The sequence below is a fragment of the Pseudorasbora parva genome, chromosome 14, assembly GCF_024679245.1.
Source record: "Pseudorasbora parva isolate DD20220531a chromosome 14, ASM2467924v1, whole genome shotgun sequence".
Taxonomy (NCBI): Eukaryota; Metazoa; Chordata; class Actinopteri; order Cypriniformes; family Gobionidae; genus Pseudorasbora; species Pseudorasbora parva.
This window is the reverse complement of record NC_090185.1, coordinates 18,323,461-18,395,549: the sequence shown is the minus strand read 5'-3', so window position 1 is coordinate 18,395,549 and position 72,089 is coordinate 18,323,461. Positions and strand designations below refer to the sequence as shown.

At 37.9% G+C, this 72,089-nt stretch overlaps 1 long non-coding RNA gene across 1 annotated transcript; it reads left to right on the top strand.

Annotated features, from left to right (window-relative positions):
* Positions 1–42,544: 42,544 nt before the first annotated feature.
* LOC137039472 (uncharacterized) lies at positions 42,545–46,042 on the top strand. The gene is made up of 3 exons (XR_010897662.1): positions 42,545–42,915; positions 43,186–43,274; positions 45,026–46,042. It is a non-coding gene; the product is annotated as an uncharacterized lncRNA (long non-coding RNA).
* The last annotated feature ends 26,047 nt before the right edge of the window (positions 46,043–72,089 follow it).

Genomic DNA, 72,089 nt, shown 5'->3' with positions numbered 1-72,089 from the left:
GTTGTCTTATAGCCTACCTTACACCTACGCAAATGAATATAAATCCGATCTTCAATTCCCGGGGTATATGCTCATTTAACGGAGTTTACAGCAACGGAAGCAAAAGATTAAGATGCATTTTATTCAGCAGCTTATTTCAGATTCAAATACCACATAAGAGAGCGCGACGCACTGGTAAGATAATGATCTCATTCATCTCATTCATTTTTATTGAAGATGATGGTGTTTTTGACTATCTTAGACTTATTTTAAGTTTCATTTACGGCCATTTGCGTTGGCTTGCATTAGTCATTTGCGGCGATGCGTGTTGCAGCACCATCATATCTATCTGACTACAACATATAGCCCATAAAACATTGTGACACATAATTACATAATGTTTGAAAGTTTGTAGGTTAACATAAATGCAGATAGGCCTAATTGTAATAATAAAAGACAACATAGCCTAATTATCGATTTTGAAATATTAAACCAGTCAATACAGAACGAATTATTCTGTAGCCTTTTGCCGTCAATACCATGGATATGGCATGGGCCGGCTACTGCCGAAGTTGTCTTTGCTGTATCAATAGGCAATATATTTATATTTAACATGAAGTATAGGGCTTCCCTGTACATTAATAGCAGCAGACGCCCCGCGGATGACACGCAACAGAAACGCCATGCTCACACCACGCTTGCAGTGTGTCTCCGCGCTGAAGAAACGCGCGCTGCTGCTGGCGCGGACTCTGAACCTATGCTCTGAACACTGTGCGAGCCATCTTGACAGTTGCGTTAGCTATTATGGTCTCGTGTTGTTTCCACCAGCGCAGAACTCATTGTTCCTTTTAATTGATAAAATAAATATAAAACGAAGGAGAAGCCTATAAAAAGGCCCGAAGCCCGGCCCGCGTTTTAGGTATGACATGAAAATTGGCCCGAAGCCCGGCCCGAGGGGCGTAAAAAAGTCGGGGCCCGTCGGGCTCGGGCATAAATGCAGGGCTTTAATTTGAACTGCAAGTTGTTAACTTAGCAGCTAACGACTGTTCTGTTCCATCAATTTTAAAGGAACGGTATGTAAGAAATGTATTTCAAATAATCATAATATGGCCCCGATATGTCACTAGACATTAAGAAATCATGTTAATTTCAAATACAACAGTAGTCCGGCCAGGATATCGTCATTTAAAAGTTGTTGTTGCAGCCCTCAACTGATGTTGACATGTTGTGTTTTGACCTGAAGCTCCGTCCTCCACCGAACAATCATGAAGTCAGTAGTGTCTCTAGTTACCACAGCTGCAGCAACAAACGTTCCTGCTGGATCCTGCAGACTATCTGACAACCTCGAGTCAGGGGGGAGGGGGAGAGGGAAAAGTGATTGCAGTACCAGTTTTGGCCACAATTCCTTTAAGTTTACTCTGTTTTTCAAATCATGCATACTTTATAGGCTCAACTGACAAGTTAATTTTATTGTACTAATTTGTTTGTCCACAAGGTGGCAACCTATGTCAAAATCGAATACAAAACAGAAGAAATGGAACAAAAACAAACTACTAGAGACGGCAACAACAATAGATGCCCATGCTGATGTGAAATTATGTGAGGCATTTCAGAGAAACGCACCTCTAAGTATGTTAGAGGTATACTATTATGTAATCACTCATAACTTCTCGAGAGAAATAGCACAAAAACTGGACAAGGATGAAGGTTAGTGCGCATATGGCTCAAATGCCTGTGTTTGCGAACTCTACCAAATGCGGTATAGTACTTAAAAAGGCCACGCATTTCAGTCAAAACTAAAGTATACTTTGGGCTTAACACATTAAAATGCTAACATATACTAACACAGTGCCTTTATGTTCTTAGATTGCAGTAATGTAAACAAACCTCCATAGGAGCACACAAGGCAGAGATTTTGGTCAGCAAATTAGCTAAAGTTAGCCCCTTAGCATGTTAAATGCCTTTAAACTATGCTCAGGTAGTTAGCTATAAACATGCTAAGGGGTTAACTTTAGCTAATTAGCTGAGCAAAATTCTCTTCAGATTGTTTCTTCCCAATGTCAGTGGTTGATCTAAAAGAGAAAACTGGTATTTTAAAGTTTAAACGAACCTACTAGTACCCCTTGTGGTAACAATACTTGAAGTATGTGAAATCAAGCTAACTTAAGAAGCATTTGTGTTGACACACTTGAGTAGAGTAGCATACTCACAGCATACTGCTGCTATGAGCACTTTTCTCTGTAGTTGATTTGACAGGCCATATTACACCTTCATTTGTCTGATCTTTTCTCCACATCATATGTATCTCTGCAAACACTTGATAAATGTTGTTCATGGTCATGGTTTACCTTAGCATGGTGCTACTGTTCCTATTTTGGTGTGCTTAACAGTGATCTGGCAATCATTTTTGCTCCATTATAGTATGTAACAGCCAAGTTTCACCATCCACTTTCCTGTGATTAAACTCCTGTCCTGTCCTGTCCTACATTTTTTTTTTTATCTTGTTGAATATCCAGTATAAGATGGTAGAAGGCTACATCACATCTGTCCATTGAAAATGACTTTAAATGGGCATATTGCTACATTTAACAACATGCTTTTATTATTAACAATTATCAAACAACCTGAGCAAATGGATTTCATTATGCGAAATGTGTTTATGCACACATTTGCGCTCGCTTTGAACGTGCACAAACACCACACAGGTTTCTCGCCCGGTTCTAGCAGGTCACTGCATTGAGTTAATTAATCTTTTTATCTGTGCCCATTAATGTTTTTTTTTTTTTTGAATACTACGTTCAGAACATCATAATTTCTAGGTCCAAGGACAACACCCGCACACATTCACACACGTGGAACCTTAAAGCCAGAGAGTTTTCTTTCTTATACTCCTCCATTATGGCTCGTCATTATCACCTTGAATCAGCAGTAAATACTTTTCTACTGAGATATGCACTTTAATTATGTTTTGAAAGGCCTTTTTAGTCTTATTGTGAGCCGCCTACACTACATTTTACTGAACTGCTCATAAAGCACAGGAATATTCGAAATCCTCAGCCTGTTAGAATGACAGTGATTTGGTAGGTGGGGAAATTATCTTGCTTCCAAATCAGCAGGCCTGGATGAGCCGTGCTTGTTATGTAAAGGAAAGATTTGAATAGAAAGACCAAATAACGTCTTTTTTTTTCTAGATTGGATGACAATCAGAAGTTTCGGTCTCCTCCTCAAGCGGGACAGAGTGTAAAATGACATATGAGAGAGAAATGGAGAAAAAGGGTGTGAATCATTCCATTTAATATGTGACCCCTGCTTCAATAATTTCCAAGCGTGTTGAAATCATTCATCATTTTGTCCCCTTTAGAACACGGTATCAAATTCCACCCTTGAGTAAACTCTACAGAGCCTGGGCTGCTTTGCATTTTATGATCCTCTGTCTCATGCAAGCACAGGTGAAAAGCGCATATTTCAACCCGAGAGCCCGTGACATGAGAAGAGACACAGTGGTGAATGAGCTCTGAATTAAATGGATTTTTAAAGGGGTCATGACATGAGAAATCAAATTTGCCTTGATCTTTCGACATATAAGAGGTCTTTGTACCATTACAACGTCCTGTGAGTTTCATAGCTTATAACGCAGTCCTCATTATAAACAGAGCAAAGCTGGGAAAACAGCTCGTATTGATATTGTGGTTCTGTGACGTGATATGGGCCAACAAATCACAACAACGATTGGTTATATATCGCACCATAGGCCCCGCCAACTGGCATTCAGTCACACAAAAGTCTGACATCGGCGTTAAGAATGGTTAGGGATAAGGGCGCCATTTCTGCTTTTCTGGTCATGAGTATAAAGGTAACGAAGCTCTGTTTATCATAAAAGATACATTTAAGTGTGTTTAAAATGATGTTATAATGTTATGACGTTAATATAATGGCCAAGTGGTTTTTGGATATTTTACTGTATAAAAATACTACATGGTGCACCCAAAAATTAAAATTAGCCCATGATTTACTCATCCTAGGTGTGTATGACATTCTTCTTTCAGATGAATAAAATCAGATTTATATTTAAAAAGTCCTGCTAATCCAAGTTTTTTAATGGCAGCAGTTGTAGCTCTGTTTTTGAAGTCCATAAAAAATGCATCGGTCCATCAAATAACATGCTCCACGCGGCTCCGGGGGGTTAATAAAGGCCTTCAGAAGTGAATAAATGAGTTTGTGTAAGAAAAATATCCATATTTAAAACTTTATAAAGTAAAGTTTCGACCGTTGCGTACATATCTTGAATTGCGAGAAGGCACTTTCAGCACTTTTTCCACAGAAGGCGATAGGCCGGAACTTTACTTTATAAAGTTTTAAATATGGATATTTTTCTTACACAAACTCATCTATTCGCTTCTGAAGGCCTTTATTAACCCCGGAGCCGTGTGGAGCACTTTATTTGACGGACAGATGCATTTTTTTATGGACTTCAAAAACAGAACTACAACTACTGTGATTTCTGAGAACTTACTCTGATTTTTCATCTGAAAGAAGGATGTCATATACACATAGGATGACTTGAGGGTGAGTAATTCATGGGCAAATTTTTTTTTTTGGGTGAACACCTTTAAGTCTTTTTCCATTCATTGTCACCCGTGGTGGTTAAGTGCTTCAGTCACACGATGGCACCAGGCAGTCGACGACAGCGCCAGCGGAATGACACGGTAAGCATAAAAGTAGTACCGGTCAAGATAACACGTAGTACCCGGATGAGCGGTGCGTTATTCACTTTGGCGGTTTTTATCTGGGCATAACTTACCGCTGGAATGCGCAAATGACCAGAATCAAGTATTTCACAGAGCCATGTAATAAAACCAAATATAATCCTTACTATTTCCTATGCACTTACGTTAGCTATTCATAACACATTTTTCTATTTAATCGAGCATCTGTGGGATGATAATTTTATGCCTGACCAGTATATGTGTGTGTGTGTGTGTGTGTGTGTGTGTGATCTTCTTTCTGCAATAACAAACATGGCCAGAACTGGCTACTCCTGCTGTGCTTTTCATTGGCAGAACTAATTGCATTAAATCAAGGCCACAAGCAAAAACCTTTTAGCACTCTGCATTGAGCCTCCATACAGCATCCATCCATTACACTCATGTCCAGCCGAACCAAAACGAAACAGCAGGCGTATTTAATATTTACAGGCCACGATGAACCTTTAATGGGCTTGAACAACTCTAAATGCACAGACGAGGCCTGCTGCAATATTAATGCTGTTCAGAATGAAAACACACAGCGTGATACCACTCTCATTTGTTGAGCGGTATAGGAAAAGCATGACCGTTTAGAGCAGACATAGGCTCTGCGAATACCACAGATGAAAGCATAGCCCATAAGTAATAAGACACACGAGACTTGTTTTTCCATCATGTAGACAGACAACATGGAAATGGATCTGTAAGGGTCCGCAATAAATCAAATATATTGAGCTAAATGAATAAAGTGTCGTTTTACCGGTTTACATTTGACGGAATCAATAAATTGCTTGATGTTAGTTATTGGTGATAAACTCTCCAATTTGATAGGAAAATGGAAAATGAATTTGCTTTAATATCTCAAGTGTTTCTCCAAGACCACAATAATGATTTTCCTTCTGTGATAAAGGACCCTTATAATCTTGAATGCGTCAGTTTCACAAGCGATCTCAATGTCTCAAACTGTGCTCAAACCAAGACATAACAATCCCAAATAAGATCTCTTAATATCTCAATTGTGTCTTCTAGAGAGCAATGAAACATTCATTAACTTATACTTATGCCGCCTGCTTCTCATATTTTTTTTTTCTCCGGAGAGAAAAGAGCCTACATCTCACATTTGAGTTTTCAGAAGAGATCCCATCAATGTCTCAAACTGTGCTCAGATTTGTAAACTAATAGGGAATGAAAGTAATCCAAGTAATCTCTGTATTGTCTCAGTTGTTTCTATAGGCTGCAATGAGATCAAATAGAGAACAAACTAAAATGTGACCTGTCTCCCGCTTCTCAGATTTTCCTCCAAAAACCCCCCTAGTAGTCTCACATTTTTCCTCACAAGTTTTAGAAGAGATATTAACAAATCTAGAAAATAAATAAAACTGAAAGAGATGAGAACTTGTTTCTCCAAGACACAAATGAGATTAAAGAGAGAGCAGACTGAAACTCTGCTTAAATCTCCTGCGTCACTTTTATTCCCCTGAGAAATTCCCCTAGAAATGTTGTTTCTCTTTTAAAGTCTCAGTAGAGAGCTCAACATAATCATCAAACCCTGCTCAGATCTGCAAAGAAACGCGAATTTAATAATCAATAGTCAGATCTCAATATGAGCTCAACCATTTCTCTTGGCCTTGTAATTCACAAGCACTTCTTTATAACTCTATACTCTACTATATTCTACACGTATTCATGGTCATCCTAAGGACTTTTATAATAAACTTCCGAGACAAAATTTAAAAAAGAGCAATACGAAGGAGCCAACTAAAAAAACTAAATAAAATTTTCCTTTGCGTAATTTTGTAATTGCAGTCAAACAATCTTTGTATTCTTGTAGGAACTCTCAATCACATTCATCGTTCTTAATCTATAAGATAATCCAAATCATAAAATACCTTTAAAATACATTAGTACAGAACGGTTGCATTGTTTTCTCACTTGGATTAAATGCTTCTACTTTTATCATTCTAATTCTTAAAATAATTTAGATAAAAGGGTCTTCTTAAATTAAGGCATATAACATTTGGACACAATATTTGAGAACTTTTCCAGACATTTCCTCCTTACAGTGACAGCTACCCAGCCTACAAAAGTGTATTTTAAAGCTGCTACCAATCCCCCTTGACGGAAATGGTCTGTGAAGTCCATTTCGCCAAATAAGTTCTCAGTGTGGTGACTAATCTGTGGATTCGGACACTTTCCAAACCCTTCTGAGACTCTGTGGAATGAAGTTGTTTTTTGCAATTGCTCACAATCATAAATCGACCCTCAGTCAGGGGTCTTGCGCCACGGCCGTTAAAATCCAACTGTTAAAATGCTCTTTCTTCTTGAAATCAATGTGCTAAATGATTATCATCCGCGAGCAAACCATCTCTGCATTCTCTCGATGCTGCGCTTTCCGAATCAGTGAACGTTTCTGGCCACAGGTGGCCATTTCCATGCCAATCTTATTGCACAAAAACATGGGCCTTCATTACTCTCTGTTTAATATCCTGAGCGATCTGAAGCCTGATATCGGAAACGATAGGAAAGGAATAAGAATCCGGGTGAGATGCCGCGGAGTGAGCATCACTTAAAATCCCATCAAGCTCTCACACACATAACTCCAATATCTAAAAGTCCCACTCTTTATGTTTTGTGCGTTGGCCTTGATGTTTCTTTTTTTGTTTGTTTGTTTTTTGGTGAATAACATTTATGGTTTACTTTTAATTGACAGCATTTGGAAAAACTATGCCGAGGCCATGGGTTCAATTGAAACATTTATAGAGATAAAATTGACTTTGCATGCACCTATAAAATAGACATGTCGGCCAAATTAATTAATGTGAATGAATGTAAATTAGAAAAAGTGCCAATGTCAAGGATTTGATTCCTGTAAAGGCAGGATGTCAACCTTGAATGCATTGTCAGTCGATATGGACTGACAAGTTATCCAAACGAATACATGTAAATCCTCACATGAAAATATATATAAATCTCTCCCATACTATAGCATTAAAGGGTTACTTCACCTAAAACAGTTGAATTATCCCATCATTTACTCTCATTTACCCTCAAGCCATCCTAGGTGTATACGAGTTTCTTCTTTCAGCCAAACACAATCAGATATATATATATATATATATATATATTAAAAAAAAATATCCTGGCTCTTCCAAGCTTTATAATGGGAGTGAATAGTAACTGAGTTTTTGAAGCACAAAAAAAGGGCATCTGTCGACCTAGAAAAGTAACCCATACGGCTCCAGGGGGTTGATAAAAGCCTTCTGAAGCGAAGCAATGTGTTTTTGTAAGAAAACTATCCTGATGCATAACTTTATAAACTAGAATGACTTCCCGTAAACACCACTATACGCGAGTCGAGTTCCAGGCCGAAGAATGAACTCTGACATATTAACAAAAGTGGAAGCACCGGAGATGGAGCAAAACAAAACACCGGTTTTGTTTAAGCTAAGGTTACGCTACTCCTACATCCTACGCCAAAACTGAACTCTCTTGTGAACGTGCAGACAGACGTTAGCGGAAGCTAGTCATTAGAATTTTTAAAGTTAGAAATATTTATCTTTTTCTTAAACAAATGCATCGCTTCAACATCAAAATCTAAGTTACTATTCAATCCCATTATAAAGCTCGGAAGAACCGGGATATAAATTAAACACATTCTCACTATATAACATAAAATACAGGTTAAAACAGGCAGATACAACTGCTTGCACAATTTATTCAAAAAGTACAAATATTCCAAGGCCAAACGATTGATTTGGGTGATGAAAATCGGCAAACGTGACCAGCTTATCCATCCGCCAAAGATAACGCATACAATCAATTCAATTCAAAATTTGCCTCCTGAAGAAACGTTATGTTAGCCTAGAAATCTAGACGCACCCTAGCGGCAGCAAATCTAATCTGCCCGCAAGTGTCGTCTAGCAGCTCTCAATACTCTTCTGAGCTGTAAAAGACAAAGTCTGGTCGGGCCAATCACATCGTGTATAGAGTCAGTGGGCGGGGCCATAATGACGATGGCCAAGTTGCGTTTGTGTGCTTCTAGTAAACACAGAAACTGGCGAACGGCGGTGGTCTTTTGAATCAGCTTTGACCACGACTCTGGAAGACTTGGAGTTAAGCTTTTCTCTGAGAAAAGAACAAAGAACGGCACTGAAGTCATTCTTAAAAAGGGAAGATGTGTTCGGAGTTTAGCCGACCGGATACGGCGAATGTTTAATCTATCAACAAGCTCTGTTTCACCTTCGTTGCTCTGGTTGGTTGTAGCGCTATCCTATCACGTGCAGACGGAGTTTGAAAGACAACCGTTTATCCCACCCCTCGGATTGAGCCCTGTCAATGGTGAGTTTCCAGACCAAACATCTTGATGTGGGTCTGGCTTGTCAGGCTAACGTTACGTCAGATTTTATAGTGAAATTGCATTGGCTCTTGTATGTCTCGTGACCAATTGTTTCATTACATCAGGATCATATTTTCAGCGTTTTAAACATTAAGATCAACTCTGTTCTTCACATGAAGATATCGTATGACTCCAGAAGACTTGGAATGCAACATGAGTTAATACTTTTATACAGTTTTTTGGTCAGTTTTTGTATATATATATATATATATATATATATATATATATATATATATATATATATATATATATATATATATATATATATATATATATATATATATATATATATATTCATATATATATATATATATATATATATATATATATATATTCATATATATATATATATTCATAATAATCTCTGCTTTTTCAAATGATCAGCAGTATCGATATAGTGTACCTTTACCATATTCATTGCGACGCGAAAGGCATGAAGGACGATGCTTCAGATTTTGATGCCTTGGGAGTGAGAATGGGTTGATATATTTTAATATAACTCCAATTGCGTTTGGCTGAAAGAAGAAAGTTATATACACCTAGGATGGGTTGAGGGTTAATAAATCATGGAGTAATTTTTAGTTCACATCTTTTCCCAATCACAATCGATTCTTATCTCTATATCTCTGTCCTGTCAAAAATAAAGGTGAAAAATCGAAATAAAGGATAGGCCTATAGGTCATAGATTTGATTCCATCTAAAACACATACCGATTAAATGTATATCTTGAATGCCGAATTGTAGTCTAGAAACATCTCCTGCTGATGTTTTGTTTTTATTTTCAGAGACTGTCAACAAAAAAAAACTAAGCTTAAAACGTTTTGGTCTCAGTTGGATATTTTAGCAGATCACACTAATAAGGAACAAATTGTCAAAGTTTGCAAGTAATTCAAGAGCATTCTTGGAAAATAAAGGACATTTATCAACAGCATGCCTTGCTGATGCCATTTATTATTATTGGACCTGCACAGTTTGAATAAAATACGAGAAGGCTTCCCACCGGGTGACATATTGCCACTGTAAGACTCTGTTTGCGGGGTCGTATGTTATGTTTGTTTTCCTGCTTCGCTGGTGTTGGCTCTAGCTGCGCTGTCATTCTCATCACTAAATTACTGCGTGCTTGCAGCCTGGAGTTCATTAAAGCCATCGGGGTTGACCGGTGAATATGACGTGCCGGAAGAAAAGGTTATAGGAAACATATTTCCCCCTCTCTCCAGAGTAAAAGTTAATTGACAACTGTATGATATTACATTTCCTCACAACGCCGCATCAGCAAATTCCGCCTGTGTGTTCGAGTTGCGCTGTGTTTGTTTGTGTCACCGCAGCGTTGGCGCGTCCCATTTTTCATTGAGTTCTAACCATCGAAAACTTCACGTCTCCTCTGGATACTCATTTCTCTCTCTCTCTCTCTCTCTCTCTCTCTCTCTCTCTCTCTCTCTCTCTCTCTCTCTCTCTCTCTCTCTCTCTCTCTCTCTCTCTCTCTCTCTCTCATGCACTGCTCTACCCAGTAATCACCCACAAGCCATCTGTTCGTCTCCGCCCCTGTAGCCGCTGTGGGAATGCTGACACTGTGTGTCCCCTCACGTCCTGACTGATGTGGGACAGTACTGACTTCTAGTGACTTTCACTCATACAATCCAACAGCCAAGATTGGCTATCCAGTTTTGGCATAGATGAACAGCCACCGAACGTCCTGTTATGGAGGCAGGAGGAAAGAGAATGATAGGGAGAAAAATCGACGGATATAGAAAGCAAGAAAGAGAATTTTTTTTAGGGACCACAGATGCATTTGTGTTTCAACTGGCGACAACTTAACATGAACTGATGAAAGCATACTGCTTAATATGTGGTACATGTATATGGCTTATTAATAGTATTCAGTATTTGGCAAGTTGGGGCGCATCAGAGAGTAACATGGTGGAATCAATGGTGTGTCTCTATAGTTGACAATTTGTGAGTGGTATCCGAAAAATTCCTTATTTTTCATCCTAAAATACGTTGTACTTTTTTAAGCATGAAGAAATTTGCAACGTTAAACGTCAAAAAGTAGCGTGCTACACATTGTCACGTTATCTTTCTAGTTAGCAAAATTCGTAAACTACTATGTAAGTTATGGAAATCTTGTAAGCTACTATATTTTTCAGCATTTTTATTTGTCCCATGCTCTTTTTAGCTGGCAAAAAAAATCGTAAACTCCTACGTTAGCTACGGAAATCTTGTTATTTTGCATTTTTAATCGTCACATTTTACATTTACATTTAATCATTTAGCAGACGCTTTTATCCAAAGCGACTTACAAAAAAGGGGAGAGCAATAGAAGCAACGAAACAAACAAGGCCAACAACCTGTAAGAGCTGTAAGAATCGTCACATGATCTAGCTTTTGTTGAGCTAGTGACAAAATTCATACTACTATGTTAGTCAAACTCTTGTAAGCTGCTATGTTAATTTGTATTTTTAATTGTCACATGATCTAGTTGTATTTTATTTAGCGGGACAATTTGTAAACTACTATGTTAGTTACGGAAATTTCAAAAGCTACTATGCTATTTTTGCATTTTAAATGTGACATGATACATTTTTTTGAGTTAGAAAACTCATAAACTACCATGTTAGTTACCAAATCTTGTAAGATAATATGGCATTTTGCACTTTTAATTGTAGCTTTTTTTGAGTTAGCAAGACAATTTGTAAACTACTATGTTAGTTACGGAAATTTTGAAAGCTACTGCTATCTTTCATTTTTAATTGTCACATGATTTAGTTTTTTTTTTTTTTTGTTAGCAGGAAAATACGTAAACTACTATGTTAGCTACGGAAATTTCGTTACCATATAATTTTGTATTTTTAAATTGTCACATGATCTTTTTATATAGTAAGCTGGTGAATTCTTAGACTATTATGGTAATTTGGGAAATTTCGTAAGCTACTGTGTTATTTTGCCTTTTTAAATTGTTGCATAATCACTTTTTTTATTAGCGGGAGAATACGTAAACTATGTCAGTCACAGAAATTTTGAGAGCTGCTAGGTTTTTTTTCATTTTTAATTGTCACATTATCTAGTTTTTTTAGTTTGTGGGAAAATTCGTAAACTACTTATAGCCCCGTTTCCACCACAGGAACTTTACCCAGGAACCAGGAACTTTGGGTGGTACTCGGTGTGTTTAGACTGCAGGAACCAGGGTCTAAATGAAGTTCCGGGTAAATATTTCCCCCTCCAAACAGTCCTGCTCGCGAGGTAGTACTTTTTCAAAGTTCAGGAACTTTCGAGGGCGGGACTTGGGCGCTGAACATGCTGATTGGTGTAGCTCACGCAGCATTTTATTTCAACAGGCATTTTTAAAAGTCTTTTGCGAGGTTCTGTCTAAGTTCAGTAAATATCAGTCTTGCTCTCTGTCTGATGGCGCGCGTTCGTCTCAGCCATCTCACGTGCAATGTCCGTAATAGCTGATAATAATATACATTGTCATTTTAAATCTAGCTTTACAAGCTTTCTGAATATGCTGCATGCTGCTGAATCTGCATATCAGTGCTCTTTTCTGTCGTTGTTAATTACCTCTTTAGTAAACCTATACACAACCAGCAAAAGCAGCACAGCTTGAATCTCTTCCATACTCGTTATAATTTTTTTTTCACCATGTAAACGACCTGACCGATTACTTTTAAGTATGTGTCCTTACATGACGTGACAGCGCGCGCCGCGCTCATGTTGACGAGAGGAAAGCTCATTTTTCTGAGGGGTAAACTTTTTATTTCGTAAGTTATGAAGATAATGTTGGAATAATGACACAGCGTATATTGCCCCAGGCAGTTTTTACTTTAACTCTGCGCCTAATAGAATAAACTTTTTTTTGTGAGATGATTATTACACTTTAGAACAAATAAATAGCTTATAATACTGTATTAGTCCTGGTGGCCGTTAAGAGTTGCTATGGCTACAGTTAACACACTCCAGCTGCTGGAGAAAACAGCGTTGACATTTTTGATGTGGAAGACAAACTGCTTGACAAAATGATTGCGATTGAAAGTCATCACATGTAAACACCAGATCGGTTTAGATAACGTCTCATGTAAACAGTCCACTAAATCTTTCAATTGGTACACACAAAAATGATTACTGTCCGTCACTGACTTGGAGGAGCAGTCGCGCGCAGTCCTACATCACCGGACTAATTTGCCTAATCTTCTCGGAACTTTAGATCGCGGTCGAAACGCAGACAGTTGCAGGTCTGGGGGGAGAAAAGTTCCTGTAAAAAAGTTCCTGGTACAAATTGTTCCGGGTAATTTTGGTGGAAACGGGGCTTATGTTAGTTATGTAAATCACATTTTAATTTTTAATTTACTTTTTTATTTCTCTTTTTTGGAAGTCTGCTTATTTGAAAGACAAATTGTATGTAAAACTTAAAAACGTACATAAATCAATATGTTATTTCACATTTTTAATTTAGGTGTAACAACAACGACTCATGAGTTTAATGTCTCGGGGAATAATTAACTCAAAAGGGATTTAATATTCAATATTCATGAATTTATGAATATAATTTGCCAGTTGTTCATTACGTATTAAAATTTTCCGATAGGGAAAATTGTTTAATTAAATACAAGTAACCCTTTATGAAATTGCCTGAAATTATCCTACTAAGTTTGTCCTGCAAATTAGTTATAGACTTTTTCAAATCAATTCTCAATAAAGGGATTACTGCTTTACGAGCGCATAAGAAACATTAACTTTACTGATCAGGATAAGTTCAATATTTCAAATGGTCATACAGTTTACTTTACTAACATAGTAGCATAAGCAGTTAGGTAACGTTTAGATCGCAAGTTTCATTGACTTTGTGTATGTGGCAGAATAACAGATTCAACTCATTAAATGTCTTTTGAAGGTTTAATAAACACAGACTAAAAATAACACTACAATTCACGCAGAAAGTACATACTAAATATGCATCAAGAGAGTAGAAGTATAGATATTAACGAAAGAATACATAAAAGAGAATAATGAATAGACTGAAGTTAGAGAGAGATAAAAGAGAGAGAGAGAGACAAAGAGAGAGGGAGAGAGAGAGACAAAGAGAGTGGGGGAGGGTAGGAAACAGCTTTCCTTCTGTTCAACCAAATACGACCTTCACGGAGTTAATTTATCCCAACGGGAGAATAACACACCCTCTTTACAGCAGTAAGAAATAGAATACTTGCATTCTTTTTGGTTTCGTTTTGGCTTCTCGCTTGTGTGCGTATGTGTCTCTGCGTGTTCAAATGTCCTGCATGTCCGGCGGTCCTTTCCGAGGTTGGGAGGGAAGCGGCTGTTTGCTTTAGCGATGCTTCGTGTTCTTGAAGATCGGATTGTAGAAGAGAAGATTTTTGGAAGAGATGAGGCCTGCTTGGAGGGCCTGCATTGGTGGCCTGGCTCAAGGGCCAGCCACAAAGACGTGTTGGTTCAGCCAGAGAGAGAAGAGAGAGAGGGGAGTGTAAGAGAGAAGGAGGGCATCCGAGGTCCTCCTTTTATGGTCTGGCCGTAGTCCCACCCTCCAGGGTTAGACTTAACCAATGAGAATGTTGGGATTTCCCGGCGGGAAATTCCTCAGCAGACTTTATTGCTCTTTGTTTGAAGGTTCGACTCAGTGGGTCTCTGAGTCTTCATACTATAATTAATGCAACAAACACACACTGCATTTTCTGAATAAGTGATATACCTGGAAGTGTAAGTCGTGAAGTGAGCATTAATTTGATAGGAGACATGACATATATGAGGTTATCTGAACTAGTACTTTGTTAAGACACAGACAAAAAGATGCAAAATACCATACAGAAGAAACATTTTACAAAACAATTATGTGTTTACATATAATGTCCTGGGGTGCATGTTCATTTATAGATGGTTTGTCTATAATTTGAGGCAAAAGCTCTGTGTCTCTGTGCCAAAAGCTCTGTGGCCACATTCTTTCCGGCCATAAAAAGATCTTATCAGATGGTTTCCAGGGTGACTGAAGAATCTCCCTCTGTTGTGTTGGGGGGAAGGTATGCTAGTGAGCACAACTTTCAAAACATATTTGTTAAATGTAACTGGCGATTGTGTGTTTGATTCGCCTGAGTCGCTACATAGGTTTGTGTTAGAATGTTTTTCACAGTCATATAATATATTGATATCTGCTTATATCCATTCATCAAACTGAAAACAGAAGGTCAAGGTGAGTGCACTGCATTGTGGGATACATTATTCCGCCCCTGTGTGCATCATGTAGTAGGTCATGTAGTTTAACTATACCATATGCATACATAAAATATACATATTATGTACACACAGGATACTGCAAAAAATAGTATGGGGATACATTATTATTCTAAACAAATCCATAATATAACCCTTTCACAGCTCTCCATATTACAGCATGTATGGCACACTTCTAAATCCATCAATGAAATTGTTTTGATCAAATGCCTACAATCTCCACAAGTGCCTGGCTGAGAATTATAATGAACTGGATTTTGTTCATAATCAATTGCATAGTCAATCTGCACTTTAAAAATGTCTCGGCCATTGAAAGAAGGGATTAACCTCATTATTCAGGAAATGAAATTAATGAAGTAGATAAGCATAGCCTTGCACGCTGAATAATTCATTCACGGGGTATTAAAGTCCCTCTGCCCTGGCCCTCATCAGAATAAACACACTGACCCCTGCAAGTCGTCCACTGCATTGTTGCCAAGCACTCTTTGATGGTGGCATATTAGTATTATATATCGACGGCAAAGGTTAAAGGCTGTTGAACTGTGATGGAGGTCTCTAGTCCAAGATTGAAAACATTTAGAAAGGTTACAAACTCTAAATAAATATTTCTGGTTTGTTTTTGACCAATTCCACTTGGCAAAAATAAATGATGTATGAACATTGTTCTTATTCACAACAAGACGAACCTTAAAGAAAAGGAGGAGAAGCGCCTCATTTGTTACAGGCAGGATTGTTGTTAACAATGATCAGAGTTTAATTATGCATACAATATTGCATTAATCAGCACAGGTGAAGCTACGGCGATATCTGAAGATGGACACGGACAAATATCTGGGAAAGGACTGCAAAAGGACTATTATTTCCTGAAGAAGGAAATCATTTCCCCTTGGAGACCTTTATCTAATGAAGATTCATCTTTCGCGCTAAACAAGAACAAATAATTGTCCATCTAAGCTTGAAAATTAAACAGTCGACTCGCATCGAAAAGCTTCATTCTTTTCATTTCTTCATAAGCAGATTTCCCAAATGGCCACATCTGAAGGTCAACCCGGCGGCGGTACCTCATCCTATTTGAAAATTGTGGCACAAGAAAATCCAGTAATTTAATTTAAAACAGAAGAGAATCTTTTTTTCTCCATTTGCTTGAGGTCACCGGCTCCACCATCATTGTAGGTCACTTTCAGTAAGAAACGTAATATGCGCAATCTATGAAAGATCTCTATTAATATTTGACCCTTCCGATGGCCCGACGTTTGATTCGGGGGGTAAAAAAGCGCACCCGCTGAGGGAATATCTTATTGTCATTCTGCATTATGAATTTAATTCTAGATAACTTCAGCCTACTTTATCGCCGACTAAATTGAGTGTGTGGCTGCAGGCGAGTACCTTCAGATTGAAGGTACACTCAGGGGAACTTGGTTACATTAGCAAATGTCATGGAGCAACCAAGTCATTCAAAACTTTCCCTCTTTTCTGGCCCATGCGGTGCAAACTACTTTTTGAGTACAGTTAATGTTGAAGCGTTCGCTCTGGCCTCTGACGAGTTGATAACGACACTCCAAGGACACTTGTTTGCCACTTTCTTGAGTAAACAAACACTGAATCTAGTCATAGTTGATGCTTAAAATTGACTAGTATAAAGTATTAATGCTATGGTTTTTCTCGCAATTCTATTTTTTTCAGATGTAAAGGCCCTGGGAAAGTGAAGCCAAAACATTTGGATCGCCCCAGATGGCTGGATGCAGTATAGGTAATAAACCCTGGTAAATTATATAAAGGTAAATTATGTTTAGTTATTTTTATTTTTTTACAAAAAAGCACTTTTGTTGCTTCGTAAAATTGAGGTTAAACCACTGGAGTCACATGGGTTACAAAAGATGAACAAATGTCTTACGAGTGTAAAACAACATGAGTAATTAATGACAGAATTGTCTTTTTTGGTTAACTTACCCTTTAACATTCTGTTTATTATTGCCGCACTTAAGTTAAATTGCATGTAAAAGTATTTTAAGTCAGGTGAATTCTGATTGGTTGTCAATGTTATTATCAGCTGAAGAAAAATCATAAAAGTGATTTGTATGAAAACATACAATTTGTAATGAAAAATATGGAGTTGGCCAAACCTTTTCAGCTATAACAGCTTCAACTCTTCTGGGAAGGCTTTCCAAAAGGTTTAGGAGTGTGTTTATGGGAATTTTTGGCCATTCTTAGCAGTTTCTGCTCTGATTTATCCCAAAGGTGTTCTGTCGGGTTGAGGTCAGGACTCTGTGCAGGCCAGTCAGGTTCCTCCACACCAAACTTGTTCAAATGTTTTTATGGGCCTTGCTTTGTGCACTGGTTCACAGTCATGTTGAAAAGGGAAGGGGTCATCCCCAAATGGTTCCCACAAAGTTGGGAGCATGAAATTGTCCAAAATGTTTTGGTGTGCTGAAGCATTAAAAGTTCTTTTCACTGGAACTAAGAGGCCAAGCCTAACCCCTGAAGAACGACCCATACTATAATCCCCCCTCAACCAAACTTTACACTTGGATGCACCTATTCCATTAAGTTCTCTACGCACTGTTCTTGAGCTGATCTGAAGGCCACACAAAGTTTGGAGGTCTGTAGCTACTGACTCTGCCGAAAGTTGGCAACTTCTGCACACTGTGTTCCTGGAATATTTAGTAGTGAGGAAATTTGACTTGTGGCAACCTATCATGGCACCACGCTTGAATAAACTGAGCTCCTGAGATCGACCCATTCTTTCACAAATGTTTGTTGAAGCGTCAGCATGCCAAGGTGCTTGATTTTATACATCTGTGGCCAAGGAAGTGATTGGAACATGAATTTTAGGATTTGTAGGGTTTCCCATTACTTTGGCAATATAGTGTATATTGTTTCCATTATCCGTCTATATTTTGGTTTGCGATCTTGTCGAGATGACCAAGTGTATTCTGTTGCCCAAAAGTTCTCAATAACTTTCTTGACCTTAGCTTGAGCCGACCAGACGCTGAATCATTACTAATGTAAATGAATACCCGACATAACGACCCAGGTACACAGCACCAGCAATAATCAAAATATCATTAACGCTCGGACCCATTCGCCTAATGACCCATCCCTGATTACGCCGTTAAAAAGTCACAGAGTGTAAATTTATGCAAAACACGCCCATAAACAAACGCAAGCAGGAAACATACACATGTGCCTCCATGACAAACCTATTCAAGTGCTTGGTTATTATGTGTGTAATTCAGACAGATTGACTTGGGCTCTCTACTTTAGTGCCTGCGCTTGAGGACGTTGGTAAACACTTAAACTGTTGAACTTTCTAGTCTATAAGCCATTTTATTTTACATTTACCGGCTCACATTAAATAAATATTACCAGGTAAATCCAACCCAGCGGCTGGCAGGCTCTAAAAATAAGATGACCCATCCTTGACCGGGAGAGGAAAAGGCTCCATGGATTGCCGTCGAGTGAGCGTGACTGGGGGTCTGCCGAGCCGCGGGTGGGAGCGGGCATTATAATCCACATGTCATGTTCGGGACGCGAGAGGCCTTTATCTCCTCGCTGCAGATACACGCTGGAGCCACGCAGGCCGCCGCCGCCATCTCTGAAAAATGCACAGCACAAGTACGAAGGTATGAGCAAAGCCACAGGATAAGAATTTGGCAATAGGTCTGCTTGCAACCACAATAAATATTCAATTAGAGAGTTAACACTGCTAACACGCAGCTTAGCAGGCAGCGCTAATTGCGAGTTCATGCTATATAACAGGGTGCTAATCATCTTGCAAGGTGATGTTTGGTGTGACGAGTCAAGTATGTGTGAGTTTAAATATAGATATTTTCAGCTCAAATTATTTAGGCTCGGCTAGATTGTTTGCATATTCTAAACTATTTAAAAGGGCTGCACAGCTACCTTTAGCTTTATATTTTCCAGAAGATATGTGGCACCTGACTAAGTCGCATTGTTGAGAGAAATCTGTGTATCCGTCACATTGTATTGCTACATTCAGAAATAGTGTAAAATAATGGTAAATAAATGGAAACTCTTATAACACATTATAACACTATGTATGTCATTTCCCCTCACTCCACAACAAATCTTTTAAACACATTTATTAAAAGCGAACATAAACTAGGGCTACAGACTACAAACCCGATTCCAAAAAAATAAAAACAGAATGCAATGATGTGGAAGATTCAAATTTCAATATTTTATTCAGAATATATATATATATATATATATATATATATATATATATATATATATATATATATATATATATATATATATATATATATATTTATATATATAATTTTACATTTATAATTTTGAGGGGAAAATAAGTTGATTTTAAATTTCATTGCATCAACACTTCTTAAAAAAGTTGGAATCTTGACTTCTGAATAAGTGTATCTCCTGACATTGTGTGCGAGAAACACTATGAGAAACAGTAAACCGATCCTAATTTCCTACAAATAAAAAGGTAAAAATGCATCATTAGCAACAGTTCATCCCAAAAATAATATTCAGTCATTGTTTATTCACCTTTACTTTATTCAAAACCTGTCTGCTGCCATTTTCCTGTGGAAAACACAAAAAGGGATATTCTGAAATTCTCATTTTTTTTTTATTAAAGCAGTTCCTAGTATTCATGTCACTCCAAAAAGACCCATAAACCAATAAAACAGTTCATATTCAGAGTCTTCTGAAGTTGTCTAATAATAATAAAAATTAAAAAAATTAAAATTAAAGAGCCAAACGCTACGGAAGCTGGTTTCTGCCACGGAATAAAGGGGAAAAAAGGGAATTGTGACTTCTCTGAGTTAAAAACTGACTAAGAAAAACCTTTATTCTCAGTTTTTTCTCAGACCTCTGAATTGCGAGATTTGGACTCAAGATTTAAATTCTAAAATGTAAACTCACAAATCAAAAATAACCTATTAGACTTGAAACTGACAAAAAAAATTAATAAAACTAAAAATAATAATAATTTCAGAATTTGCATTTGTGTGAGAAAAATTTTGGAATTAACTTTTACATATTTTGTTTATGTGGTGAAAACAAGCTTCCATAAGAAGTACTTGTATTATATACAATAAAATAACCAAGCATACATTACTAAAAAGCAAAACATACATTGGGGAAAAAGTACAATTTGGCAGAAACCCTGCATGGGGTACATATCTTCCCTAAAAACATATCTCATCTACAATACTATTCCCTATATATTTTTGCCCACGTTTTTCTCTGAATGATGAAACAGTGCTGACGTTCACATCTATTATGCACCTCATTTTATGGTCCACACAGCACAGCTGGAAACCTCCCTCACAATGTCACAGTGGCGCCATAATTGGACGTTTCTATACACCACCGAGCAGAAATCGGAGCCATACTTTGCATGCCTCCCGCTAAATTGAAGGCAAATCCAGAAGCGCAGACATCAATCAGTCCTATTGAGTGGGCCACGCGCTGTCGAGAACACAGCCGTGTCAGATAAAGACGCAGTGGTCCCGTAGGGTCCTGCTCAAATCTGAAGAGCTTTGCTTGACTTGAGTACAATGACACTGAGTGACATCTTCATTCCAATCTGAGAATACCCTGATGGAAATGCTTAAGGTTTTCCCCGGCACTTTATTTTGATCTGTAGATTTAGCTTTTTTCCTTAATATCAATCTATGAAAGTGAAAAACAGGCAATAATTGCAACAAATGAGTTTTTGCTCTTTGTAATATTGGGGTGTATTGAAGCCCATTTGTGCTTCAGAGTGAAATATACATTTACGAGATTAAAATTATATAAAAAGTAATTTTGTGAGATGCAACTACGAGATACAATTATGAGAAAACATGCAATTGGAAGATACACAGTTGCCATTATGAGAGAGTCTAAATTAAGATGAAAATATAAAAAAGAGATACATTCTAAATTGTTAGAACATTGCAATTACTATGAAAAACAACAGCAATTATAAGTTCACGAGTTCACATTTACAAATAATTCAGATAGAATAAATGGTATGCATATTTGGCGTGCTGTCCGAGGAGAGGGCTCCGAGCTCGGTATTTGGCCCGAACCCAGAGTACTCCCCCCGTATTTCTGGTTAGGAAAGTTAACCAGGTGCGTGTGAGGTAGAAGGGGTGGTGGAGGGATGCTGCAAACTTTGTCAAGGAACGTTGGTGAGTTGACTGGGTATTTATGTGATCCTCCACTTGAGCTGATTGGTAGACATGTTGATTACTGATTGTTGACAGCTGGTTGGAATGACATCATGATTAGGTAGATCATTTGAACGTGCTTCTCCCGAACTTAGTTTTTTTAAGAAACATCATATATGAAGTCGTAATTGTGAAAAAATCACAATTGTGAGAAACAAATTTGCAATTGTAAGAAACAACAGCAATTATGATATGAAGTCATGATATGATAAAAAAGTTATGATAAAAAACTAATATACAATTGTGAAAAAAGTAACAATTAAGAGAAACAGTTGCAACTGTGAGACACAAAGTCACAGTCATGAAAAACAAAGATACAATTGTGAGATACAACAGCAACAATGAGATATGAAGTCACAATTGTGAAAAAATATGCAATTGTGAAGTCACAATTATGAGAAAGAAAGTGGCGACTGAGAAACAACATATAGTAATTATGAGATATGAAGTCGCAGTTATGAGAAACAACAGTAATTATGAGATATGAAGTCGCAGTTATGAGAAACAACAGTAATTATGAGATATGAAGTCGCAGTTATGAGAAACAACAGCAATTATGAGATACGAAGTCGCAGTTATGAGAAACAACAGCAATTATGAGATATGAAGTCGCAGTTATGAGAAACAACAGCAATTATGAGATATGAAGTCGCAGTTATGAGAAACAACAGCAATTATGAGATATGAAGTCGCAGTTATGAGAAACAACAGTAATTATGAGATATGAAGTCGCAGTTATGAGAAACAACAGTAATTATGAAATATGAAGTCGCAGTTTTGAGAAAAAACAGTAATTATGAGATATGAAGTCGCAGTTATGAGAAACCACAGCAATTATGAGATATGAAGTCGCAGTTATGAGAAACCACAGCAATTATGAGATACAAAGTCGCAATTGTGAGAGATAAATTTGCAATTGTGCAAAAAGTCGCAATTATGAGAAACAAAGATGCAATTGGGAGAAACAACAATTATGAGAAGTCGCAATTAAGAGAAACAAAAATGTAATTGTAAAAAACCACCAGCAATTATGAGATATAAATTTTCAATTGTGAAAAGCCACAATTATGAGAAACAACATTGTGACTATGAGAAACAACACAGCAATTATGATATATGAAGATGCAATTGTGTGAAAGTCACAATTGTGAGAAACAAATCTGCAATTGTGGAAAAAAAAATCACAATTGTGAGAAACAGTTGCAACGGTGAAAACAACAGCAATTATGAGATATGATGTGGCACCTATGCAAAAGTCGCAATTGTGAAAAAACATCCACAATTATGATAAACAAAGATGCGATTGTGAGAAACAACAGCAACTATGAGATATGAAGTCACAATTGTGGAAAAAATGTGCAATTGTGAAACGTTGCAGTTATGAGAAACAAAGATGCAACTGTGAAAAAACAACAGCAATTATGAGAAATGAAGTCGCAATTGTGTGAAAGTCATAATTGTGAGAAACAAATCTGCAATTGTGAAAAAGTCACAACTGTGAGAAACAAAGTCGCAATCATGATAGTCACAATTATGAGAAACAAAGTTGCGACTGAGAAACAACAGCAATGAGATATTTAGTCGTAATTGTGCGAAACAAATTTTGCAATTGTGAAAAATAGTCACAATTAGAGAAACAAAGTCACAATCGTGAGGAAGACAATTATGAGAAACAAAGATAAGCAATCATAATCGGCTTTTTATTTTTTTCTAAGGTCGACATTAAGTGCGACTTTTCATGTTGGTGCACTGTTTGTCTTTCATTTAATTAAGTACATGACATTATTTATGGTTATATTGTATTTCCATGTCACTGATCACAAACATTATTTGTCTAGATGTCACGATTAGTCTCATTGCCGGAAACCCAGGATCTGAAATCTATAAATCTCTTGTGTGGCTGACCGTGAAGGCTAAAGCAGGTATCCACTGGGATGCAAGATGGATAATCTGAACGTCGACCAATTCATCCTTCCCACAAACCTACTATCATTGCCTCTAGGGGCTAAATTTGCATTATGTAACCAGATGTTTGTCCTCTGCCATGATCTACATATACAAGACCTGTGTTTACAAGGCTACTATGTGTGTGATTGGACATGTAGGCTATTCATCAAACTTGAAGGGGATGAAACGGCTAAGAAGCCCTGCCTCCGCGACAAGAACAATAAAATAACCTCCAGTCCCATCACAGAACGGCTTAAAACTTCTTCAAAGAGCATGTTCAAAGCTTTCTGGGTACCTTGGGAAAAGGTTAAGTACCAACAACCAATTTAAGTTAGCTTGTTTGCCCCCAAACTAATACAGCCGTCAACATGAAACAAAAGAGACCAAACAAACCATAAAAACATCTCAAACCCAAACATCAGATTATGATTTACAAACTTGAGTGTCTGGCTTTGAAATGCAAACAGTTCCCTGTGGTGTGTTCGGGTCTATTTAAGTCTGTTAAACGTCTGTTTGCATTATGAGGCTCTTTGGTATCACGTTAAAGGCTTGATGTGTTTTGATATTTCTCTGATACTTCAGTCAACGCAAAAACAAACAGCATGTTTCAATGACTTCAAATGGCAGCAAAGAGTTCAGATAGCGAATAAACACGTCAAAAGGCAAGCCTAAAGAGAGTGACGCTTTTGAGAGTTAGCAACCTGCTGCTTTTGAGTATTTACCTGATTTGATATTTGGGTGCTTCGATAACACCCATTAAAAAGCCACGTCAACCCTTGTAAACATCGAAGTCGGTTAACATCCAGATTTTTACTCTGATATTCACAATATTTTGCTGGCAATGCCTTGCAATGACTTGCGCCTTTGATGTCACGTATTTGCCAGATGCCTTGATATCCATCTCCGGCCTGTATCAGATCTTCAAAGTGGTTGTTTTCTGTGGATATTTCTATTGTTCTTGCTCCATGGTTGAACATATGCTAGCCAAGGGCACTGCATTTTTAATCTCGTATTTGTTTTAATTAATAAGGCACGTCAAACTTCGCCGCACACACACATCTTTAAACGGAGGTCTCGCTGTAAACATATCTGGGGGTCTATAATGAAGCTTGTACCGGGAGCCAGCGAACAGTAGAAGAAATTAATTTCTGATAAAGAAGGCATCGGTTCTCAATTATGAACTATCGTGCAAATGCGATACCTTGCACCTCTATGATCCAATTAGTTTGTGACTTGCCAAATCATTTACATGTAAATTGCAACTTTCGCAAATGGAGCTCCCTCGCCACAAAGTACAAACAGACGGCCGAATACATTTATTTACAGATGGCAGTGTCGGTTTATAAACCTGCCTCTGGTCTATTCAACCACCAAAGTAGCTGTAATTACCGAGCCCTTCTTCGAAACCCCTCTTCATCTCCTGAGTTTCAAAGGAGCCCATCTGACAGGCCATGAAATCATAATTTTATCAAAAGAAAACAAATGTTTGAATGAATATTGCAAAATGAGAACAATGACTAATAAATTCTAATGAGGGGAACATTATGGCGCTTTCATCCTGATAGCAGCGGTGGAAATGATGTCACTCCTGCCAGCTTGACAAACACAGGATATTGTTGTGAGGAGCTATATTTCACGCTTTATTTATTACTTGCTCATATTGTGGACTTGTTATTGATGCAAACACTCCATCAAAAACCTCTTTTTCATTCATTGACGTGTAAAGCTGGGCATACTGTGCAATTTCAGAAATGTTTTTTGTCAAACTTTGCAGACTCAAAGTCTCACTGTAGAAGTAAATTGTATGTGGTGTAAAGCCAAACCTCATGATTTATATGCTAACACTTTACAGTCCGATTGTTGAGCTGCGGCTTTACTGCTTGACTGGTCCTATCATGCGACGCCAGACAAGACACAAGGGTTTTTTGCTAGTTTCAGCCCGACAATTATCATTTTCGCATCCAGCGCCACGTTGTTTACATAGCAAATGCACTCGCGCCCATCTGTTCGCCCTGGTCTAAAAACAAGGTGTGTTTAGGCGCATTGTTGGCGAGTTGTTATTTTGAGGAACTGAAAGCGACTGCGCCATTTACCAACAAAACACTTGGTCTTCCGCCAGATCAGGAAAAAAAAAACAACGTAACTGGTGTGCTATGTCATCAGACTTAGCGTAAGCATTTTGAACTTCGAGCGAGAGACGCTGCACTTATTCCGTAGGTTGAATACGGAAGGCGATCTGGTGGAAGCTAGATCATTTATTTTATACATTTTAAATGTGAATACTTTTCTTACACAGACGCATTGCGTCACTTCATAAGGCCTTTATTAACCCCATGGAGCTGTGTGGAGCAGTTATATGATGGATAGATGCACTTTTATGGACTTCAACAACGGTACAACCATTAACTGCCATTATAATGCCTGGAAAAGCCTAACCTGATCACATGTAAATGCGTATAAATAGTACGAGTGTGTAATGTTGTGGAATGTATACGCCAAAACTCATTTTGGCGTGTATATGACACGCTCTTGAGTAGGATTAGGGTGGTGGGGTGGGTGGTTCGTCCGTATAATACGGCATAAAGTGTGTATCATATGCACGCGAAAAAAACAGCAAAGTATATGCACGCCAAAATGCATGTACATTCCACGACATTGCACACTCGTACTATTTATATGCATTTTCGTGAGATCCGCCTGAAGAGCCAGGACATTTTTAACATAACTCCCATTGTATTTGTCTAAAAGAAGAAAGTCATACACACCTAGGATGGCTTGATGGTGAGTAAATCATGGGCTAATCTTAATTTTTGGATAAACTAACCCTTTAAGTTTACTTTCTTAAATCTTAAACAATTGTTGATAAATCAATGTGGAGAACATAACTGGGAAAAACTTTACCTGAGAAGCAAAACTGCATTAGATGTGACTTGGTTTCAGAGAAAATATCATAAATGTTCTTTTCCAAAATTGTTGTCTTGTTTTAAAGCATTTTTATTATTAAAATAGGATTTTTATTATTATTATTTATTCTAAGCCAACTTTATTTGACAAGATATTGATAATAAATAATACAGTATAAAATAAAATAGGATTTTATGTAAATATATTGGAATATACACTCTCTGGAAGCTCATAAAACTATTTTAAAATGTTAATTATCTGCTGTGCCATTCATTTAGTCTATAATGAGAAATATTTCAGTTTGTATTAAATTTTGACTTCTGATTGCAGACAAAGTAAGACATCTCTTCTGAAACCGCAGAGGAGACACATGTGAGTTTACTGCAGTCTTTCTCTCTGGAGAAAAACCTGCACACAAAAAAACAAACTCTTCATTTAATCTCATTTCTGTCCAGGCGAAACAAATGAGATATTAAAGAGATCTCATCTGTGATTTTTCTTTCCTGTGGGTATATATTACGATAGAAATTTTGTTGAATTTGCAGTTCGGAGCAAGATCAATACAAGAAGAAACGCGATAAGGATTGTGCGGGAGTGTTTAACTTTCACATAATGGTGATAAACAACCGAGCCCCATCCCATACAGATCAAACACATCCACTATCTTCTCACCCACAAACATACCTCAGGGAGAAACTCGATTCCTCCAGAACTACTGACAAATTTCTCCACAGTTTTGTTCAAAACCCATTGTCAAACAGTCATGGATCACATGACTTTTCAGTTGCACTCCTCCTATACAGATGCCACATGGGCACGAGTCCATAATTTGTCTAATCTCGAATGATCGTGTGATATTTTAATTGCCGTTTGACAGATGATAGCTGGGCGAGTAGGCTTTGATATGGAAATGTCGAAGAGGAGCAGCTCTGGGTTTCCTTGGTAACTTCAAAGGGCCGTCCTTGAATGAAGAATCACCCTGTAAAGTGCAAGTGGTGGCGTGGAGCTTCTGAAAAAGAGGACAACATGAGAGGACAGGAAAATGAGGGCATATTTATGTTTGTGAGTGTTTGGGATGGAAACATTTAAGGAATTTACAGATTTGTGCTCCGCTTGTTTGAGCATTCCCGTTTCCATGAAGGGTAACTTTTTAAGTGATCATTTGAATTGAACAAACATATTAAACAATATTTTTGAGTTGAATTGAAGTTTCACAAGCCTCAAGTATAGTAACGACTTCATGTCGTGTTAAATGATTCATTAAAAAGAACCAGTTCTTTCGAGTCATTTGTTTGCTAAATGAAACTTTTGTTGTTGTGATGACCAGCAAGGACAATGTAATATAAAGATTTATTGTCTTTGTTTTATGTCGAGATATTTGCTTAAATAAACTATTGCTGAGGTTGTTTTTTGTGCCTATTTTTGTGTATCTAAACTATGTTGTAGAGTGCATTGGAATTGTACAATGAATCATAAACAACATAAATGATCGCACATTTAGCCATGAGGAAAACTATAAACCAATAGTATAAAAGAAAGAAAACTAATCAAATATATGTCATTATACTTGTGAGGTACCAGTGATGGGAATGTAATTTTGCCGTAAAAAACATAAGTGGGTCTTCCTCCCCATTGAGTTTTAGCCAGCCCTCCTACATTTAACTTTATCCAACCTGACATTGTTCTCCATTTCTTTTTCTCCCTGCTTCTCTTTCTGCCAGTGAAGAAAATGAGATACTGCAAAGCTTCACTTTTAAATTTGACAGTCTGTTACCTTCAATCCCACTGGTGATTTAATGCAGGGTCTGTTTAGTTAAGGATTTATAGGGAAGAATGTCTATATTTACATTTTCTGAAGAAAACTCACTACCAAATGCTGGGTTTCCCTCCCAGGGCATCTCCATGAGATTATGGTCTCTAAATATACCTAGAGATCCTCCTGCAACCATGCTGGGGGAAAAAATCCAGCCTAAGATGGTTTTAACAGCTAAAAAGTACCCAAAACCTCAGTAAAATCAGCAAGACAGACCAGCACAAGTCCTCAAAAGAAATCTCTAAAACCATAAAGCAATACCAGCTGAAAAATGTCCAAAACCCTTCTAAAACCAATAAACTAGAACAGCCTAAGCCGCAGACAAATAACCACAATCGTTCTAAACTATCTCAGATGACAAATCACCAAGACTAGACTAAAATCGAAATCCTACACCAGCCCAAGCAGCTGACAAATGCCCAAAACTCCTCTAAAAACACAATAGCTGACAAGTGGCCCAAACCCCTCTAAAATTACCAAACTAGGACAGCCTTAGCTGGCAAGTGCCCAACCCCCTTCTGAAACCAGCAAACTAGACCAACCTGAGCACCTGACAAATGCTCAAAAAAAATCTAAAACTACTATGGTTGACAAATGCCACAAAATTCCACTAAAACCAACAAACTAGATCAGTCCGGGCAGCTGTCAAGTATTCAAAAAACCTTTAAAATGACCAAACTAGACCTGCCTGATCAGCTGGCAAGTGCCCAAACCCCCTCCAAAACCAGCATTTGGTTGACAAGTACCCAATACCCCTCTAAAATCATTATTGCTGACAAGTACACCAAAACTCTCTAAAATTACAAAACTTAACCGGCCTGATCAGTTGAAAACAGCCAAGGCTTTTTGAATAAAAACGATTATTGCTGACAAGTACCCTCCTAAAAACTTTACAATGACCAAACTAGGCCAGCCTCAAAACCCTTCTGAAACCAGCAAATTAGACCAACCCGAGCACCAGACAAATGCCAAAAAACAATCTAAAACTACTATAATTGACAAATGCCACAAATCCCACTAAACCCAGCACAATAGACAATACCAGGCAGCTGACAAGTGCTCAAAACCCCTTAAAATAACAAACCAACAGCAAACCAAACCAGCATGGCCAGCTTTTGAAACCAACAAACTAGTCCAACCTATTCACCCAACAAATGCCCCAAACCAATCTAAAACTACTATAGCTGACAAATGTCCCAGCAAACTTGACAGGGCAGCTGACAAGTATTCAACCCCCTCTAAAATAGCAAACCAGCTAAAAAGTGCTAAAACCAGACAGCTAGATCATAAGCAAACATGCTCAGGTTGTTTTTCTCCAGTAGGAAATGTCCATGTGATTTTTTCCCCCTCCTTTTTACCCATCAGACGAAAAATCTTATGTAAGATTTATGGCTTGGTTAAATCCCTAACCTAAAGTATATGCAACACTAATAGTGATTGGCATTAGCATATCAAGTAACTTTATCATTGTAAAATGATTACAGTGAATGCAACAGGAAATATAAGCCTGTTCAGAAGAAGATACATTGGAACACAGCAGAACACCATTAAGCATCTCTGCCCGCTTGAATGGTGAAATCACATTAAAACAGTCGGTCTTTACCTACGTCCCTCCATCTCAGGTGAGATGTCTGATCTTATGAGCACATATTCCAAAGCGGATTTAACTGACACATGCCTGGTTAGGTAGCTCCGATAAAGCTCGGCCCACAGGTATGTGTCTCTTTTCATTGTGTAGGCAGGCCGAAATCTCCTTGGAGGCATCCGTGAGTGGAAAGCGCCCGCACAGGCTGTCATATCACATGATTTTTATTTTTTTTTACTTTAAAGAAGCAGCCATGTGACTGATCCTCTCCCCACATCTTGGACGGAATGGCTGATTATTTCTTGTTGGGGTTTTTTTCGTCTTCATGTGCTTCCTCTCCAAGGAGCGAGGGCCGTCGCATCGCAGCTGAGAAGTCCATGCTGTTTGGCAGAGAGGATTAATCCAGGGCTTACTCTTAGCTCCCGCTCTGTTTATCCATGGTGGAGAATTTGCTATTTATGAAAAAAGCGCAGAATTTCCATGGTTGACTGAGGCTCTGGGCATCGGTGTGTGCTTCTACCCTGGATGTAAAAAAAAGGAAAAAGAATTGATTCGGAATCAAGTAAACAGCTCCAAATGTCAACACAATTACTGCTATTGGCATTAGTTTCATTACAGAAGTTGCTCATTCTAGATTGGAATTGTCATGCTTATCGAGACAAATTAAATGCTGCGGCCTGAATGCTTACATGTGGCATAGAAATGGCTATTTTTGCCCGCTTGTTTGGATTCCACCAAGTTTCTTTTTTCGTCTTGGAATGGAAAACGAACTGAATGCATATTTTACACAAGGCGCGTTTATTAAAGGGGTGACGGAAATAGCAGAACCTGATTTCAGCAAGTGCGACATGCTCCTGGATCAACATCTTTGTTGATCCTGGAACAACATTCCAATCAACCAATCAGATTTGAGGGATAGGTTTACAGTTTATGTCAAGTTTAGGCTTACAACAAGGGTTTGGTGCGTCTACATCAGTGTTATTCACCTATCATTCCCTCAGATTTTAGGGATAACTTGAGGGTATTACATTTTTGGACAGGGATGCTGTTCCAGGATCAACAAAGTATGTTGATCCAGGACCGCTTCTAACTTGGCAGGTAAATATAGGAGAAAAAACATGTTGGGTTAATTTTACCCAGCACATTGTGTTGTTTAATTAACCCAGCATAATAGGTTGATTTAACCCAGCATAGTTGATTCATTTTTACTGTAATACTAGCTTTTTTTTAACTTCATACATGAATGAATGTCTGAATAATTTAAATGCTTTAAACTTAAAAAATAAAAATAAAATACTCGACACAACCTCTGGCTTGCATGTTAATTCCTTTATTATCATATTTTACAGTATAGCATATGGATCTCATGCCAGAGCTTGTAACGTTCAGTGGGGAAACTTCTATTTCGGACCACCTCCCTGTGTTTCTCTCACAGCCAAAATATGCTGTGACTGGCTCCATAACCTGTCCATAAACAATCAGTGTACAGTTGAAAGAACATATTTTAACATCCTAAGTATTTATGTTCTGTATCTTTTTGAATAAAATCATAACATTTTATGCAAGGTGTTTTCAATCACATGAAAAGAACAACATGACACTTGTTTAGGTGACTCACACATCGCGCTCACACGTGCTTTCTGGGTTACACAAAAACAACCCAAACAGTGGGTTTTTACGTCTGACCCAGGAGCTGGGTTACACAAAACTACCCAACCACTGGGTTTTTACGTCTGACCCAGGAGCTTGGTAACACAAAAACTAGCCACTGGGGTGTTATGTCTGACCGAGGATCTGGGTTACACAAAAACTACCCAACCACTGGGTTTTTACATCTGACCCAGGAGCTGGGTAACACAAAAACTACCCAAACACTGGGGTGTTACATCTTACCAAGGAGCTAGGTAATACAAAAACTAGCCAAACACTGGGTTGTTATGTCTGACCAAGGAGCTAGGTAATACAAAAACTACCCAAAAACTGGGTTGTTACGTCTGACCCAGGATCTGGGTTACACAAAAACGTATGCTACATATTCCTGTGTTCAAAATGATCTCTCCATGTAACCCTCCCACTCATTTGTTCAGGCACACTCTAACTGAATAATAATGATAATTCAAATGATTATAAATACTAGGATAATAATATAGATACATATTACAATTAAATATGAATTCAAAGAAAAATGTATATTTAACAATACAATTTAGTCTTCGGCTATATTAACTCACTTGTCACCAAAGTTGAACTGTAGCAAAAGGCCCGCAATACGCATAGTAAAATGGGTTGCCAAATTTTTGTATTTCACATGACAAACTCGCAGAATAGAGCTCGCAACCCATTTTAATCATATTTCTGAGTAAAACAGCGTATTCTGTTATACAAAATATGTTCCTGATGTTTTCCATCACAAGTAGCTAAAAACAAGATGGCTTGGTGATCTCATCCAAAATGCAGAGTTGTTTCAGTGGCAGAGTAAGTTGTTTTAATTAACTGTTACGAAGAAATTTCCATCACAATTTGAAGATTTTTTTTTACTAAAAGACTAGAAATGTGTCAGTTTTCAGTTCATTGTAGACTATTCACAAATCTTTCTTCAAGTTTTACTCCTGGAATATTCTAGAAACTAAAATAACATGCAAGAATTCTCATTGTATCGTAAGGTTTGCCCTTAAATGACGTGTAATATAAACCACATCAAATATAGCCCAATGGAGTGACCAATTTCCTTTGGCGGTTCGTTTTCGTTTTCCCTGTCCAATCCGTAGCACTCTGAGCTGTCTGAGTCACCTTTACATCTCATCTGCGGCGGTTCTCCGGGGCCACAGCCGATTTTCTCCTGGGTTCAGCCTGGTCCTACCTCCTCTCCGACCTTCACAGGCCTCCCAGGCCTCAACGTCATCTCCAACATTAGCTGGAGAAAAATTAGTCCCCCCTCCTCTGGAGTCAGCTCATTTTTCTTCTGCTGTCAGAACGTATGCGGGCGTGCTGTCTCGGCCGGGTGTATACCTAAAGTACATTCGGCCTTTATTTAATCTTAATAAGCTCATTTCAGCTAGGCCTTGGTCGTATAAACTCAGACACCGTTTTTGGCAGGGTGACTGCGTTTCTTTTGCACTTTGATCTTCTGCATACAGTTCTGATATACTGATGCTTCAGGGCTCAACAATAAGGTTGGCCTCGATGGCATGAGCCAAGTGTTATTTAAATGTAAAAACATAATAATATATTACAACAAATAAAAAGTCAATTATTAATGTAAAAATTACGGTTGCATTATAATTTCCAGATATTATTGTGAATAAATAATCGATTCATTACTTTAGGTATCACTCTCCTTGGTTGGATTCAAATATTACTATTTATTATGTTGTATTTTTCATTATTTAGTTTATTATTTTAATTTACTTTATATTTTGCTTATTAAATAAGTGTTTTATTTTTTTGATGTCTGTTAATTGTTCTTGTTTATAGAGCTACATTATATGGCCAAAATATTTGGGACGCCTGTCTTTAATTGCACATTACCTTTAATGACATCCCATTCTTAATCTGTAAGGTTGAATATGGAGTTGGCCCACCCTTTGCAGCTATAACAGCTTCAACTCTTCTGGAAAGGCTTTCCACAAGATTTAGGAGTGTGTTAGGAGTGTGTAGGACCTCACAAATGCGTAGAAACGCATTTGTGAGGTCAGGCACTGATGTTGGATGAGAAGATCTGGCTCGCAGTCTCCGCTCTAATTCATCCCAAAGGTGTTCTATTGGGTAGAAGTCAGTCAAGTTCCTCCACACCAAACTCGCTCATTCATGTCTTTATGGACCTTGCTTTGTGCACTGGTGCAGTCATGTTGTAACAGGTAGGAACCATCCCCAAACTGTTCCCACAAAGTTGGGAGCATGAAATTGTTCAAAATGTCTTGGTATGCTGAAGCATTAAGAGTTCCTTTCACTGGAACAAAGGGGCCAATCTTAACCCATGAAAAACAACCCCCATCACACATCGCCACTCAAGAGAACACATCTCCACTGCTCTAGACCAGAGCAGTCCAGTGGCGGTGTGCTTTACACCACTGCATCTGATGCTTTGCATTGCACTTGGTGATGTAAGGCTTGGATGCAGCTGCTCAGCCACGGAAACCCATTCCACAAAGCTCTCTACGCACTGTTCTTGAGCTAATCTGAAGCACACACTAAGTTTGGAGGTCTGTAGCTATTGACTCAGCAGAAAGTTCTGCACACTGTTTGCCTCAGCGTGCACTGACCCCGTTCTGTGAATTTACGTGACCTACCATTTTGTGGCTGAGTTGCTGTTGTTCCCAATTGCTTCCACTTTGTCAAATACCACTAACTGTTGAGTATGGAATATTTAGTTGTGAGGTAATTTCATGAATGGACTTGTTGGATAGGTAACAACCTATCACAGTACCATGCTTGAATTCACTTGAATCCTTGAGTGCGACCCATTCTTTTTCTTATGTTTGTAGAAGCAACTGCATGCCTAGGGGCTTGATTTTATACACATATGGTCATGGAAGTGATTGGAACACCTGAATTCAATGATTTGGAGGGGTGCCCCAATACTTTTGGCAATATACTGTAGTGTATGTTGGCCTGTAATTAATATAAGAAAAATCTATATATTGTTTTGTAAAAATAGATGTATGTTTACATTTTTTTTAATCCTACTAAAACGGTATGTGTTTTTGTACCAGTAACACTTGTTAGCAGGTTACATACAAAAATACAACTAGGCCTGCAGAATAAAAAAAACAATCTTTATAGTTGAACCCTGCTCTTAGTTTTTAGTTTCTTTCATCTTGTTATCTGTTGTCTCGACTCTTGTTGGCTTAGTTGTCTCCTTTTTTTTCTGATGGTACTGATAATAGCTCACCAGTCTCAAGAACACTTTGTTCCCTGCCTTGAAACACGGATATCCAGCCTGCCACTGAGCTGACAATGCCATGTACAATATTCAGGCATGGATGTATTTTTCAAACACCCAGAGTTCTTTATATCCCTGTCATTTCCTTTCCAGCAAAACAATTCTAATATGAACTCTGTGATCTTGATGTTCTTCATTGACAGGTACACAATATGATTGTTCTTATCCATGCTAGTTTTGTTCCTATTTCAGAGCTTAAGGAAGAAAATGCTATGCTTAACTGCGCTAAGGAACATACATACAACAATGAAGACGGTTACAATAGTTCTTAATCATAAAAGACTATCTTCTGAAAAGACATGCAAGAGAACTATAGATTCACATTTGGTTGCAAAGAGTAATTGCAGGGTTTGTGCTTTGTTCAGTCGGTTTTATGATGATTCCAACTGCCAAAAAACACTGTGGGGAGTTCTGATAATGAACCATTTTTATAAATAACAACATGTACACACATCTTAGTGTGTAGTGTTTAAAAGGATGAAAAATACTATGTTTTAAGGCTTTACGTACATGTATGTAAGCTTTGAGGCTATGCTAGTGTTCTCGTAAACTTAGCAGATATAAATTAAAGGTGCACTATGCAACTTTCTGTCCACTAGAGGGCGCCTATTCAAAACAAAGGCGTAGTTTGAGCAGTATCTTGGGACGTGTGGTCTTCACCTCACAGCCAGTGCAAAATAGGACTTGGGAAGAAGTCATGTTCATGGATGCGGTTATTAACGTTACTGTAGTGTAAAGCAGAGCAGGACCGAGTGTTGTGGAGCTGAGCACGGCTGCTGGAGTGATTGTTACACAAATACCCGCCATGCGAGCACCTCGACTTTTATTATGACAGGACATATTTGCTGGGCACCCGCACTTCTGCTTTTCCGGTCATGATTATAAGGTAAAGCAGCTCTGTTTATCATATTAGATACATTTCAGTTTGTTTAAAATATGACGTTACTCTGTGCATTCGCTCTGTGCTGCTGTGACATGTTCACACTGCTAAGAGAAAAGTGCTTCTGCCAAATAAAACCGAGGGTAACGCAGTTATGACGCAATTGACAGGCTACTCCCTCAAATGCTATGCTGACACTCCCGGGTCCTTGGTTAAAATAGCAATTTTCTCACAATTAACAAATAGTTGGAAACATTTGGGATATTGTAAGTACTCAACTGAACAAAATATATAAGACTGGCATAGTGTTTTTTGGATATTTTACTGCAAAAATACTACATAGTGCACCTTTAAAGGGTTCGTTCACTCTAAAATGAAAGTCATCATTTACTCATCCTGGTGTTATTGTAACGTTAATTGGCCGTTGGTCTTCTGTGCACGGTTCATGAGATGCTATTAGTGCTGCAGTTCATTCCGACTCGCCCAGACAAAACACACAAGTGGTGAGAAATCAAGACAAAAAAACGGAGATATTTGACTCAATATAGTACAAAATATTTTGGGGGGATTTCTATGAAAAATGGGCAAGCGTAAGTATAGGAGTGAGTCTGAAAAGGGCCAGATTGTGATGGTTAGATGACTGGGTCAGAGCATCTCAAGAACTGCAGCTCTTGTGGGGTCTGCAGTGGTCAATAGCTATCAAAAGCGATCCAAGGAAAGAACAGTGGAGAACCGGCGACAGGGTTATGGGCGGCCAAGGCTCATTGATGCATGTGGGGAGCGAAGGCTGACCCGTGAGGTCCAATCAAACAGATGATCTACTGGAGCTCAAATTGCTCAAGAAGTTAATGCTGGTTCTGATAGAAAGGTGTCAGAATACACAGTGCATCACAGCTCATTGTGTATGGGGCTACATAGTAATAATGTTATGCCTGATCGGTGTATATTAGATTAAAAACAAACTATATATATACTAATAAAAAATGACAAAATCATAGAACAAAATTGCTAAACTCAATACAAAAATAAATACAAGTGTATTCAAAATAAATAGCATAATCATATTTCTAAAATAACAGTTTAAAATATAAACACTGTCTTCTAATGTCATTTTTATGTCACTAGACAATAATAAATTGTCTGTTTTACAATCTCATATTTTTGAGATATGGACAGATTTAGCAAATTTAATGGTAAAATGAATGGCCAAATGAAAATTTGCAAAATCAATGCAAATGTATTGTGATTATATTCCTAATACATTGCCCTTGCTGTAATACTGAACCCCAAAGGGAACATAGTGATACATGGGATGAGAAATTATATTTCAATTGAATTATATCACAAAAGTTTTTAATTCTCTTGAGAAATTGTGCAATCCCTCACAAACTTTTGCGTTTTCTTGCAAAATTGTTGCAGTCCCCAGAGAAATTTTGTGTTGGCCCACAAAAGCTTTGCCTTTCCCTTTCCTCCCACCTGATATTATTTTCATCATAAATGTTTTACAAGTGGATGCAAAGTTTCTTGGGGGTGTGAAAAAAGTTCATCTACTGCTGTAATACATTTAAAATGATGACTAAACAAATATCTTCTTTAATCCAAACGTGAATTGCAATATACCGCTGCACCTGGCTAATGCATTTCCAATCAGAGCCCACACATCAACTCCTCCTTCGTTCATATCGAGTTAATTTTACTAGCCATTTATCAACCGAAGTCCTGAAAGAGTCATACATTCCTGTTCTCATTCCATTAACCAGCATTCACTCCTAGCAGAACTTTATGCAACGTTTAATCAGCAATGCAGTTCACTGTGTGCAAAGTAGTTCAAGTTCTTTGGCATCACAATGAAAGGGGTTATCTGAGTTTGGAGTGGCTCCCAGAATGAAATGTAATGACAGTTAATTCTTCATTCAAGCCGACAGTATAATTTTGCATTAGTGTTAGCATGCTTATTTGTGAATAAAATGCTGATATGTGTTTGAACTTAAATTTGAGCCGAATTCATTAAACAGCCGAAAGACTTTTACATGTGGTATTTCGATGCAAACATTATACAGTATGTAAACTAAACGTATTATTCACAAAACTAGTGCTATTAGCCTGACACAGCTAGCGGTGCGCCAACAAAACTCACTAGCTACTATTAACTGTGCGCTATTAGTGCCTACGGAAAGTGTTAAAAATGTATTTGGTGGCTGAATATCACAAAAAAACATGTCTAAGATTATAAATTACAACCAACACAACAATCTAAATGAAACACTAGCTATTAGCCGTTTTCTGAGGTGTTTCCACACAGCTGTGTGGCAGGAACGAACAGGTGGTGTTGTGTCTACTGTGAACAATTCATCATGAATGACCAATGACTCGCACACACTGACCAGACACGCCACTGCAGAATTTCAGCCGCACCAGACGAGGAAGTCTGAAAATGGCTGTAGGATTATATACGTTTAACAGTGCTTGCCGGCTAGTTTCTGAAACAAAAGATTCTTTCCTTTATCCTTATCTAAAATATAAGTTTTCTGTGTCCTTTGCAGTACTACAGTGGCATTTTGATATACAGTGCAATGTGGTAGTAAACAGATTTTTTTATTGTACTTTTTGGTCGAAATACATTAGCATGTTTATTAGAATTAGCACATTAGCCTCCCTACAAAACTATACTTTGATATAAACCGTGGTATTGTTTGATTACAAAATTGTATCCATAATTGCAAGTGATACTATAAGATACCAAATAAATATACAGTTTTGTGTGAGAACTACTAATATACAAATTCTAAGAAACATGCTAGTCCTAAAAGAGCTTCTCTGTGCTTAACTATATCCACATCTCGTTGGCATGACCATAGTTATGAGATAACTTGGAGATCCTACACAGTTCACGTCCTCGGACTAAATTTTTTGTTTCTATGGCAATGCTCAAAGGAAATTACTTAATTACTTTATCAATCAAGAGCTGTATCCTCTCACAAAATATCGAGGACCCACCAGGTAACATCAGCTATAATAAAATGACACATAAAATGCTAATATATGTAAAGATAGCTCCCTGGGTAACATTAACTACTGGAACCCCCTGCTGTTTGGGTTCTATTTATTATCACAAAGTCAGTTGGAGCTTCAATAAAAAACAGTTTCCAACTAGCAATTACAACTTTGACCAAAGGTTTTTTATTACTACAAACTTGCTGTTTGTAAAGGAATTGTTCAGCCATCATTTAGTCAAAACCTATAAGTACAAAGGGCATTCAAAAGCTTAGAATTTCTTTAAAAATATGTTTTTTCATTCTGTTCCTCACATAAAGCTATTGCATGACTTGGAAAACACAAAATATATGTATGAAACACTTTTATTTAGTGGTTTATTGTTCCCCATACAGCAAAACCTACACTTTTTTTCTATGGTCCACTATAGACATTCTACTAACTTCAAGTAACTTTGCACAACTAACTGTCATTAAAGTATTAGTAGACTGTTAGGTTAGGCAAGGCAAGGCAAGGCAAGGCAAGTTTATTTGTATAGCACATTTCATACCCAATGGCAATTCAAAGTGCTTTACATAGAAATTAATTAAAACAGTGGTAACAAATGCATGAGAAAAAAAGAATACCATATGGACGAATAAAGAATTAAAAACAAGCATAGTTAAAACAGTCGTAAAGATATAGTAATTAAAAAATAATAATAAAAATAAAAATAAAAAAATAAAATAAAAAAAAGGTTAGGGTAAGGTGTTATTGGAATAATATGACATTTAGTTGAAAAGTTACTTATAGTCCATAGACTATCTGTTGGGGGAGCATCAAATTAGCAGATGTTAAAGGGTTAGTTCACTCAAAAATGTAAGTTCTGTCATTAATTACTCACCCTCATGTGGTTCGACACCCGTTCATCTTCGGAACACAAATGAAGATATTTTTGTTGAAATCCGATGGCTCAGAAAGGCCTTCATTGACACCAATGTCATTTCATTTCTCAAGACCCATAAAAGGCACTTCCTTGAGAAAGGAAATTACATTTTGGCCAATGAAGGCCTTTCTGAGCCATCGGATTTCACCAAAAATATCTTAATTTGTGTTCTGAAGATCCACCTGACCTCTTTCTCAGGCCCAGCACAATTATGAAAATCTAACAGATACCACCACAAGCTGTTTCTTTGTGGTCAATATTAACACATTTGGAGCGATTGGTAAAGAGGTTTCATTCCCACATCAGTAGAACAGGTCATAATAAAGGAAACATGGCTTGTTCCCCTGGTGTGTGAGATTCTCATAAAGATCTTTTATAAAACATTTGTTGTCATCCCCAAAAGGGTCACGAGAAAAGTTCAACTAAAAGCTGCATGAATATTTAGGTGCTAAATGTTTATTGTTCTTTGTTTTGCTTGAGTATTTAAAGGGAATTGGCAAATCTGCATCTGTATTCAGAACTTCCCACACTGTTGCGGCGTGTGTCTATTGCCAAGTAATGATGGCTCTTTGAAACTGATTATTTTGTAATTGTGCTTCATATTGCATGCTGATCAGTTGGGTATGATGGATTATTTTTAATTTCTTTATTTGATATTTTTGCCTGGCTAAAATAAACATTAATCTTGGTTTATCTTGTATTATTCTGGAATCATTATTCTGGTAGTGTCACATGAGGAGTAAGTAGGAATTTCCGTAAATCTTTCTGTCAGGGCTGATTCATACCGAGGACACGATGACTGGAGCATGGCTCTAAGTATGTGGGAAAATCCAATTTCTGACTGGCACTATTATTAACAAGTTCTGTGACAAGTTCTCGTGACAATTGCCAAGATAAATGATTAATGGATTCAGATCAAAAATGGGATCTTCACATTTTACTAAATTAAAATGATTCTTCCAGAAGCTCCAGAAAAGACGAGCCCAATCTCATGAAAATGTCGAGTGTGAAATGTCGTGGAATGCATATGGTACGCAGTTTTTTGCATTCCTATGATATGCACTTTATGGCATATTTTACGCACGGACCAACCACCCCACCACCCCCACGCCAAAAACTGAGTAGCATATGTACACCAAATACATTCCATGATATTGCACATTTGTACTATTGATACGCATTCACACGTGACCGTGTTGGAAAAGACATACACGCAGAAGTGGATTCCTACGTTGGGCCAAGTGGGTGGAGTTTAAAGTTTGTAGAATGTGGGCCTTCAAAATAGTGTTACCAAACCATATATTAAACACAATATAGTTTTGTCGTATGGAAAAGAGCAGCTTGAACTTTCAGCAAAACATCTCCTTTTGTGTTCCACTGACTAAAATCATGTCATTTGGTTTGGAACAATGTGAGGGCGAGTAAAAGCATTTTCATTTTAGGGTTAACTAACCCTTTAACGTCGTTTTTTGAGATCTGGAGTGGTAGTGTTTGTATTCACCCCACTGAACTGCTGTGAATTTTGTGTAAACAACATTGTTTCTGAATAATGGATGTTTTAATAAAGCTACGATTAAAAACTCACTATCACTTATTTTCTATTCACCCACCGGAGATGAATACACCTGTGGAAATTACCCACCGTTAACTCCCGGTCTCCAATAACAGGCTCTCTGGCGGAATTTTCTTTTTTTTAATGAAAGCCGGTTCTCATGGGAGTTCATGTCCTGCTGTGGGCGGCTATGTCCTCTGCACACGAGTGGAAACACCGGCCCTGCCGCAGGCTAAGCTCTGAGCGTCTCTCTTGAAATTGCGGTTTGTATTTACAGTGCCCAACAGATCGAGCCCAAGAACATGAAGCAAATGTCCGATCCTTGTTCTGTGCTCTTTAACTGCTGCTGGCAGGTGAAGCATTAGATCAAGCATTCTTCATTCAGCCCCTGTTCATGAAATCAGGTTTGATGCGAGGTGACTTTCACACAAATCTCTGGTCTTATTTCTTTTCCCAAATTGAAATAGTGACCTGAAGTAAAATTTAATAAAGGATTTCGCATATCAATAATTACTGAAGTCCAACTCCATATTCTATAGGACATAAAATCACAAATTATATCTTTTTAATAATTTAAACATTTTATTTGAATTATATGAATAATAAAGGATTAAAAGGGACGTAAGAATGCTAAAAGAAGTTTTAGTTTATTGTAGTTATAATCAGTGTAAACCACATGCAAATCATACTTTATTTTAAAATGCACACATTCCTTTTTATTTGTACATCTAATAATATATCGGATATGCAAAAGGTTTCTTGCCTCAACACTTTTAGTGATTAATTACATAAAGCAAGTAAAGATAGCATATTTTCAGTTAAATTTCATTAAAAAGTTGATTAGTTTGCATTACTGGATATTACTGTCGGTCATTTAACATTTCTGTTTTAAAACAGTGGTCAAATATTAAATATTTAGCTACTTAAATAGTTCCATGCACACTTTTAATTTACAAATAGTGTAAATAGAAGCTATCGCTAAGAAAATATGCTATTTGAATAGAATCTATCTGTTATTTACACTATGTAAAAAGCATCTATTACTATTTGCACAGTGTAAATTGCATTGAAACAAGTTCGTGTGTATGGAAGGAAGAGGACATGGGGGTCTGTTGATGCTTCTCTTTATTTTCGTATCAAACTCAGTAACACACTTAGGCGAGTGCCTTCAGTCAAACTCATAAACAATGATCACGTCCGGTTCACAGCACTTCCGGCTTCCGGGTTAAACCCAGGGTCTGGGGTGTCGCATCAACAGTCCGACTCTCTTGCTGCGTCCCAATTCGCCTACTTATACTACGTCCTAAAAGTATGTACTCTTTTTGTGAAGAAAAAGTATATACTTTTGAGTGTGTAGCAGAAAAGTACACTGTAAAACCTAACAGTGAAATTCACTAAATGAAATAAGTTCATTTTACTTAATGTTACCAAAAAAGTTAATTCAACTTAACAAATATGTGTGATGTTAACTCAAAAATGTATTATTGAAAGCAAACCTCAATCTAAATAAGTTACTAAAACTTTTTAACTCTAATGGTTTAAGTTACAGATATTTATTTAATCTAGTATTTTACATCTATGGCCAATTAAATAACTAAAAGCTGATAAAATAAATAAATAAACAATAGTATATACATTAATCTACCTCATATTAAGCCTACAGTCTTACATTAAGCTCTTTTAAAGTCATTACATTTAGTCATGTCAAAGTATCATCCCAGTGAGTTTCCGAGGTAACAAAAACCGCGCCATTTTCCCTCCTTCAGTCCAGTCACAGCAGGACGGCTCGCGCTACAGTCAAGAAAAACAAAAGGTAAGCGTTTCAAACTTATTTATTCATATTTCGCTCATGTTTGAACGTTTTCAGTGTTATTTTCGTACCTCTTTTATGTTAATCCGAAGATTAACCAGCTCAGTAATGTTGTGTGTAAAGTTAGCCAGCAAACAATCTAACATTAGGAGCAAATGCGCTATTGCACCAGTGTTATCAACGGTAATGTACACGTTTGGAGTTAATTATGCTGTTTTACACTGCAGTTTGTCAGCGGGGAATTAAAAAATATATGTTTGTGCTTTCTCACAGTCGGACAGATAAACGCTGGCTTTAGAGACAGCTGGCCATCTTTCCACGTCTCTCGTGCCACAGTGACGGTAACTATGTTAAAGCAAAAGGTAACGTTAATGCAAACTCACGCATTCCTTATATTACAACCGTTTTAAATGTATTGTTAATCGAATTCGAGTTTCCTCTATCATATGTGATGCTAGTTAATTTGACTAAAGCAGCTGAAGCTCCGGGGTGAACAAAGTGACTTGAGGAGCATTTTAGATCCTGTTTTGCTAACGTTCATGGGCGTAGATTACGCGGGGGACGGGGGGGGGACGTGTCCCCCTCACTTTTAATAAAATGTATTTTCGTCCCCCGCACTTTTACTGGGTCTCACCGATCCTAGTCGACCCGCTCCGAGCGAGATTCGAACCGGTGTTACTCTGTGTGGGGGCGGACAAGTTAACAGAGACGCTAACGACAGCCTTCTCTAAACTCGGTTGATAGCGCGCTTCTTGAGGTCAGGGGCAAGTGTATTTCCATAGAAACCAATGTGAATACATCAAGATTTAAATTCAGAGACAAAAAATTATCTATGCATGACCTGTAATTTTTTCCGAATCTTAATATGAGGAGTGCGCTCTCACAGAAAGGCCAAAAGTGGGTTCGTAATACCCTGTCAAGCTGGAGCTGCAGCTGAAGGAGAACAATCGTTATGAGTGATGAAACGTGACGACGACAATCAGACGAGTGCGACAATATATGCTTTATGTGTGTTTTTTAAGTCATCTCAATGTAGCCTATTTATTGACAATAAAGTATCATGAATAATGCAGCTTTTTTAATGTTTAGTATTCTGCTCACCACGGCTGCATTTATGTAATCGAAAATAGTTAAAACAGTAATATTTTGAACATTATTACAAATTAAAACCGCTTTTTTTCCCTATGTGAATATATAGTAATTTATTCCTGTGATCAAAGCTGAATTTATCATCATTACTCCAGTCTTCAGTGTCACATGATCCGTCACTAATCATTCTCAGATGAGGATTTCATAATCAAGAAACATTTATGATTATTATCTGTGTTGAAAACAGTTCCCAAAATGTTGTGGAAACCATGATAGCCTACATGTTATTTTTCAGGATTCTTTAATGAATAGAAAGTTCAATGGACAGCATTTATTTGCATTTATTAAATAAATTATCTAATTTGTAATATTAAAAATATCACTTGTGATCAATTTAATGGATGTCTGATCAATAAAAGTATTAATTTCTCTCTTTTAATTTTACCACAAATGTTTAGAAAATTAAGCATCACCATGGGCAGCACAACTGATAATAATCCTAAATGTGTGTTGATCACCAGATCCTCATATGGGAATGATTAGTGAAGGATCACTGAAGACTGGAGTAATGATGATAAATTCAGCTTTGATCACAGGAATAAATTACATTTTACTATATATTCACATAGAGAACAGATGAGTTACATCAGAATATATATATATATTTTTACATTGCATAAAATCTATGGAGTCTTAATGCAGAAGTGTTTGTAGTATATAAACCAATCATAAAATTGGCACTCAAAAAAAAGGAGAATAGGAGAATAATATTATAGATATTAATTATTGGTTATTGTTCAGCAGTGTATTTGATATCTTGCCCAATTAAAAGCAAGAGATGCGATAAATTATATTGGTCCAAAAAAAAAAAAAAAAATGGTATTACGACATTTCTGTCCCCCTCACTTCTGAAAAGATGGCTACGCCCCTGCTAACGTTAGATAAAATTTTAAACTGTTATTTGTTTCTCATGACGTTTTCTCATTTGAAACTCACACTAACACATTGTTTTAAATCTTTTCAGAGCAAAGACGAAGGTGCAATGGCAGCAACGTGGCTACAATTCTATGAGTAAGTAAGTTAGAATTAACATTGAACAAATCAATGGAATTTTGTAACGTTACTGTGCAAAATGCAAATGATAACGTTATGAACAGTTACATAATGTTCATACAAATATAAGTTTGTTCTTCAATTTTAATTTTTGAATGAATTGCTATTTTTGCAAACGTAATTATGACCATAAATGTCTTTTAGCACAACTTGTAAGTCTTCTGAAGCAATATGATTTTTTTAAAAGGCTTAAAGTCCAAAGTCCAGTCTGTCTATCATTCAAAGTCATGTTGTATTGCTTCAGGAGAATACTGGTCAAGTCTTGAAAGTTGTTGTTATAGTCGGCTTTCCTAATATAAACAGAAACATTTCGTGTGTTATATTTTCACTGGCAGTTATCCTGAAGTTGCCTTGGGTTTGTAAAGGTGTAAGGTAATTGGCAATGCTAGATTTGCAGTGGTTGAAAGAAGTCTTGTCATGAATCATAAAAAAAACTACGATCCTGGCAGGTCTGTTACTATTTAAAAGGAAGAGTTAGGAGATGTTTTCAAGACACAAGGTAGGACACATGTCAAAACTACATTACATTTATTTAGCAACATGTTAACCTTTCAGCTGCCACCAGCATAAATGCATGGTGTGGTTACAGTGACTGATAGTTGATCATTCAAGTTGTCTTAAATGTATAGTCCACTTGCCAATACAAATTCAGTCATGATTCATAAATTACCAACCCTCATATTGTTCCAAACACATAAGAATTTTATTAATCTGTCCATTGAAAATCTAGTCTTCAAAACGTTTAATTTAGGCTTTCATTAGCATATACATTGAGCACAGCAAAAGCTTATTTGACACATAATAAACCAATCTCAGCTCAAGCTTAAAGGAATCGTTCACCCTGATTTACTCCCCCCCTCAAGTCCTCCTTGGTGTAAATGACATTCTTCTTTCAGACGAATACAATCAGAGTTATATTAATACGTGTCCTGGCTCGTCCAAGCTTTATAATGGCAGTGAATGGCAGCCCAAAATTTGTAGCCCAAAAAAGTGCATCCATCCATTTTAAAAGTGCTCCACGCGGCTCCGGGGGAATAATAAAGGCCTTCTGAATTAAATCGATGGGTTTGTGTAAGAAAAATATCCTCTCGTGATTCAAAACGCTTGTGCAACGCCCGACATCATCGTCACATCATTTATGTTTTTTACGCTGCGTCCGCCGTCAACGCCGTGGCTGTTATGCTTTTTTACGCTATATCCGACGTCATCGTTGCGCCGGAAACTAGTTATTTTCTTATTTTATAACGAGTTAAATATGGATATTTTTCTCATATAAACCCATCGATTCACTTCGGAAGTACTTTATTAACCCTCCAGAGTCATGTGGATTACTTTTATAATGAATAGATGCACTTTTTTGGCTTCAAATTTTGGACAGCCATTTACTGCCATTATAATGCTTGGATTAACCAGGACATTTATTAATACCGCTCTGATTATATTAATCTGAAAGAAGAACGTAATTTACACCAAGGATGTCTTGCCATTATCCATTTAAAATTTTATAATCAAATCTGTCTTGTTTCACCTTGTCTACACCGGATGTGAGCAGCGCGACAGGACAAAAGAGCCCCTTATAGTCCGTTATGTTGTCTACACTGGATGCGGCGTGATGTGAGCGACAAATCTTTGACAGTAAACTGTTGCCTCTTTCTATTTATGACATACTGACATGAAAAACAAATGTTTTGCAATGTGTGCATTATCGCTTGAATTCAATTCAATTCAATTCGTCATTCAATTCAAGGTCTAGAACATTCGGCTGATACACCCCTGAAAATGTTTTTCCCCCAATTAAACCTTGCTGACAAACAACTTAACATCTTTACAAAATTGAACTACAGGGTTTTAAATAAGCACACGCCCAATTAAATCAACAATAATCCGTTCCTTATAACAACGTTTTTTTTATTTATGAAAATTGAAATATGGTGTCTGCCCTGACAAGGGTTATTTTTATATGTGGTGTCATACAAACTTTTTTTCCAATGCATATAGAAAAAGGAGCTTGACCAGGTGCAGAAGCCAACAGTCACCATCCTTACTGTCGAGGAGGAAGAGGGAACGTTACCTTTAAACCCACTGGATGCTTTGATTGTCTTTAAAGATGAGGTGGTGATGTCTGCCAAGTCTTCGGTCAGTGCAATACACTTAGAGTACATTAAAGATCATACAGTGCTTTTGCTTTTTGAGGAAACGTACCTTTTTACATAATTTTTTTATTTTATATGTTTTGTTATTTAAATGTTACGACTTTTTTAAACATGTTTGTGCTGTTTTATTTGGTGAAAAAGTCTAATATTTTTTGTCTAGTTATATTTGTGAACATATGGCATACTGTATTTATGATGTTAATGTTATATTTCAATAAATTACTTAAAAATACCCTCCTGTTCTGTCTTCATTTTGTACCAATGTTAGCTTGTGCTTAGTCTTATGTAACTTAATCACTTTGAGTTTGATGAACTTAAACCATTTGCCGCAATCTGTTTCCTAAAACCATTTAAGTAACCATGTAGTTGTTAAGACTTAGTTAGATTTGTTACCTGAATTCAAACTGAATTAATAAAATTAACTTAAAATCTTTAAGTTCAGTTTACTCTTAATAATTGATCAACACAACACTAAAATATAAGTTTTAACACTTAAACAACACTAAAATATGAGTTAATTTAACTCAATGTATATGAGTTTTCAGTACTCATACTTAATGGTTTTAAAACTTAATTGGTTTGAAGCAATCGGTTTCCTCAAATGGTTTGAGTTACCGTAACTTGTTGGGTTTTACAGTGTATGCAAGCTTCGGGACATACTACTTTGCCATCTTTAACGGACTCTGTCGCTTAGTTACGTGCATCCCGTCACCGTTTATCTGCCCTGTCAACCATCGTCAGATTCGTCACAGTTCAAATCCTCCACATTCAGATTAATCTCCTACCGTATCGGAGAGAAATGTAGCCGCTCGTTGATCTGCCATGTGTGGGTCTTTGTTGGTCAGAGACTCTCCTCATGTGTTTGCAGTTTGAATATAATGATGCATTTAAAAGTTAATGGCCAAACATGTCATTACAAAAGTTCACAATGCTGCTGCAGGTGAAATATAATGTGGACAACACTGAATAAATATATTTTTGTCAGGTTAAATATTGATAGGGTCACTCAAACCCCTTTATCTAAAATTCTCTAACCGTCGAACTCGCACATCCGTCATGTTTGTAGTTTTTTAACGCTTTTTATCCGCGTTTGTAGTTCTAATCGAATCCTCGTCCAACTCGCAATGGGTTGTGGGCAATATCAGCCGTTAGAGTGCCCATCGATCCATGCTGTGAATTCGGACCGGAAATAGTAAACCATCCGGGAATCTTTGGAATACTCTTTTCAACATACTACGATTTGGGACATACTAATTCTATTTTCGTATACTATTTAGGATGGATAGTATGCGAATTGGGACGCAGGGTCTCTCTCCCAGGCTTCCGGTTCCACAGACGTTTTATCCTCTTCCCACGCCCATTACTGGAATAAGATACAGGTATTAATCTGCGTCCAACCCACTCACTTACCGCTCGTCCCGCGGCTCTCTCTCCCGCTGCAGACCTCGCTGAACCACGCCCCCCTTGCCACAAGCATCCATTGTAACGTTTTAAAACTCACTAGGTGGTATTCTTATAGAAGCGCTCTCACCTCAAACTGTGTTTAAAAAGTCACCAACGTCTGCCAAGTGAGGGTCTGTGTTCAAACTTGGCATGTTTGGTTTGATTAATACAAACCCTTGTGCGATTGCTCGTAGTGCAGGTCATTTGAATAGTGAAACAAGTGGAAAAAGATTGGTCTCTGTACGCTTCCAAACAAACTCTGGTGTGGTTCGGATGAAATATGAATGCAACACGGACCAAAGACATGTAAACGGACCAAAAACAGGACATGATGTCACAAGAGGCAACCCTAAAAAGGACAGAATGCTTAAGCGTACTTGTCTTTTCTCATCATAGTCGCAATGTTGCCCATCGCAGTTCGGTACAGGCATCAGAACAGTCTCCTCGCTGCAGGTCTTCATTTGTGTGTATGACAGACGAATTCCTGCTGCTGTCCTCTATATATTGCATAAGCTCTTCATGAGTTCTCAGATGTAAACAGTTAACTATGCATTATTACATGCAACTAACCCTCAACCAAACGTTATTCCTACCCTAACCCTATGGTAAGTACATGTTGTTAATTAATATTACTCGGTACTTAAATATATAATTGCACTGTAACATTGACACCTTAAAATAAAGTGTACATGTAAAGTGTTACCATTTCCCCTTAAGGACTTTAGTAGAAACAACTGAGACAATGTTTTATAAATTAAAATTAAGAGCTCCATTAACAGCCATGAAAGAGCAATACAATTTTCCTCTTGGTTTAGTTGGCCCCCTGAGAACTATTTCCCAATACTAAAAGCTTTAATGTCTTTTTAAAAGCCATGAAAAACAATACTCCCTGCATGCCATTATAAATAATACTTAATCTTTAGGTGACTTTTCACCCTTTTCGGGAAGGAAGGATATTTTTCTTTATAGTCATAAACATGTGGTCTGCAGGCCTGGCGAGACATATTGATTGATCAATGGTCATAATGAGATGTTGGTGTGATTAGTGACCGGACGGGCATCTGGACGCTCCAGATGTCTCGCACCCAGCAGCAGCTGATAGATTCTAGTCTCTCTCTCCGGGAACACACCATTTCTGTCAGCGTCTCACGTACACCTAGAGTTCGCCACCGATCGCACTCACACAGTCACATATTATCACTCGGGATTGCTCCCTCTTTTCTCAGTACACATACATTTTTAGGACAAACTGCAAGATGATCTGTGAAATGAAAAAAGATGGTTTCATATTCCACCACAATTTTGCATAGCTGGTGTAGGAAACTGTAGCTATATGGAGAGTGAAGTGTGTGTGTGTGTGTGTGTGTGTGTGTGTGTGTGTGTGTGTGTGTGTGTGTGTGTGTGTGTGTGTGTTTGTGAGAATCAAGGACAGGTCTATCATTATCTGCAATGTAACAGAACCATCATTCATTTGGGAACAGCACGTACTGAGCCAATCAAGTTGGATCTGGTTTAAAATTGAAATCAGTCAATTTGTAGCATGGAGAGAAAGAAGGGCAGTTACAGTAAAGCCAACCATAGTAAAACATATATATATATATATATATATATATATATATATATATATATATATATATATATATATATATATATATATATATATATATATATATATTCACTTAAAGGATTATTAGGAACACCTGTTCAATTTCTCATTAAAGGGGTGATGAATTGAGGAATCAACTTTCCCTTGAGCTTTTGATATATAAAAGGTCATGCTAATATAAGAATATCCTGTAAGTTTCAGAGCTGAAAACTTCCTTGTTAGTCAAAGAAAAGCTTTTATAGACACCTGGCTCAGCAAACGGTCCTGTGCTTTATACTGACGTCAGTGTGCGACGAAACACTGCCTTACAGAATAATGAGCAAGTGTAGTTCAGTTATACGCCCACAGACTCATGGAGGGCTAGCTGGTCAACAACAATTTCATGCCGAGAAAGATTAAGATATTGCGCTATTCCTGGTTGTGGAAGAACACAGTCGCTGCACAAACTTCCTTCGGATCCTAATATTAGAAATGAGTAGTTGAACTTTATTTTTAAAGGGGGGGTGAAACACTCAGTTTCAGTCAATCTCATGTCAATCTTGAGTACCTATAGAGTAGTATTCCATTCTTCATATCTTTGAAAAGTCTGTAGTTTTATTATATTTATAAAAAAGAAATATGGGCTGTACCGAGTATTTCCGGAAAAAAACGAGCGCCTGGAGGCGTATCGTGTGGGCGGAGCTAAAGAATGACAAGCGCAAAGCGGTGACGTCCTCAAGCGTGGAGAAACTCATGGCTATCGAGCTCAGCTAATACTGATCCAGAATCAGATCCGGAGGCTGAAATAAATTGAACAGGAGAAACAGCAACAGCAGGACGTCCGTCTCTGTGGGATGTACTGTATTTAGTGTCAACATTTGTGTGTCTTTACTCGCAGTTTATGAGGACATGATTCGGTTTATGGACTATTGTATGCGACTAAACCTTAGCAGTAGCAAGCAAAACGGTTTTGCAAGTCAGACTAGTGTAACGTTATACATAGATGATCTCATTGGTTATACAACAATGGAGTCCGTTAGCGCATTTGAATGAAGCACGCGATCGTGTCGTTTACTGATGTTTACTCACGCGACGAGCCAACAGCATTGACATTTGAAGCAGTTTTACTCACCGGCTGCTTCCAAAGCAGGACCGAACCTTTATCGCTGGGACCGCTCTGTCAAAAACACACTTCTTTGGTATGATTGGTATGAAGTCCTGACAACAGTGAACGGTGGAGATCCACTTTGCGACGCGACTAAAGCGATGTTGTGAAGCTTCCCGTCATTTCTGCGTTCAAATGCAGCGCTGCCTTCCCGGAATGCTGTGCTGAAGCGTTGAAGTCGCTTGACTTCAACCATAGGAATAAAGCGGAGCGCGGCGCATCAGAAGTGTTCACGGATGACTGTATCTGCACCTGAGAGTGTTTATGGGCGTGCATTTCCTCTCTCGCGCGTATCCTACCGGGAGAAGAGCCCGTACGGCCCATACAAGGACCTTCCGCTCTGTTCACGTCAAGTCGAGCCATACTCGAAAAAAACTCTCCAAAACTTGTGAGAAACCGGAAGGAGTATTTTTAACACAGAAATACTCCATCAAATGTCCAACATTATTTTATTTTTTTTAACTTTGTCTATGTTTAGGATGGGAATCCAAGTCTTTAACAGTGTAAAAAGCTCAGTATGCATGAAACAGCATTTCACTCCCCCTTTAATGAAGTTCCAGCTAACGTGGGGAAGACAGTGGTGTTCTGTTCACTTATAAAACAATAAAAAGCCAGTTCATGACACCTTTAATGCAATTATCTAATCAAACAATTACATGGCAGTTGCTTCAATGCATTTTAGGGGTGTTGTCTTGACCAGGACTATCTCATTAACTCCAAACTGAATGTCAGAATGGGAAAGAAAGGTGATTTAAGCAATTTTGAGCATGGCATGGTTGTTGGTGCCAGACGGGCCAGTCTGAGTGTTTCCCAATCTGCTCAGTTACTGGGATTTTCACGCACAACCATTTCTAGGGTTTACAAAGAATGGTGTGAAAAGGGAAAACATCCAGTATGCGGCAGTCTTGTGGGCAAAAATGCCTTGTTGATGCTAGAGGTCAGAGGAGAATGGGCCGACTGATTCAAGCTGATAGAAGAGGAACTTTGACTGAAATAACCACTCATTACAACCGAGGTATGCAGCAAAGCATTTGTGAAGCTACAAACTGCACAACCTTGAGGCTGGTGGGTACAACAGCAGAAGACCCCACCACTCATCTCCACTACAAATATGAAAAAGAGGCCACAATTTGCATGAGCTCACCAAAATTGGACAGTTGAAAACTGGAAAAATGTTGCCTGGTCTGATGAGTCTCGATTTCTGTTGAGACGTTCAGATGGTATTGTCTGAATTTGGCATAAACAGAATGAGAGCATGGATCCATCATGCCTCGTTACGACTGTACAGGCTGGTGGTGGTGGAGTAATGGTGTGGGGGATGTTTTCTTGGCACAGTTTAGGCCCCTTAGTGCCAATTGGGCATCTTTTAAATGCCACGGCCTACCTGAGCATTGTTTATGACCATGTCCATCCCTTTATGACCACCATGTACCCATCCTCTGATGGCAACTTCCAGCAGCATAATGCACCATGTCACAAAGCTAGAATAATTTCAAATTGGTTTATTGAACATGACAATTAGTTCACTGTATTAAAATGGCCCCCACAGTTACCAGATCTCAACCCAATAGAGCATCTTTGGGATGTGGTGGAACGGGGGCTTTGTGCCCTGGATGTGCATCCCACAAATCTTCATCAACTGCAAGATGCTATCCTATCAATATGGGCCAACATTTCTAAAGAATGCTTTCAGCACCTTGTTGAATCAATGCCATGCAGAATTAAGATAGTTCTGAAGGCGAAATGGGGTCAAACACAGTTTTAGTATGGTGTTCCTAATAATCCTTTAGGTGTATATATATATATATATATATATATATATATATATATATATATATATATATATATATATATATATATAAGCCATAATTATCAAATTGCGTTCTAATTTGAGCTTAATATCTCAAAAAATGAGCTTTCAGTAAAATGTTTAGGCATAGTACCAATTTCTTTTTTTTCATTAGAAGCTTCACTACAGTGATGAGATTTTGTGATTTGCAGTACAATATAATTTTTCTGTCTCAAATATTGCACACACAATTGGGTGCATGATTTATTAGTACCTACATACAAACCACACTCTGGCTTCCATATCAACGTAAGCGGTCTTACTCGACCCGATTTGAACTGGGGTCTCCAGCATGGGAGGCGGGCGTGCCAACAATTCCGCTAAAGACAACGGATGCTAACATCAGTCCCTAGCATGCCTCTTGAGGCCAGATAAGTAAGGTTTACACGCGGATCTCTTACTTTTTTATTAAAATAAAATAAGGGTGAAATATTAAAATTCCCCCAAAATACAAAAGCACACTTCTGCAAAATGTATGCATTGGCATTTACACAGGCAAAATTATTTAAGAAAAAAAAAATTAAATGAATAAGACATAAATGTCCTTAAGGATGCACAAGGGTTAATAAAAGCATATATTTAAACCGTACATAAATTATATATAAATATTTTATGTGTATGTAAAAAAAGAGTTGTGACTTTCAACTACAGCAGGGTTCCTCAAATCCAGCCCTGGAGGGCCACTGTCCTGCAGTTTAGTTCAGACCCTGTTCATACTCATCCATATGCAATTTTCTAGTAACTCTGAAGACCTTTATTAGCTCATTGAGATGCTTGATTAGGGTTGCAGGGGCCCTCCAGAGCCGGATTTGAGGAACCCTAAACTATAGGATACATTTCTTATCATTTTTACTGTACATTAATGTTATTGAGAAAATAGTGCAATGTCTCGATGTTATCAATGATATCAAACTACCCGAAACAACTAAGCCTCAGTACTTGGTAACCTTCAGATCCTTGTCGAGGCGAGAGATTCTTAAACATGATGAAAAATGCTTGAAGACGCATACTTACATACACATTTTGACCCTACCTATTTGAAGGCATCTAAATATGGTCATTTGTGTTATCAGCGCTATTCAGCGGTCCCCAGGGAACCTCCTCTATCACGGGCAGCGAATGACAAGATAAACAGTCTGCACGGCAGGACAGGCGGGGATTGATTGCGCGTTTGTGCGATTAAAGCGAGACAGAGGTAACATGCAGTCGGGAGGCAATTCGAAAATGGTAATGAAATTTAATGATGCGTGAAGATGGGTTTGGCTTTTTTGTCAGTGGAGAACACAAGAAATAAATGCTTGGCACTAAAGCGATACGTAGCTGTGGGAAGCGGTCGACCAGGGCCGTCGTCTGGGGGAAGGACAAACTGGAATGTTGTTCTGGGGCCTGTGACTGGGGGGGGCCATCAATATAAATGTTGCATGTATGCAGCCACACGTAGGCTATACATGCAGACATGCTGTGGTTCTCCTGAGATGTTTTTTTTTTTTTTTTTTTGTAATGCATTGGCAGAGTTGAATTCATTTACAGGATATCTCTGGGACAAAGCAACACCCCTTAAGCGAATGAAAGTCATTGGTTTTAATGAAAGTGTGGACCTGCACTGGCAATACCAGATTATTCTTTGAAAGAACTTTCAAATATCCCTTGAAGGTCAGAAAGCTGCCAGAGGGTTTATCATTAAACTGATGAAATTAGTTTGGAATCAATATAATGTTACAAAAATCCAGTTCAAAAAAGGAATTTTGGTTGAAGGGAAAAACCTGGAAATATGTCTTCATTAACTCACCCTCACGTTGTCCAATGTTTTTGGTCTTCTGTGGAAGGCAAAATGAAACATTTAACAAAATGTTTGCACTCTTTTCTTTATAACAAAAGCAGGAGCGTTAAAGATACAAAAGGTTCAAAATGAAAGTCATAAATGTACCAAAATTGCAGCAGTTACATGCACAGTATTCTTTTGTATAAATAATATTTAAAAAAAACATTGCCATAATTACTTTTTCAATTTATGTATTAATTATGTTGTCGATTGAATTTTTTGTCTAATTGTGATCAGTCTGTTTAAAATATCAAAGGGGCCCTTAAAATTTTTATTTTCAATTAAAAACGGAAAACTTTTGTGTGTTTTGGTTGTTCATTTCAAACACAACGTTGTTTTGGGTGCCTACAAACACAAACTTTTGTACATGGGTTTCAAAGTGCATTTTTTTTAACAATACCGTAATTGTCTCTGTGTAAACTACAAAAAAAAGGAAAAAAAAGTGTGTTCAGTCTAACAGGTACGTAGTGTTTCTTTACAAAGTAACATTACCAACTACTGGCCTGGCACGAATAAGGGTGTACTCACACTAGGCACTCTGAACTGTTCCTGCGTTGTGTTTGACCCCCAAAGCCCGATTTTCGCTTGACAAGTGTGAGTGCTCCGCTTCCGTGCCCTGGCTCGTTTGGCCGGCCCTGGCCCACTTGGAAGACAGCAAACACCAAACTATTACTACTTTTAGATACACTTTTCCATTAAATCAAGTATATTTAAGTTTATAACGGTCCTGGTTCTCACCTTATTGATGAACATGAATTGTAGTTTGTGAGTAAAGCAGCAAATTCCTCCATTAAAGATAGCATCCTCTGCAATAATCTTCTGATACGTGCAGTGCAATCAAGTAAGAAATGGCTGAGCGGCAGAAATGGTAAATCTATTAGGCAGTCTATTAGCGAAAATGCTTTTCTTTCGGTCTTCTTCAAAACAAAAAGTTCCATTGTGAATAACGCAAGCTTGCTCCGGCCTGGTACGTTAAGTGCAATATGAGTGCAGGCCAGCGAGGAGTGGGGACAATCGCGTTTGAGCATGGTACAAGGCAACCGAGCCTAGTGTGAGTACACCCTATTACAATCATCCCTGTTCACACAGATCCATGAAAACGACTAAAAACTCTGTATAAGGGTATACTCAAACTAGGCTCGGTTGCCTTATTAGCATTGTTGTCTGTACGCAAAAACGCAGCAAACTTTTCCATTTTAAATTAGTTCACCCAAAAATGAAAATTCTGTCATTAATTACTTAGATGTCGTTCGACACCCGTAAGATCTTTGTTCATCTTTGGAACACAAATGAAGATATTTTTGTTGAAATCCGATGGCTCAGAAAGGCTTTCATTGACACCAATGTCATTTCCTCTCTCAAGACCTAAAAAAGGCACTAAAGACGTCGTTACAAAGTCCATCACACTACAGTGACACTAAACACTATATAATGATGGGCCGATTTAAAAAAAAAGATTTAAACTGTTATGAATCAGCGTATTGTTTCATGTTTCGTATCGTGTTTCAAACCGCCAAACATACTTGTATTATCCTTGAAACTATCATTTTTTATCAAAAGCCACAATTCAAGTTATTATGACTTGTTTTGTAAGATTCATAATAAAGTCTTTCTGCATGGCAGATTTTTTTTTTATTTTTATGAAATGCAATTCTATTAAAGATATTAATCTATACATATGTTATGCAGTGCTACAAGTACATTTATTTTTTGTGAAATTTATTACTGAAAAACATTTTTAAAAATGTAATATAACTCATCAATTGTACATTTTGAAGTGCACATTACTGTTAAAAATAAAATAAAATTACATTTCTTGTTCCAGGTGATAAGACCTCTGTAAGGTTTATAAACCAGCTACTTCACATTTAGCTTTAAAACAGTCAACTGACCATACACTCAATTATGATAGTCAAATACTAACCTTTCACAATCTCTATGTCTGCCTTAGTAGAGGCCTATATGCACATTATAGCATCATTAAGATTTCAGGACACACAAGCAATGTCAGCTTCGTTGAAAACGGAGGCCTTGTTTTTCACCGAGTTGTTTTGCTGGAGAGAACTAATTATGAAGACCCCCGCTGAAAGGTTGCTTCACTGCCACATAAAGATAAAACAAATGGAAATGCACAAAATGCATGACAACACATTAATAATGTTGTGGTTCTTCCTGTCTAAAGAGATGTTTATATCGCCATGAAACAAAAATAATGCAAACATAATGGGACGAACATAACAAGGCTATGTATTCACAGCAATGCATTGTAGGTAAAGGAGCACCCTTGTTCTGCAAACGATCATTGATCACTTACCTACGCTGGATCCTTACCACCTGCTGCATGCATGGTTACATCTAGCAAAATTACACAATCAACGTGACTGGCCATTGATTTGAAGCCATCGCCTTGTAAAGAAATTCTCAGACTGTCGTGTTCAATAGGGATGATATGGTAAAATGAGGGAGTTGATGAGGAATTGATTAGTTTTAAATGGTGAGACTGATATTGTGTTATTGAAACAATGTGATCTCTGCCGTCTGTTTTTCGTGATGCCTGAGCCCCCGGGGAGCTGATGTTCCCTGTGCTGTAATGGTTTCCAAACAAGGTTCATTTCATCAGGGCAAGGAACATTAAATATATGACAGCCGTAATGTAGCAAATCTGAAAGCTGCAGTGTTTTATATAAGGTTTACGTTACAATTTCCGTTACGCAAGTGGCCGTAAATTGTAGCTTACTCATTTATGTCAACAAGAAAACAAAATAGATTCTATTTACTTGTTTTTATGTTCAGTTTAACATTATTCAAGTGTAAAATAATGGTAGTTGCTGCAATCTTTCATCAAAATGTCCTGCTATTATCGCTTATTTTTATTTTTCAACCGCTACTATTCGTAACCATTGCCAATCTCAAATGCTAGTTGAACTGGTAACATAACTAGAAAGTGTTATATTATAATTATTCACATTTATTTTGAAGCACGAGAAATTATTGGTAATGGCACTGACATATTTTGTCGAAACTATTGCATTGGCGCACCGATTCTGTATCGTTCTACAACTTAAGTTGTGTGCCGTATGTTTACACAAACTTCCATCTCCATCTTCATCCGTCTAAAACATCCGTATCTAACGATGCCCCAGCCGCGATTTCAGCAGCTCTGAAAAAGCTGGTGTCTATGAGCCACTGGCAGGATTAATTTCTCAGGTCATCACTTACAGCGCGAGACGCTCGCAAGAAAGCTCCAGGCAAGGACAGAGTAAACTCTAGGGAGACATGGAGAGAGACTGCGTGAAAGAGAGATAGAGTGGGTGAGATGTCGAAATGTGTGAGTGTGTGTTTGTGTGAAACCATAAGCTGCTCTCCATCATACTAAAGACCAAGGGAAAATTGAAGAGGTCATCGGTCCAGACCTGCAGTCAGCCAGAATTCTTCAACGGTGACGCCATTCTAGAACCATCCAATTCGTCATCTTTCAGGGTAATTGCACAGATATGCTTCTTTATTTACCCAAGTAGGATGTGATCCTAAAAAAAAGTCACAAAACCATAGCTAAAATTACAGAGCGCAGGGTAAGTTAAATAATTTAACATTTTCTGAAAAATCTAGTTATTGCAAATATAAAGCTTACCATTAAAGTGCTAAGATGTCCTAGAAGGCTGTCAGGGTGTTTCTATTTGGTCGCTAGGATGTTGAGGGTGGTTGTTAGGTGGTTATTTGCTGGCTTGAGTTAAAAGATTCCAATCTATGATATTCTTGCCCCTAGATATGGGTCTGGTCCCTCTTTCAATGTAAATCTATGAGTTTTTTTGGGGCCTTTCTAGGTCACATAAAAAAGTAAAAGCACACTCCTAACAATTTGTCATTCATTCCTGTAGTTAAAATGGTTAGGAACCAGAAACTCATATACCGAAACAAATATATCTGTTGAAGTGATTTTTGGTCTATATCCATTATTTACAATTATTTTCAAATATCTGTTACCATTAAACTGGGTATTGTTATTCAAGTAGCTATACATATTTACACATAACTAGCTCAGCAAGATTCTCTTAAAACTACTGCTCTGCCAACAGTGTTTGACCTGGGAGAACAAACTTGACCATAGAAGAAATATGTTTTATGCTAATGCCCACCTTTGCACCAACTTGCAAAGCATAGTGAATTGCACTCGGTCACACTCATTTTGGAACAGAACCATGTAAAATTGAGCTTAAAAGCATATTTTATATACTTGGCTAGAATTTGATTTGGGTCTTATGCATCAAAGTTAAATATTTCAGGTTAGCAGTTAGCAAAAACCTGTAACCTTAAGTCAGCAATAGTAATAGTACTACTTGTCTTAGCGAGCACAGGTTGATAAAATTAGTTTAGGCCCTTTAACTCAACCCAGTGTCATTCCAGCACAATGACACCCCCACAACAAGGGTGTTGAATACTGGGTAAATCACATTAAGCACACCCTCACAGGTCTATGCTAGCTCAGGGATTAGCTCTGTGATTTGAATATATGCAAATCTACAGTGTCTCCCTTATTTTTGACCTTACAACCAGGAATGGACAAGTGTCATCTGCGGGATCTCTGGGGCATCTGTGGTATCCTCTGTGCTGTCAATCTCTGATCGTACCGGCTGCCCTTTTTGCCCTTATGTATTAATTTTGCCTGTCCTGAAGGCGTAAAAATGAAAAAGAGAAATGAAATGAATAAAGTGACAGATTAATTTATTGACCAGGCATCCTCCTCTCGGCTCACACCTCTCCGTCTATCGCCACCCCAGGTGTCGTCGTTGCCAGCTGCGTGATGGTCTGACGCCAAGTGACTGAGAGGTGATGCGCGGGCAGAAATTGAGAGCGATGGTCATTCATCACGCAGGGTAAAAACCAGCACCTCTTTCCCCCTGAGACAGCAGCAGGTGATAGAAAAAAAAAAACAGGCTGAGCCTTTTTACATTGTGTGTCCCATATATCCCACAATGCCATTGACTTTGTTAACGTCAGCCATGCAGTAGAGAGTTGGGTCATCTTTATCTGAGTGTTCCTGTTTCCTGTTTTCAAGTGTCTTTATTATGGCGGTGTTCTCCATCTCGACCTCTCGTATATATCACACCCTTGTCTTCCTGCTGCTTTAGGTTGATGTAGAGGGTCATGTGGTTACCACATGGACCATGGTATGATGGACAGTATCTGTTTAATGCAGAAAAAGAATGATATATCATACTGCCAAGCTTTTAAATAATGTTTCCACGTTTGACAGGTACTACACACTGGGATAAACTGTTGCTAGTCTTCTATTACTGCCAGGTGGGAAATCAATTCTGTTTACGTTATAGGAATAGTTTAATAAAAAAAGGAAACTTGTCATTCACTCACCTTTATATGTGAGGCTTCATAAAACACCATAAAGGTATCAAGAAAGTGGTCCATACTCTTCCCCCAGTCTTCAGGAGACTTACAGGACAAAAGCTTTGTTTGAGAAACAAATCATCATTTATTCCATTATAATAGGAGTTTTGGACCAGAGGAACATTTTGATAGTTGCTAAAACTAATGGCGGAAGGACCTGCCTTTTGGTGTGTTCGCAATGCAGGAACTAGGAATGATTTTAGTCCTTCAAAGTAGAGTCTAACCCAGCACGTAAGTATCCGCTGACGTAAGTATTGGCCAAAAACATGCAAAACACCAGTACCAGTCATTTAAGAAACAAACACAAAAAACGGTGTATAAACAGATTAAAGACTATATATTTACTCCACAAACTAACTTTATGATGGAAAACAGTGATAGATGGACCTCTCAACCTTTATGCTAAGGAAAAATTCCAACACAACTTTGAGGGGACCAAGTGAAAGATGATTATGTATTTCTGCTTAGCTAGCGACATTGGACGTCAACCACACGGCAAGCACCAATACTTTTTTATATACTGTCTACTTTCTTTGTATAAAAGTTATATCTAATAATGTATTAAACAGGACTGTTAAACAGATCATAAACTAATGAAGACAGAATGTGATCACTATGCTCAGGCTCTGACGTTCTCAGCGCTGTCAAAATAAAAATCCCAACAACAAGCGTGGCTTATGCAATTTCAGAGTTCCTACTGGCGGTGGGAAAGCAACCACGAAAATGGCCCTAGGTGAACATTTAGTTCCCTTGTGGCTAGTTCCTATAACTGTAAAACCTAACAATTATATGTATATATTTACTAAATAAAAAATTTGTTTACTGCACTCATATATTACCGAACGTTAAGTAGACACAATGACTGAAACAGAGCTCAAACTGAGCTATAGAACATTTCTAGTTCCCAGCATGATAATTGGATACTACTACTACTACTACTACTACTACTACTACTACTACTAATAATAATAATTAAAGCTGCGAGCAGCGATGACGGGCCCAAGCCGGGGGCACCGCCACCCCGGTGGCATCAGCTTAACTGTGCACAGCAAGCAATAGGCATTTAGAAAGAAGAAATAAATAAAGGGACTATGTCAAAGTCATTTGAATTCACCTCATTAACTGCAGCAACTGGTGCTGCTATGACCAGGAACCACAACACTCACATCTCTGAGATCAATTACATTTTATTCATTAATTTTATGTCAGATGATGTCAAATGTCAATTTCAAAATGTGTGCAGAATACTGTCCAAATGCTGAAGTTGTATTATCCTTAGCCTTCTCTTTATGTGTTTTTGACCTACTGTAGCTTGTGATTGTTCACCAATCTTATGCAGCAAAAAGCATACTTGTTTTTATTTCAATATGTGTGGCATTCAATATTTTTTTAAAATAAAATAAAATAAATAAATAAAGCCAAATCACAGAGACCGCAACAATGATTTTAATATCAGTGTCAGGTAAGAGTAATATGCGTGCATATAATTTATGGAAGTTTATTATAAACAGACTCTTTTTATAAATTCATGTGAAATGTATTTTTTTTTACCCATTTGAATTCTATCAATAAATAATTAGTTTAAAGAGGTGTCATACGTGATCTTTGCAAACACAGCACATGACCTTCTTTAAAGCCCATGTTATAGAAAACAATTAAAAGTATTAGGATATCACTTTCAGTTATGTGCAAATGTATTTTTTGCAGCTCAAAATTTTGTAAGTTCAGAAGACCAGTATTTAATTAAAGATATAATATGTTTTAGCTTTTTACTTATTTTTCACAATAAAGTGATAGATATTTGTGCACACTGATTTTAATATTAGTGTCAGGTAAGAGTAAGATGCGCGTCTAAATTTTATGGAAGTTTATTATAAACTTTATTATAAAATTTACTTAGACTGACTGGGTAAACGTAGCCTGATCTGCCAGCGATTTGACTTCGCCCTGCAACACAGTCTGAAAACCCGTACATTCATTTCTACTGCTTCTGTTACACTTTTGCGGGAACAAATCACAGACTAACTTATTCACCTGGCGAGTTTAGCAGTCTGTTTAGTTGACTATCCAATTGCATACAGAGTCATTCAAATAATGCTCATTGATCAATCTTAAATTGAGCTTGGTCTGGTGATAGCCAGACAACTTATAAACTAGAAAATTATGTGAAATTTACTTTTTAAATCAATTTGATTTTTATCAGTAAATAATTAATTTTAAGACATGTGTCTCTTCAAAAACAGCAAATGACCTTTTGTAAAGCCCAGAAAACACACACACACACACACACACACACACACACACACACACACACACACACACACACACACACACACACACACAATTTCAAGCATGCTAAGTCTCAAAAACACCCAAAAAGATAATTAAAATGACACTTTGCCATAGCAACAGTATATAAAATATCAGAAATCCATTCGTATGTCTATATCTGTCATGTTTTCACATTATACTGATGAAGTAAATCGGGTGAAAGTAAGACAGTGATTCAAAACATTTTCAAAAAGTGACACATCCTGCTGCCAGTTGGTGGCGCTATAACTTTGACTGAATATTGGAATTTAGATGTCCTCAGGCCAGGACTCTTGTCAAACATGTGAAGTTTGAGGCAGATCGGACATTGTATGCCTGAGGTACAACAAATTCCTGTGTCATGGCGAAACATCAACATTTGTGAGGCCGCCACGGACACACCCTTCAGGGAAAACTCAAGATCTTCCCAATTTAACGCCACAAAGGCCTTTAGATTAGACTGTGCAAATACGATGTTGATATGATTCAATCTCTAGGAGGAGTTTGTTAAAGTACAACGTCTGGCAATGGCAAAAACTGCACCAATTTACCAAAGAAAATTCAAAATATCTCAGTTCCTGTTGGTTTTTCAGATTTGGCGCCTTGGATCTTTTTTGTAGGTATTGGGCTGTTGAATGCATCTACCGAATTTTCATACTCATACATGAAACGTAGCACGAATGGTGCTTAATTTAAATTTTGTAGGTGGCGCTATCGAACCATTTTGCCACACCTAATTCTGAAACCCATATCAGATGTATGTTTTCACCACTTCTGATGCGTGTGCAAAGTTTCATGAGTTTTCATGCGTGTTTAGGCCCTCAAAACTGTAATTCATTTGGGAAAAGAAAAATTATGGTTTGAGCAATTACAATAAGGTTCTCACACCTTAAGCCCTAAATATCTGAGTTCCTGTTCGTCGGAGCTAATGACTGTAAATTAGAAAGTTGTTCAGCTCAAAGAGAACAATGTATATACAGAGTTTGGTGACTGAAGATAAAACTAACCCCCCCACTTTTGACAAAAGATTGCATTACTTTTGTCAAAAGATGGCGCTACTGAGCTCCTCCACCACGCCCGTTTCTGAGTCTTTGCCCTTATCTACTGGACAGCATGTCTGATGTGTGTGTTGAGTTTCATGTAATTTGAAGCATTTTAAGAGTCTCAAAAGGAGCGAAAAAGAATGTTATAGTTTGATGTGTTGCCGTGGCAACAGTATATACAATATCAGGAAGTGCTTACCAGCTTTATATCTGCTCTGGTTTGACATTATACTGATGAAGTTTGAAGTAAATCGGGTAAAAATAAGATGGTGATTTCAAAGCATTTTGAAAGTGACACACTTCCTGCTGCCAGTTGGTGGCGCTATAACTTTGACTCACAAAAGTCATATCCATGTGATCAGCCTCTTACAACGAACACACAGCTGAAGTTTCATCAAAATGAATTAATGAATGCAGAAGTTATAACACACTTCCTGTTTCCCTTTTCTCGCCATAAATTCGTCTCCTCGCCACAGCCTAACCGTTTGAGATATCAAAAAGTTGCTCGCAATTTAGCATCCTCAGTGTCTTGACTTCATGCTGACCGAGTTTGGTGCTGATCGGGTGAATCGTCTAGGAGGAGTATCGCAAATTCCAGAGCATGCGTTTTCCGAACAACCCATAATAGCTCACTTCCTGTTGGGCTGACACATAACTTAGAGCACGAAAGTTGTTTGGCCCGATGAGCTCTATATGTGTACCGAGTTTCATACATGTGCGTGCAAGTGTGTTTGATTAATAGACCATGTTTTCAGACCCCACTTTAGGGGGCGCTGTCGAGCCCCCCTGCCACGCCCGGGTACCAGCTTTGGTCCGGACCTGATGGCCGCAGATTCCGATGTGTGTGCAAAGTTTCAAGAGTTTTCGAGCATGATAAGGGCCCCGAAAGTGCCCGAATAGTCGAAAAAGCTAAATTGTCCTTAGAAGAACAATAGGGCTCTGCGCCCTTTCAGGGCTTGGGCCCTAATAATAATAATAATAAATATAGCTGCAAGCAGCCATTATCGGGGCCAAGCGCAAAGAAGAAGACAAGACATGCCAGCATGGCTGGAAGTCTCAAGCCAACTGCAACAATGAGCCATTAAGGACCTATTAAGTTGATTTTAGGCAAAATAGCAGTCAAATTTTAAATACAGTCAATAATAATGGTTTAATGGTTTATCACTTTCGACCAATAGGTGTCACTGTTACGAAACTGATGTGGTTTAGTCAGATTGAGATGACAATGACACATGCAAAGTTTGGTGTCAATATGTCAAAGCATTGCAGAGATACAGCCTCAAGAGTAATTTTTGCATCATGGCTCAACTCTGTTGCAGTGGTATATGAAAACTGTTTTGTCTATCAATCCGAAATCCATAAGTATTTGTCAGCATGGTCTGAAGACGATACGGATCAATTTTGGTGAAAATCGGACAAACGGTCTAGGATGAGTTTGAAAAAGTAGATTTTTAACAAATAACAAGATGGAGCACAGATATGTTTGCAAAATATGGCAAAATTGGTATCTATCTTCTCGGCATGAGCCAATGAATGTATTATGACCAGTCTCATTACAATAGGCTAATTTAATCAAAAGTTATTAGCATTTTTGTACATTTTATTACAACTTTTGACCACAAGGTGGCGCTGCCCCGAAACTTTTTGAATATCTTCGGGACATAGAGCGGAAGACACATACCGAGTTTTGTAACGATACACTAGTGCATTCTTAAATTATAGCATTAGCATTTTAAACCGTAATACTGCATTGAAGTCAATGGGAATTTCATGTTTTGTTTTATTATAGCGCCACCAAGAGGCACAATCCCACCAATTTTTTTATGTGTCCTCGTAGTGAGCCCATACATATGTGTGTCAAGTTTGGTGAAAATATTTCATTTTGTTTTGGAGTTATAGACATTTATATGAAAAAACACGTAAAAAATGACTGACACCTGACTTTGATTGGATTTTACTACCCCTTACTATCAATATTTTGAGATTTGGGTATTAGCGTATAGCTATCGACCTATGTTTCCGAACTTCTGAGGCTGGTTTCGTCTCGATCGGACTAGCGGTTTCGAAGATATCAGCAAATGTTTTTTAAGCACTAAATTACAACTCTGCGCAAACCATATGCCGAAACCTGGCAAGTCTGGTATCGTTGGAGTCGGCAAGGATTCAGGAGACCAAAAAACACACTCCCATCAAAATATGTCAACCACACCCAAAGTTATAAGCGTTTGAAAAAAAAAATTCTCCACTAGGTGGCGCTGTTTCGAAACTTCTCAGGCTACTTCAGGGCATCGTGGTGATGACCCATACCAAGTTTCATAACAATCTGTTCATGCGTTCATAAAATACAGCATTTTTGCACATAATTCAAAATGGCCGACATCCAAAATGGCCGACATGGTAAAATTGGATATCAGTCGACTCGGCATGACGCCCTGAATCTAATGAGACCAATTTTATGATTTTTGGATAAACGGTTCAGAAGTTATAAGCCAAAATAGGCATTTTTCGTATCTCCGGACAGGTAGGTGGCGCTGCGCCGAAACGCTGCATGTTGCTTCAAGTCATGCTTGTGATGACATGTACCAAGGTTGGTTTGAATACGATAAAGCGTTGCGGAGATATAGCCTTTAGTGTGTTTTTGCAACCTCCACGTAAAATTTGTTTGTGCGTTTATTGAAAACGATTGGACGAATCAACTTGAATTCCATAACTTTTTGTCAACATGCTCTGAAGATGATCTGTTTCAATTTTCGTGAAAATCGGAGCAACGGCCTAGGAGGAGTTCGAAAAAGTAGGTTTTTCAGAAAATTCAAAATGGCGGGAAAATTTGCATACCGGAAAATGACATCATAGGGTGAAATCGAATCGGCTTGAGCCAAGGAATCCGATGAAAAAAGAATTTTGTTTCTAGCCCTTAGGGGTCAAAAGTTATAAGCATAAATATGAGTGAAACTTTGGACAGGTGGTGGCGCTAGAGAGATTGAGTTAGAGGCACCAAATTTGCTATAGTGACAGCTCAGACTGGCCTCTATGAGTGTGCCAAATTTCACAACTTTTTACCATACGGTTCTATGGGCTGCCAGAGACTCCTATGGCGGAAGAAGAAGAAGAAGAAGAAGAAGCAGAATAATAAATATAGCTGCAAGCAGCCATTATCGGGGCCAAGCGCAAAGAAGAAGACAAGACATGCCAGCATGGCTGGAAGTCTCAAGCCAACTGCAACAATGAGCCATTAAGGACCTATTAAGTTGATTTTAGGCAAAATAGCAGTCAAATTTTAAATACAGTCAATAATAATGGTTTAATGGTTTATCACTTTCGACCAATAGGTGTCACTGTTACGAAACTGATGTGGTTTAGTCAGATTGAGATGACAATGACACATGCAAAGTTTGGTGTCAATATGTCAAAGCATTGCAGAGATACAGCCTCAAGAGTAATTTTTGCATCATGGCTCAACTCTGTTGCAGTGGTATATGAAAACTGTTTTGTCTATCAATCCGAAATCCATAAGTATTTGTCAGCATGGTCTGAAGACGATACGGATCCATTTTGGTGAAAATCGGACAAACGGTCTAGGATGAGTTTGAAAAAGTAGATTTTTAACAAATAACAAGATGGAGCACAGATATGTTTGCAAAATATGGCAAAATTGGTATCTATCTTCTCGGCATGAGCCAATGAATGTATTATGACCAGTCTCATTACAATAGGCTAATTTAATCAAAAGTTATTAGCATTTTTGTACATTTTATTACAACTTTTGACCACAAGGTGGCGCTGCCCCGAAACTTTTTGAATATCTTCGGGACATGGAGCGGAAGACACATACCGAGTTTTGTAATGATACACTAGTGCATTCTTAAATTATAGCATTAGCATTTTAAACCGTAATACTGCATTGAAGTCAATGGGAATTTCATGTTTTGTTTTATTATAGCGCCACCAAGAGGCACAATCCCACCAATTTTTTTATGTGTCCTCGTAGTGAGCCCATACATATGTGTGTCAAGTTTGGTGAAAATATTTCATTTTGTTTTGGAGTTATAGACATTTATATGAAAAAACACGTAAAAAATGACTGACACCTGACTTTGATTGGATTTTACTACCCCTTACTATCAATATTTTGAGATTTGGGCATTAGCGTATAGCTATCGACCTATGTTTCCGAACTTCTGAGGCTGGTTTCGTCTCGATCGGACTAGCGGTTTCGAAGATATCAGCAAATGTTTTTTAAGCACTAAATTACAACTCTGCGCAAACCATATGCCGAAACCTGGCAAGTCTGGTATCGTTGGAGTCGGCAAGGATTCAGGAGACCAAAAAACACACTCCCATCAAAATATGTCAACCACACCCAAAGTTATAAGCGTTTGAAAAAAAAAATTCTCCACTAGGTGGCGCTGTTTCGAAACTTCTCAGGCTACTTCAGGGCATCGTGGTGATGACCCATACCAAGTTTCATAACAATCCGTTCATGCGTTCATAAAATACAGCATTTTTGCACATAATTCAAAATGGCCGACATCCAAAATGGCCGACATGGTAAAATTGGATATCAGTCGACTCGGCATGACGCCCTGAATCTAATGAGACCAATTTTAGGATTTTTGGATAAACGGTTCAGAAGTTATAAGCCAAAATAGGCATTTTTCGTATCTCCGGACAGGTAGGTGGCGCTGCGCCGAAACGCTGCATGTTGCTTCAAGTCATGCTTGTGATGACATGTACCAAGGTTGGTTTGAATACGATAAAGCGTTGCGGAGATATAGCCTTTAGTGTGTTTTTGCAACCTCCACGTAAAATTTGTTTGTGCGTTTATTGAAAACGATTGGACAAATCAACTTGAATTCCATAACTTTTTGTCAACATGCTCTGAAGATGATCTGTTTCAATTTTCGTGAAAATCGGAGCAACGGCCTAGGAGGAGTTCGAAAAAGTAGGTTTTTCAGAAAATTCAAAATGGCGGGAAAATTTGCATACCGGAAAATGACATCATAGGGTGAAATCGAATCGGCTTGAGCCAAGGAATCCGATGAAAAAAGAATTTTGTTTCTAGCCCTTAGGGGTCAAAAGTTATAAGCATAAATATGAGTGAAACTTTGGACAGGTGGTGGCGCTAGAGGGATTGAGTTAGAGGCACCAAATTTGCTATAGTGACAGCTCAGACTGGCCTCTATGAGTGTGCCAAATTTCACAACTTTTTACCATACGGTTCTATGGGCTGCCAGAGACTCCTATGGCGGAAGAAGAAGAAGAAGAAGAATAATAAATATAGCTGCAAGCAGCCATTATCGGGGCCAAGCGCAAAGAAGAAGACAAGACATGCCAGCATGGCTGGAAGTCTCAAGCCAACTGCAACAATGAGCCATTAAGGACCTATTAAGTTGATTTTAGGCAAAATAGCAGTCAAATTTTAAATACAGTCAATAATAATGGTTTAATGGTTTATCACTTTCGACCAATAGGTGTCACTGTTACGAAACTGATGTGGTTTAGTCAGATTGAGATGACAATGACACATGCAAAGTTTGGTGTCAATATGTCAAAGCATTGCAGAGATACAGCCTCAAGAGTAATTTTTGCATCATGGCTCAACTCTGTTGCAGTGGTATATGAAAACTGTTTTGTCTATCAATCCGAAATCCATAACTATTTGTCAGCATGGTCTGAAGACGATACGGATCAATTTTGGTGAAAATCGGACAAACGGTCTAGGATGAGTTTGAAAAAGTAGGTTTTTAACAAATAACAAGACGGAGGACAGATAGGTTTGCAAAATATGGCACAATTGGTATCCATGTTCTCGGCATGAGCCATTGACTGTATTATGACCAGTTTCATTACAATGGGTTAATTTAATCAAAAGTTATTCGCATTTCTGTACATTTTATTACAACTTTTGACCACAAGGTGGCGCTACCCCGAAACTTTTTGAGTATCTTCAGGACATGGAGCGGAAGACACATACCGAGTTTTGTAACGATACGCTAATGCATTCGTAAATTATAGCATTAGCATTTTAAACCATAATACTGCATTGAAGTCAATGGGAATTTCATGTTTTGTTTTATTATAGCGCCACCAAGAGGCACAATCCCACCAATTTTTTTATGTGTCCTCGTAGTGAGCCCATACATATGTGTGTCAAGTTTGGTGAAAATATCTCATTTTGTTTTGGAGTTATAGACATTTATATGAAAAAACACGTAAAAAAGGACTGACACCTGACTTTGATTGGATTTTACTACCCCTTACTATCAATATTTTGAGATTTGGGCATTAGCGTATAGCCATCGACCTATGTTTCCGAACTTCTGAGGCTGGTTTCGTCTCGATCGGACTAGCGGTTTCGAAGATATCAGCAAATGTTTTTTAAGCACTAAATTACAACTCTGCGCAAACCATATGCCGAAACCTGGCAAGTCTGGTATCGTTGGAGTCGGCAAGGATTCAGGAGACCAAAAAACACACTCCCATCAAAATATGTCAACCACACCCAAAGTTATAAGCGTTTGAAAAAAAAAATTCTCCACTAGGTGGCGCTGTTTCGAAACTTCTCAGGCTACTTCAGGGCATCGTGGTGATGACCCATACCAAGTTTCATAACAATCTGTTCATGCGTTCATAAAATACAGCATTTTTGCACATAATTCAAAATGGCCGACATCCAAAATGGCCGACATGGTAAAATTGGATATCAGTCGACTCGGCATGACGCCCTGAATCTAATGAGGCCAATTTTATGATTTTTGGATAAACGGTTCAGAAGTTATAAGCCAAAATAGGCATTTTTCGTATCTCCGGACAGGTAGGTGGCGCTGCGCCGAAACGCTGCATGTTGCTTCAAGTCATGCTTGTGATGACATGTACCAAGGTTGGTTTGAATACGATAAAGCGTTGCGGAGATATAGCCTTTAGTGTGTTTTTGCAACCTCCACGTAAAATTTGTTTGTGCGTTTATTGAAAACGATTGGACGAATCAACTTGAATTCCATAACTTTTTGTCAACATGCTCTGAAGATGATCTGTTTCAATTTTCGTGAAAATCGGAGCAACGGCCTAGGAGGAGTTCTAAAAAGTAGGTTTTTCAGAAAATTCAAAATGGCGGGAAAATTTGCATACCGGAAAATGACATCATAGGGTGAAATCGAATCGGCTTGAGCCAAGGAATCCGATGAAAAAAGAATTTTGTTTCTAGCCCTTAGGGGTCAAAAGTTATAAGCGTAAATATGAGTGAAACTTTGGACAGGTGGTGGCGCTAGAGGGATTGAGTTAGAGGCACCAAATTTGCTATAGTGACAGCTCAGACTGGCCTCTATGAGTGTGCCAAATTTCACAACTTTTTACCATACGGTTCTATGGGCTGCCAGAGACTCCTATGGCGGAAGAAGCAGAATAATAATAATAGGAACACTAACGATTTCAATAGGTGCCTCCGCACCTTCGGTGCTTGGCCCCTAATAATAGGAACACTAACGATTTCAATAGGTGCCTCCGCACCTTCGGTGCTTGGCCCCTAATAATAGGAACACTAACGATTTCAATAGGTGCCTCCGCACCTTCGGTGCTTGGCCCCTAATAATTAAAGCTGCGAGCAGCGATGACGGGCCCAAGCCGGGGGCACCGCCACCCCGGTGGCATCAGCTTAACTGTGCACAGCAGGCCAATAGGCATTTAATATGGGAAAAAATAAATAAAGGGACTATGTCAAAGTCATTTGAATTCACCTCATTAACTGCAGCAACTGGTGCTGCTATGACCAGGAACCACAACAGTCACATCTGAGATCAATTACATTTTATTCTTTAATTTTATGACAGGTGATGTCAAATGTCAATTTCAAAATGAGTGCAGAATACCGTCCAAATGCTGAAGTTGTATTATTCTTACACTTCTCTTAAAAATAAATTAAGCCAAATCACAGAGACCGCAACAATGATTTTAATATCATATAATATCATAATATAATTTAATATCATTGATATTTTAATATCAGTGTCAGGTAAGAGTAATATGCGTGCATATAATTTATGGAAGTTTATTATAAACAGCCACTTTTATAAAATCATGTGAAATTTTATTTTTTAATTCATTTGAATTTTATCAATAAATAATTAGTTTAAAGAGGTGTCATACGTGATCTTTGCAAACACAGCACATGACCTTCTTTAAAGCCCATGTTATAGAAAACAATTA